The sequence below is a fragment of the Zingiber officinale genome, chromosome 3A, assembly GCF_018446385.1.
Source record: "Zingiber officinale cultivar Zhangliang chromosome 3A, Zo_v1.1, whole genome shotgun sequence".
In the NCBI taxonomy this organism is placed as follows: Eukaryota; Viridiplantae; Streptophyta; class Magnoliopsida; order Zingiberales; family Zingiberaceae; genus Zingiber; species Zingiber officinale.
In genome coordinates, this window is record NC_055990.1 from 55034646 (window position 1) to 55106734 (window position 72089).

Sequence of the window (72089 nt, forward strand, 5' to 3'; positions counted from 1 at the left end):
GTAAGTACTACTTACCTGTGGTAGGATAGCTCCGAAGTTATTCTTGTTCTCTGCCTTGTTTCCGAAGCTTTGCATGAACCCTAGAATTTGTTTGCTCATTCCTTACCGTCGGTTGCAATTTGAGGATTACTGTGGGCTTTACACGAACCCTAGGTTGCATTTTGTGCTTAGGGTGTTTAGATTTTTCAGTCACAATTATGCAAACTCTAGGCCTTCTACAAGAATATGTAGTTCGGGATTAAAGGAATAATCTACCTTGTAACAATAAGTTTTGTTCTATTTATTTTCTGCTATCCCATATGGCACAAACTGTTTGTATTAAGCATGCTATACCTAACTTGATTGATCATCTAATGAGTAGTTGATCTATTTAATTTATTGTAGTTACTTCACTTATCAGCTTTGGATATGTAGAACCATGGAACAATTAGAATTTTAGCCTATATTCTACCATGCACGAACAGTTTTTTTTTTGAAGCTTGCTGTGAGGCTTCGGTTTGTAGCAGATAAAATGGATTTTCAAAGTGTTAAAGATGGTTTCTAGTGTGCATTGTATTCCTTGGGTTGACTTTAGAATTTCTGGACAGATTAGAAGGAATAGATTTAGGTGTGGTAGTAGATGTGTTCATTGTTTCATTTTTAGTGTAGGTTTCTTTAAGCAACTAGTGCTATAGCAGTGCAGATTTATGTATAGAAAGCTCAAAGTTGCATTCTTTTGCCCTATTTTACAGCATGTATAGAAAGCTCAAAGTTGCATTCTTTTGCCCTATTTTACAGCATGTTTAGAAAGCTTAAAGTTGCTTTCTTTGCTCTATTTTATAGCATGATTAGTAAGCTTAAAGTTGCTTTCTTTGCTCTACTTTATAGCATGATTAGTAAGCTTAAAGTTGCTTTCTTTGCTTTATTTTATAGCATGATTAGTAAGCTTAAAGTTGCTTTCTTTTGCTCTATTTTATAGCATGATTAGTAAGTTCAGATTTGCTTTCCTTTGCCTTGTTTTATAACGTACTTAGAGAGTTCAGATCTGCTTTCCTTGTGTTATTTTCATGTAGCATGCTTGGTTAGTTGTAATCCTACACTTGTTAGATATATCTACAGGATTCTAATAAGCTCTAATAAAGGATTATGAGAAGTGTGAGTAAAGAAAAAGACCAAGCTCTAGTTAAAAAGAGATAACAAGTAAACTAAAGTAAGAGACTAGTACCCGACTTCTAAGGTTGTCATTAAACAAATCCAGGTGACCAATTCCAAGGTCTTGGCCCTGGTAAGACCAAGGTCTTTACCTCATAGGACTAGAGGCTCGCTACCTTAGTCACTATTAGAGAGCGCGCAAAACAAAGATGGTACTAAGCCTGGGCCTAAAGAAGAAGAAGAAAAGAAAAGAAAAGAAAAGAAGAACAAGAAGAAGAAAGTGAAAGAGAAATTAAAAGATTAATTTCTAGTATAAGAAAAGTGAGAAGAACAAGAAGAAGAAAGTGAAAGAGAAATTAAAATATTAATTTCTAGTATAAGGATATAAGAAAATGAAACAAGTTTATGCTTAGAATCAATAAAAGTTTAGTTCTTTAATTCTAGGCCTACAGTAGTAGTTTCATTACTTTCCTGTCAGTTAGTGAGCATGTTTAGTATTCAGTTTTATTTTTGTATACCATGAGTACATGCAGCTTTGCTTTAGCATTACAGTTTCAATATTATTGCATTAATTTTATGCACTTCGATGTTTTTGTGAGATAGATTAGTACTTACTAAGCGTTTTCGCTTATAGTTTTGTTTTCTTTCCTTCTACTGCAGATAAAGGAAAAGCTAAGATATGAGAGGGAGGCGACAGGATGGTGGTGGTGATGAAGGTGTGTGATGTCTGGACTGTAGAGAGATCCAGAATTAGCTGACAAAACTGTTAAGACTTTCTGTTTAATTCTTTTAGATTTCCTTAAGTGTTATTTTGAGTTGAGACTATATTTAAGTATATTCCGCACTTGTAGATCATAGAGAGGATTGGGAGATAGATTAGTACTCCATGCATCCTGGTTCAGAGAAAGTAAAGTGAAGATCCAGACATCCAGAAAATCAAGCAAGGGATACAGAAAGAAGACAAATGATGAAGGGTTTTTTGTGAGACAGACTTAATTTTATGCACTTTACTACTACTCTCGAAGAATTAAAAAGATTTAATTTTATGCACTTTACTACTACTCTCAAGGGATACAGATGCATAAAAACCTCTGTTTCTTCATCAAGGGTGCCCCATGATGAAGAACTGAGGAAGAAGATCTTAGAAGAAGCTCACAGCACACCATACTCCATGCATCCTGGTTCTTCCAAGATGTACCAAGATGTGAAACAGAGGTTCTGGTGGTCAGGACTCAAAAGAGACGTTGTTAAATATGTCAGTACCTGCTTGACATGTCAGAGAGTCAAAGCAGAGCACCAAAGACCAGGAGGAGTTCTTCAGCCCCTTCCAATACCAGAATGGAAATGGGAAGATATATCCATGGACTTCATAACAGGTCTTCCAAGAACTACCAATGGATATGACGCAATTGTTAGTTAGAGCCCTAGAGCCAATCATTTGATGATTGTATGGACTCATTGTATCATATTCTTGTATATTAATAAAGGCATTTGTTTGGTTATTATACTTATTTGTATTAGTGCCAAATAGACTAAGTATAATAGCGTCCTTGAGTAGAAGGTTCATACCTATATCAATCGATTAGTTGAATCGATAGTGAGATGATATAGGGAACACTACTCTAAATCATTCCTAGTCGAGTATTAACATTCAGGGACAATGTTAATACAATAAGACTAGCATGTAGGTCAGCTCGATGACTTGATCTCACAAGTCATGGATATAGAGATATCAAGCTGACACATGGGTATACATTAGAGAATGCATACTGAATGACCCGCCATGAGAAAGTATCATTGGATCGTTATATGAGTGTCATATACTTTCTCATGTGGCTATTAGTATAACTATTAGTCCTTAGACCTGAAGTCACCATGGATCCCTACATAAGGAGTTATGTACTTTGGTTTCGTCAAACGTCACCCGTAACAGGGTGGACTATAAAGGCGATTACTGGGTATGTAACAAATTATGCAGAGGGATGTGAGTGATGTAGATGGGATCTATCCCTCCCATATGACGGGAGCGACATCAATATTCTTGATAGAGTTAGACCACGAAGTACATGGCCATGCCCAAATGAGTCAACATTAGATGTTGAGCTCATTTGATCGAGTGAATCTACTTGGAGTTCAAGATTTAGATTGATGAGAGGATGACACGGTCTATGCCTCATATTGATCAATCTAGATGTCTAGGATAGAAGGACAATGTCACATATTTTGTGAGGAGTCACAATTGGTAGTCACAAGGTGATGTCGGATCTCGACATTCTTGTAACTTGGGTAGTAATGATGTGTTGCTAGATACCGCTCATTACTTATGCTCCTAAATGAGTTTAGGGCATTGCCAACGTTACAATAACCTATAGGGTCACACACTAAGGACAATTAGATGGAGATTTGGTTCATATGATGAACCAAGAGGATTAGATTCATTTGATGAATCATATTGGATTAAGAGTAATCCAAATTGGGCTAATTGAGTTGGACTCAAGTTGATTCATGTATTCAATGAGTCTAATTTAGATTATGACTCATTAAATCAACTTAATTTAATGAATTAGATTCATTATATTAAGTTGGCTTGAATCATATGGTTGGATTAGATCAACCATGAGAGAGATTTGATCAAGTTTGACTTGATTTGAGAGGAAGAGAAAAGGTCATGTTTGACTTGACTTTTTGCCACATCACTAGTGAGTTGGCAAGATGTGGACCAATAGGATTGCTCCACATCATCAATGTGTGCCACCTCATGGAGGTTACAAGCCTCCATAGCATTTAATGTGGCCGGCCCACATTAAATGAGGAGGTTACACTTGTTGCCATGTCATTTATTGAGGTGGCAAGATGTGGACCAATAGTGTTGATCCACATCATCCTAGAGTGCCACCTCATGGGGGTTACATGTCTTTAATGGCTCCACATTAATTGCATTTAATGCGGAAATGGGAGTTACACATGAGATGGTGGCCGGCCACTTGAATGTGAAGAATGATTTTCATTTTGAAATTATTCCATCATTCATTTCTTCTTCTTCCTCCTAGAGTTCTTCTTGCTCCCTCCCTCTCCTCCTTTCTTGGCCGAACCACATAGGTGCTAGCACACCTTGGTTTTTGGTCACCTCCATCTAGTATGTCCATGTGGATACTTCTAGAGGACCGTGCGCTTGACGGTCTTGAGATCCGGCACCATTTGGACGAGCGGGATTCGCGTGGGGCGCGCATCAAGGGTAATGATCTTAACTTTAGTGTAGATCTAAAGTTTTTACAAACTCGTACAAGAAAAGGTTTTTCGAAAAGTTTTGTTTACGAATCTTTGCACGAGATCCATGGCTTTGGGTGACTCGGGGTTTCCGCGACGCGAAAAAGCGATTTTCGCGGCCCGACGAACCCAACAGTGGTATCAGAGCCACGTGCAAAGACTTGTACGAGTTCGTTTGTATTTTTATGAAAAATATACCTTCTGTGATTTTCTGTAAAAATTGAGTTTTTAGAGTTTTTATGAGTAATTTTTCCGTAGAAGCGAAGCACAAGTGTCTCGGCACTTGTAGGCTTCGGCTACCGGAAAGTTTTCTTTTAAACGACTTCGTTTTGCCCCAAATCTGTTTGGGACAGCGGGGTCGGGTGCCATTAGATCGCAAAGGAGCAACTCACGATGGTTAGATCGTGGGTAGGGGCATTGCCCCTAACCCTGCAAGGGAATTTGCTTCGCGATTGCACCCGAAATCGCTTGAATACCGGAAGATTTTTCCGAACGGCAATGTCTTGACCCAAATCGCTTTGGGACAGCGGGTTTAGGCGCTGTTGGATCGCAAAGGAACCCTCACGATGGTTAGATTGCGGGTAGGGCGCTGCCCTGGCCCCGCAAGGGATCCGTTCCGCGATTGCACCCGAAAAACCGGGAAATTTTACTCATAAAATTGTAAAATTATTTTAAAATTACAGAAAATTATGAAAATATATAATTTTGAATTATATATTAATTTGTGATAGTCATGACCCAAAATACCCAATAAGATTGGATTTGTGTTGTAATTCATAATATGGCCTGCGTATGATTGTGTGTGTTATATTTTTATTTTTCCACGGCCTGCGCGTAGTGCCTTTCTCTTATTCTGGTTGTAAATTAGATTTAGACTCGAATGTAGCTCGAGTTTCAAATTGTAATGTACAAATTGGAGCGTGGAGGGTCCACACGAGACGTAGTTCACGAGCAACACAAGGTGGTCAAAGGGAGGAGCTTGGAGAAGCTGTTGACCCTAGGTTGACCATTCGATCTTCTCATTGGCTTGAGAAGATCATAGTAGGGCCATGACTAAATCACAAATAGATTAATTGATTAATTGTTATGTATCTGATGCATGTTTAATAATTAATTAATTAATTAATGCCTTAACGATTAGATTAGATCTAAGTCGTGCACATGATGTACCCTTGCGATTAGATTAGATCTAAGTCGTGCACAAGATGCATCTTTCTCGATTAGATTAGATCTAGATCGAACCAACTCTAAATGCCTAACCGTGCCGTGATACCTATCACTACCTCGATCACATATATTGTTGAATCTGCCAAAGCAGAGCAATACATATTATCTTGGTAGGGTACGGAGGGACAATCTTGGTCCCGCCTATCAAGGCATGGGTGAATACAAACTCAATTAGATTGAGTATTCCTAGTTACTCGGTTGGATCGAGTCAACTATAGGCATTATTCCAACGGTTGGAAAAAGATAGGTCAAAATCACATCTATATTAACTCTCGGGCGTATTAGCCAAAGGTAACTCGAGCTTTAATATAAATGCGGATATTGATTCTATAAACAAGAGTTGCATAGAGATGTAATTGGTAATCGTTACCTACCGATCATACTAAGCCTTGGGCGTATTAGCCAAAGCTAACTCAAGGGTTAGTATGATGTGGATCTTGTCCCACAAGAATTATAGTATTCAGTGGGAGCATCATTTAGTTAAAGGCTTAATTAAATGATTTTAAAAGAATATGATATTTATTTCTGCAAATTTTCTGTTGTAGATAACCATGACGTCGAACACGAATTCCATCTCCCTGTGATCTGTCCTTGAGAAGGACAAGCTCAACGGAGCAAATTTCTTGGACTGGTACAGGAACTTAAGAATAGCTCTCACCCAAGAACGTAAAACTGTACGTTCTGGAGCAGCCCATTCCGGAGGCTCCTCCTGCCAATGCCCCGCGAGCCGACAAAGATGCTTACAAGAAGCATCAAGACAACGCATTAGATGTGTCCTGTCTAATGCTCTCGACCATGAACTCAGAGCTTCAGAAGCAACATGAGTTGATGGGCGCTTACGATATGGTTGAGCATCTTCGCCAACTATATCAGGGACAAGCGAGGCATGAGAGATTTGAGATCTCTAAGGCACTGTTTCAATGCAAGATGTCAGATGGGGCTCCTGTAGGTCCTTATGTACTCAAGATGATTGGGTACATAGAGAACCTACAAAGACTGGGGTTCCCACTTGGCCAAGAGTTGGCCACTGACTTGATCTTGCAATCCTTGCCGGATAGCTATAGTCAATTTGTTCTCAACTATAACATGAACGAGATTGACAAGCCACTGCCCGAGCTACTTAGTATGTTACGAACTGCTGAGATTAACCTTAAGAAGGTTAAGCCCATTCTGATGGTCCAGAAGCACAAGGGCAAGGGCAAGCCCAAAGGTAAGGGAAAGTCCCAAACCAAGGGCAAAGGCAAGGCACTGAAGCCTAAAGGAGGGGTCGCCAAGGATGCGGTCAGACCGGGCACTGGAAGAGGAACCGCAAGGTATACTTGGAGGATCTTAAGAAGAAGCGAAGTGAGACTTCCACTGGTATATATGTTATAGAAGTCAATCTATCTATTTCTACATCATGGGTATTAGATACTGGATGTGCTTCTCACATTTGTACTGATGTTCAGGCGCTGAGAAATAGCAGAGCATTGTCAAATGGTTAGGTTGACCTACGAGTATGCAATGGAGGCTATCTCTGCCCTCTGGGCTTGTACTAGATTTAGATGATTGTTGTTATGTGTCTGCTCTTACTAAGAACATAGTTTCAGTTTCTTGTTTAGACAAGAAAGGATACTCTTTTATAATAAAAGATAAATGTTGTTCTGTTTATTTAAAAGATATGTTCTATTGTAGTGCACCACTAATAAACGGACTCTATATTCTAGACCTTGAGAGCCCTATCTATAACATTAGTACCAAGAGGTTCAAGTCAAATGACATGAACCAAACCTACCTCTGGCACTGTCGCTTAGGTCATATAAATGACAAGCGCTTATCCCAGCTCCATAAGGATGGTTTGCTGGACTCATTTGATTTCGAATCATATGAGATATGCGAGTCATGCCTACGAGGCAAGATGACCAAGACTCCCTTTAGTGGGCACAGCGAGAGAGTGACTGATTTGTTAGAACTCATACATAGTGATGTATGTGGCCCTTTCAATGTCGCTGCTAGAGGCGGTTATAGGTACTTCATCACGTTTACTGATGACTTCAGTAGATACGGTTATGTGTACTTGATGACACATAAGTCCGAATCCTTTGAAAAGTTCAAAGAATTTAAGAATGAAGTACAGAACCAGCTTGGCAAGAGTATTAAAATACTTCGATCAGATCGAGGTGGTGAATACTTAAGCCATGAGTTTCGTGACTATTTAGCTGAGTGTGGGATTCTATCCCAACTCACTCCTCCTGGAACACCACAGTGGAATGGTGTGTCTGAAAGGAGGAATCGTACCTTATTAGATATGGTACGATCTATGATGAGTCACACTGATCTTCCGACATACCTTTGGGGTTATGCTCTAGACACGGCAGCTTTTATACTCAACCGAGTTCCATCCAAGGCCGTGATAAAGACACCATATAGGATATGGACTGGGAGAGATGCCAGGTGTTTTCATGAGGATTTGGGGTTGTGAGGCTTACGTACGACGTCAAGTCTCAGAAAAATTAGGACCCAAATCGGACAAGTGTTATTTCATTGGATATCCCAAGGAAACTAAAGGATATTACTTCTACATTCCCAGTCAGCACAAGGTAGTTGTGGCAAAGACTGGGGTCTTTCTAGAAAGGGATTTTGTTTCTAGAAAGACTAGTGGGAGCACGTTCGATCTTGAAGAAGTTCAAGATGCGAACAATAGTACTGATACCTCGATGGAAATTGAACTGGAACCACAAAGTGTTGTGGATGATGTTGTTCCACAAAGAGTTGAGGAACAACAACCAGTTCAAGTAGGCATACCTCTTCTCTGATAAGGTACATCGTCAGCCTGAGAGATACTCATTTCTCTTGTCTGACCATGATGACATTGTGCTCATAGAGGATGAGCCCACCACCTGTCAGGAAGCTGTGATGAGACCAGATTCCGAGAAATGGCTAGAGGCCATTCTCGGAGCTGGAATCTTCGATTCGATGATGCAATCAAACAGTTTGGTTTCATCAAGAACGAAGATGAACCTTGTGTCTACAAGAAGGTTGTAGGGGATATAGTTGTCTTCCTCATATTGTATGTAGATGACATACTACTCATTGGGAAGGACATCCCTATGCTTCAGTCTGTCAAGACCTGGCTAGGGAGTTACTTCTCAATGAAAGACTTAGGTGAGGCATCCCGCATTCTAGGGATACAGATCTATAGAGATAGATCTAAGAGATTGCTTGGCCTAAGTCAGAATACATACATTGACAAGGTACTCCTTCGGTTTGCCATGCAGAACTCCAAGAAGGGATTTCTGCCGATGTCACATGGCGTGAGTCTTTCAAAGACTCAAAGTTCCTCTTCTAGAGAGGAGAGAGACCGCATGGATCAGATCCCTTATGCCTCAGCTATAGGATCGATCATGTACGCTATGCTATGTACTCGACCTGATGTCTCGTATACTTTGAGCATGACGAGCAGATACTAGTCAGATCCAGGTGAAAGTCACTGGATAGCGGTCAAGAATATTCTTAAGTACTTAAGAAGGACTAAAGAATATTTCTTGATATATGGAGGCAATGATAAGCTAGCTGTAAAGGGTTACAGTGATGCTAGCTTCCAGACCGACCAGGATGACTATAGATCGCAGTCTGGGTTCGTATTCTACTTGAATGGTAGTGCTATGAGCTGGCAGAGTTCACAGCAGTTTTACAACGTTTCCATCTTATTCGAGAGATTATCAATAGAGGAGATGTGAAGATTTGCAGAGTATCTATAGAAGCTAACATCGCAGATCCCTTGACCAAGGCTTTGGCACAGAGAAAGCATGATGGTCACACTAGGTCATTAGGCCTTAGAGCCTATACTGATTGGCACTAGTGCTAGTGGGAGATTGTTAGTTAGAGCCCTAGAGCCAATCATTTGATAATTGTATGGACTCATTGTATCATATTCTTGTATATTAATAAAGGTATTTGTTTGATTATTATACTTATTTGTATTAGTGCCAAATAGATTAAGTATAATAGCGTCCTTGAGTAGAAGGTTCATACCTATATCAATCGATTAGTTGAATCGATAGTGAGATGATATAGGGAACACTACTCTAAATCATTCCTAGTCGAGTATTAACATTCAGGGACAATGTTAATACAATAAGACTAGCATGTAGGTCAGCTCGATGACTTGATCTCACAAGTCATGGATATAGAGATATCAAGCTGACACATGGGTATACATTAGAGAATGCATACTGAATGACCCGCCATGAGAAAGTATCATTGGATCATTATATGAGTGTCATATACTTTATTATGTGGCTATTAGTATGACTACTAGTCCTTGGACCTGAAGTCACCATGGTTCCCTACATAAGGAGTTACATACTTTGGCTTCGTCAAACGTCACCCGTAACTGGGTGGACTATAAAGGCGATTACTGGGTATGTAACAAATTATGCAGAGGGATGTGAGTGATGTAGATGGGATCTATCCCTCCCATATGACGGGAGCGACATCAATATTCTTGATAGAGTTAGACCACGAAGTGCATGGCCATGCCCAAATGAGTCAACATTAGATGTTGAGCTCATTTGATCGAGTGAATCTACTTGGAGTTCAAGATTTAGATTGATTAGAGGATGACACGGTCTATGCCTCATATTGATCAATCTAGATGTCTAGGATAGAAGGACAATGTCACATATTTTGTGAGGAGTCACAATTGGTAGTCACAAGGTGATGTCGGATCTCGACATTCTTGTAACTTGGGTAGTAATGATGTGTTGCTAGATACCGCTCATTACTTATGCTCCTAAATGGGTTTAGGGCATTGCCAACGTTACAATAACCTATAGGGTCACACACTAAGGACAATTAGATGGAGATTTGGTTCATATGATGAACCAAGAGGATTAGATTCATTTGATGAATCATATTGGATTAAGAGTAATCCAAATTGGGCTAATTGAGTTGGACTCAAGTTGATTCATGTTTTCAATGAGTCAAATTTAGATTATGACTCATTAAATCAACTTAATTTAATGAATTAGATTCATTATATTAAGTTGGCTTGAATTATATGGTTGGATTAGATCAACCATGAGAGAGATTTGATCAAGTTTGACTTGATTTGAGAGGAAGAGAAAAGGTCATGTTTGACTTGACTTTTTGCCACATCACTAGTGAGTTGGCAAGATGTGGACCAATAGGATTGCTCCACATCATCAATGTGTGCCACCTCATGGAGGTTACAAGCCTCCATAGCATTTAATGTGGCCGGCCCACATTAAATGAGGAGGTTACACTTGTTTCCATGTCATTTAGTGAGGTGGCAAGATGTGGACCAATAGTGTTGATCCACATCATCCTAGAGTGCCACCTCATGGGGGTTACAACTCTTTAATGGCTCCACATTAATTGCATTTAATGTGGAAATGGGAGTTAGACATGAGATGGTGGCCGGCCACTTGAATGTGAAGAATGATTTTCATTTTGAAATTATTCCATCATTCATTTCTTCTTCTTCCTCCTAGAGTTCTTCTTGCTCCCTCCCTCTCCTCCTTTCTTGGCCGAACCACATAGGTGCTAGCACACCTTGGTTTTTGGTCACCTCCATCTAGTGTGTCTGTGTGGATACTTCTAGAGGACCGTGCGCTTGACGGTCTTGAGATCCGGCACCATTTGGACGAGCGGGATTCGCGTGGGGCGCGCATCAAGGGTAATGATCTTAACTTTAGTGTAGATCTAAAGTTTTTACAAACTCGTACAAGAAAAGGTTTTTCGAAAAGTTTTGTTTACGAATCTTTGCACGAGATCCATGACTTTGGGTGAGTCGGGGTTTCCGCGATGCGAAAAAGCGGTTTTCGCAGCCCGACGAACCCAACAGCAATATGGGTAATAGTAGACCGATTGACCAAATCTGCTCACTTCCTAGCCATCAAGGTGTCTCACTCTATAGAGCAGTTGGCCCAGCTATATGTTAAAGAGGTAGTCAGACTTCATGGAGTTCCTAAATCTATCATTTCTGATAGAGATGGGCGCTTCACTTCACACTTTTGGGAGTGCGTTCAGAATGCACTAGGCACCAAACTCAAGTTCAGCACAGCTTTCCATCCTCAGACTGATGGACAGACAGGGCGAGTAAATCAGATTTTAGAAGATATGCTCAGAGCTTGTGCGCTGGATTTCAAGGGAAGTTGGTGCAAGTATCTATGCTTAGCTGAGTTTGCCTACAATAATAGTTATCAGGCGACCATCAAGATGGCATCTTATGAGGCACTGTATGGAAGGAAGTGCAGATCACCCATTTGCTGGCAAGAAGTAGGTGAGAGAAAAGAAATGGAAGTAGAGCTGGGTATTCAGACAGAGCTGAAAGACGAGACCACTCAGGCGATCTAGAAAATCAGACAGAGAATTAAGACTGCCCAGAGTAGACAGAAGAGTTATGCTGACACACGCCGTAGGCCATTGGAATTCCAAGTAGGAGATTCAGTTTTTCTCAAAGTCGCTCCTTTGAAGGGAGTGATGAGATTTGGCAAGAAGGGAAAATTAAGTCCTCGCTATGTAGGACATTACCTAATCATAGAGAGGATTGGGAAAGTAGCTTACAGGCTGGACTTACCACAAGACATGTCAGCAATACACAATGTATTTCATGTCTCCATGCTAAAGAAGTGTCTCCATGACCCGAGCCAAGTGATTCAGCCTCAGTCAGTGCAGATCCAAGAGGATCTTAGTTATGAGAGCAGACCTACACAGATAGTGGACAGAGCAGTCAAGAGATTGAGAAACAAAGAAGTACCACTAGTGAAGGTCGTCTGGCAGAATCAGAAGCACGAGGAAATCACTTGGGAGCGGGAGGACAGTATGAGACAGAAGTATCCAGAGCTATTCTAAGTTCGAGGACGAACTTTTTATAAGGTATAGAGGATTGTAACGACCCAATTTTCCCTATTTTGAGTTCCAAATGTCCATAAAAATATTTGGAAATGCTTTTAAAATATTCTAGAGATTTTTAGAAATCTTTAGAGTATTTTTATGTAATTTTTAGAGGTCGTTTAGTATGTTTTAAAAAATAAAGAAATTTTGACAAAAATCGTTGAAAGCGAGGTTCGAACCAACGACCTCGGGTCGGACTGGCCCAAGCAAAACCGGCCCAACCAACTGAGCTACACGGTTTTGTTAACCTTATATGGAGAGAATTAAGTTTATAGCATAGTTTTGATTAAACCCGAATATAAGAAAGGGAATTAGGTTTTGGATTTTCGGAAAACCAAAACAATTCCTCTAAAAAATCCCTCTCCTCTCCCGACGCGAGTGGCGACTCTTCTCCTCTCTCGCGGCGGAAACGAAGAAAGAACAGGAAAGACCCAAGCAGGAAGACGTTCGGGTAGTCTGTGATAATCCAGAGGTATTTTTAGAAGAGCTACCTGGACTACCTCCCAACAGAGAAGTGGAGTTTGAGATTGAATTGGTTCCTGGTATCGGTCCAATTTCAAAAGCTCCGTATCGCATTCTCGAGCATCACACACACATCAGCATCATCCTTGTCGTCTTCAAGTAAGAAAGTATTTAAATTCTTTCTTTATTCTGCTTTCCTTATTATTAACTGCAGTATAGAGTATTTGTTTTTAAGTGCTTAAGTAAGATAGAAGATTTTGTTTCCCTTTTCTTTATTCATATATATATATGATTAGAAGGGTTAGAGAAGCTATTTAGTCTTTTTCCTCTGCATAATTAGATGTCAAGAAGAGGACGTCCCTGTACCGTCCGTACTGAGACCAAGTTCAGGAAAACGAAGAGCCCAGAACCCCTGGGCCTATTCTTTCTGAAGTTGTTGCTCAACTTCAGAGACAAGTAACGAGCAGCAGCAAGTGATTGCCAATCTAATGGCCAATCAGAAGCCAGCTCCTCCCACTCCCCCAACCATTAATGTGGAGACTCCAGTGGTGACTGAAGTCCTATCAGTTGCCCTGGATGTCGCCACAACACCTAGAAGACAAGAAGCATACCTCATCCAGTGGCTGAAACTAAAACCAGAAAGCCGAGCCCTGGGGTGCCCAGGCTTGGTTCAAGACACTTGAGAGCAAATGGAGCTTCTTGACTGACCAGAAGTCGAGAAGGGTAAGTGTGTCTCTTTCTGTCTATCTGGAGGTGCTTGTAGGTGGTGGGAGCGAGTTAAGAGTAAGAGAGCAGTCAACCAGATGAGCTGGGTTGACTTCGAAACAGAGTTTTACGAAGAAGTCTTCCGTCAACGGATCACCAATAAACAGTATGAGGAACTTATGGAATTCAGACAAGGTGACCTACCAGTAGAAGAAGCGGTTAAAAGATTTAACAGGCTAGCTCACCTTTGCCTAGAGTTAGTAAGTATAGTGAAAGAACGAGTCAGACTGATGCTCCTAATGCTGAGACCAGAAATAACACCTAATGTGAGTACTGAAACTCACCGACCATAGATTGGTGAAGAGCTGGTCAGCAGGGCATTAGTGAGCACTATCTGAATAGCAACAAGACAGTGGGGAAATAGAGAACCCAGTCAAGTAAGAAGAACAAGAAGAAGAAAGAGAAAGAGAAATTAAAAGATTAATTTCTAGTATAAGAAAAGTAAGAAGAACAAGAAGAAGAAAGTGAAAGAGAAATTAAAAGATTAATTTCTAGTATAAGGATATAAGAAAATGAAACAAGTTTATGCTATCAGGATTCATAAACTCTATTACTTAAGCCTGGAGGTTTAGAGTTTGAATCCTGGGGGAGGCAAAAATCCACTGGCCAGGGGTGGAAAGTCCTAGTGAGTAACGGCACAGCCGACGGTCGACGGTCGACGACCCGAGGGTTGTCAAATGGGCCGCCAAATGGGTCGAGCCGTTACAATAAAAAGGTACCTTTTTATTGTAACGACCCGACCCTCTTGGCCCATTTGGCGGCCCATTTGGAGACCCTCGGGTCGTCGACCGTCGGCCCTTATGTCGTCAGCTCATTTTACCCCTGGCAGTGGATTTTTGCCTCCCCCAGTATTCGAATTCTAAACCTCCAGGCTTAAGTATTAGAGTTTATGAATCCTGGTAACCAAGTATGATGATCTCACTTGGTTACCAAGATTCATAAACTCTAATACTTAAGCCTGGAGGTTTAGAGTTCGAATCCTGGGGGAGGCAAAAATCCACTGCCAGGGGTGGAAAGTCCTAGTGAGTAACGGCACGGCCAAGAGTCGTCGGTCGACGACATGAGAGGTCGCCAAATGGGCTGACGACATAAGGGCCGACGGTCGACGACCCGAGGGTCTCTAAATGGGCCAAGAGGGCTGGGTCGTTACATATCTTGACCTTCCAGTTGAGATCTTAGAAATCAACGTAGTCATTATTTTCTATCACTAGTGGTTACATCATGACAGGCTATTATTTCCTAAGAAAAACTGTGTACTAGTGTATTATGGCACAAGATTTTTGAAGAATACTCTCTATCTTGATTGGTTGAGTGTTATATATATATATATATGATGCATGTATAAGAGCATTGATTGTCATTTGGATGATTTAAGCTCATCTTATTACTTTGTATCTTGTTCTAAACTTTGTAGAAAATGGTAAATGGTGGGAGAGTGAATAGTTGGACGTGTATCAATTTTGCAAAGAATGTGCAAGATAATTTGGCTAGAGGATTTTGTCATGAGCTTGCTTAAATGTGCCAAATATCAGGAATGGTATGGCTTCAACATTTTTACTACAACATATGATTACTACATGCAATTTATTCCATGTAAAATAAATTGGGGACGCTGAAAATTTTAGTGTTTTTCAGTAGAATCATATTCAAATTTTCAAATTTACTTGTTCCAGATATAAATATTGTTTGTCTTATTATTCCACATGCTTTGAGGAGGCACGGTGATGGAACCATGTTGAGCAAAAAGTAGCTAACTAATTAATTAATGTTTCGTCAATGGCAAACCACACATTCATGATTCTAATTCTCTATCTGTAAGACATTATTTTGTTCTCAAGCATCCATGACCACATCATAAAATTATGTCTATGCATGTTTACTAAATGCATCTTTCTTTCTATTATTAGCAGGTATTATTCTCCACATTAAGCTAAAATTTAGCTACTACCCCACAGTTTTCATACACTTGCACTAACATGATCTCATCTACCAATTCTCTTTAAATGCTCTCCTATGTCGATCTCTCCATTCACTCATTTCAGCATCAACAAAGAGCTAGCTTCATATATATCAACAATCACCCTATTCTTCAGGTAAGATATATAGATAGACTTTTGTTTTTTAAATTTTCTTGCATACCTGTGCTATCGATGTTGTTTTCTTGCATGTAGAACTACAATGAACGGAAAGAAAGGTAGCAGTATTCATATCGACATTTGCTTGCTGCCAAACGCAACACCACAATCAGAAAGCATGAAGAAGTTTACCAAGGATCATAATGGCAAAGCCACAATACCAATGAGGAAATTGATAATGGAAGTGTGGGAGTTTGCCAGAGAGGACACAGACAGGGTGACCTTTTCCCTCAAGGTTGGCTTGGCTTGCCTCCTCGTCTCCCTTCTCATTCTCATCCAAGCACCTTATCAAGTATTCGGCACCAACTTCATATTGGAAAAGGTTGGTATGAAAAAAAAAAAGTGAGAAAGAGGAGTCCAATGAAATCCTACAAGTTGAAGATTGTGATGGGACTTGGGTTGATAATAATTAAGTGCAATCCTACATGGCATGAACCACCATTAAAAGTTTCTAGTCTTTTGACTATTGTTCATTAGTTATAAATAGAATTTATTTGTTTATTTGTATTAGGATAAATTTTATTTGAACATGATATATGTTTCTTCTTTTGTGATTATAATTATTGTATAACTAACATTTTGAATGATATTGATGTGGGGAATATTATTTCTTGATTATGATTCTTTATTATATATTTAAATTGAAATATGATATATTGGTATTAAAAGATAATAATTTAAAAGACAATGGTTTAAAATCGTTATTGTTGTCTATCACCCTAAAAGACAACGGTTAAAAACTGGTGTCGTAGCCTCAAAAACGGTTGTAACATGGTAGAAAAATGCTCTAAATAACAACGGTTTTAAACCATTGTCTTTTAATGTTTTTTGTTGTAGTGGCTTCTTAATGATAGAAGTTACCTGAAAGGTTCCACTCAGTACTATACCTTCCGAGTGAATCTCGTTTTAGAGTCAACCATCTTATAGTCCAAGAATCAACTAGTGAACTTCTCAAGTGAGCATTCATGTGATCGCGATCAATCTAGTGAACTTCTTTGACTTCTCCTCCTGGTTAATTGGAAGATTTCCAATCAGGGTGTAGGGAGCATTCATGTGTTGAGCAACCTGCTTCTCTGTCTACCCTTGATAATGACCTCCTCAAGCAGGTTGTGTTTACACATAAGTCACCTAGGTTTAGTGTAATTTGAATCTTAGATTTGCACTCCTTTAATTTTAAAGTCATGCATGAGAAAGAATCTCTTCTCGTACATATGTTGACACCTTCAATGATTGTGACTCATTATAAATCAACAAATAAGTCATAAAACTCTTAATATAGGACTAAAGTCCTCCATTCACAATGAAGCCTTCTTCCATTCTACCTCTTTTCCATTCATATTTTTTAAACAATAAATTCATCCCCTATGTCTTAGGATCAACAAATTGTCCATGGTTTGGGGGATGAGATTGTTTCTTTTAAAATAAGCCTCAAAATCTTAAGTAACCTCTTTAAAATTTAATATCTCCTTTAAGAGAAATTTAGAAAATTACTGATGTAAACCCTTCCTTTTGTTAGAAAACCAAAAACATAAGTGTGTTAAGCATTCCATATGCTAGGACAATGCAGGAAAAGTTGATTATGCTCTCATGTGTCTCTCATAGTTAGTTCTCAAGATTATATGAATGAAGATAAATCATAGAATTAATTTATAATCGACCGTCAAATAATTAAGAGGTGGGAAGAATTTTTTCCGAAGAACATGTCCATATACTAGGACATGATAGCTGAAGGCATGGGCATGCTCTTATTGATTAATGCACCCATTATTTGATGTGTACTCATGGCTGGACTTGAGGGGAGGTTGTCGCCTCATATCCCACCATCTAGAAGGGCCTTAAAAATATTATAGGTTAGTTATAGATCCAAAAAATAATAATTTTATTTTTTTAATCCTAATTAATCTAATTATTCTATCATAGAGAGGATTAAAAGAAAAAATTAGGTCCCTTTTAAAACACAAGTCTTAAGAACATTAGGTTAAAAAAATTATAATATATTCACGGACGTGATGATGACTATACGGTGATATAACAGGTGGTGAATCAGTGATACACTTTGCTTCCTTTGATAATTTACATCTCTTTCATTTGATTGAGTAGAGATCTGCTTTATTTCAATTATAGTAGATATATTTTCTTTCTGGTGTAACATGTTCAATCACCAATGGGTCTAGAGACTTTTTAATTTGCTTTACTTGACTAATGATGTGCCATATATGTATTTTATATTTAATATCCTTTTATTGTTTAATTAATTAATTTGATTGTGTATAATTATTTTCACATCCACGAATTCATAATTAAATTATATTTTATTGTTATAATGTATTTCAATATTTTTAGTTGCTCTTTGTTGTGCAGGTATAAACGTCAATCATTGTATCATATTCAAATTTCTGAGTTAGATTTAAAGTATTTGAGTTAATTGTTTAAAGAAAATTTTATAATTTATGTGTTTTAATATATTTTTAATATTTTACTAAACATAATAATAAACATTGACTCTTAAATATTTGTCAAGCTCTCGAAGAGAAAAAGGAAAGAAAACAAGGATTAATTGAAAGACTCTTGATATTGTTTATCTAAGGCTTAAAAATATTAGGTACGACCATAGCTCTTGTCCTTCCATAGTAAAAAGCTTATCACGGACCAAAAAAAAATCTTGTCATCTTTTAATCACTTGGCATTGGATATAAGCTGATCTTATAATTTATCTTCTTTTATATAATCTAGGAGCGGACTATAAAGAACATCTCGGATGAACATAATCATCTTTTGCTATAATAATAAAAAAAGCATACCAATCTCAAGGCGCCTCTCTTCTCATTTTATGAATTCCTCTCTTTTTATCATTGTATAACCTTTTGTTAGTTGGTATTAGGTATTTAGTTTACATTGATTAATTTTAGAGATTAATTATCAGCTCGATCCTATAGAAGTCTCCCATTGACTATCAAGGTAAATCGAAAAATGCTCACAGCGAATAGTCCATCAGCCGCCCAATATTCTTTGGTCAACTATCTATTAAGAGAAATTCATTTGTTAATTTGCTGAAACTAAAACTCGATTTTTAGATGTCTGAGAAACTAAGAAGATGTCTTACCTCTGCATCATTGCCTCGGGGGCACCTTTCCATGGTTCTTGTATAATGTGATGGTAGCCCTATAGGGCTTGGTGTGGTAGTAAGAGACAAGGTGCATTTTCCAAGTATCTAAGGTTCAATTCCCACGTAGGGTACACTTACGAAGATTGAACTTGATGATGGAGCCAACCTAGATGATCTACCTGGGTAGTGCTTCTTGAGCGCCGATACTAACGTGACCATCCTAGTCTAGCCTCCTCTTTCTATTGATACCGACACCATCATCCGGGTTAGCCTCCTCTTTCCACTGATGTAGACCCGAGCTAGCCTCCTCTTTCCCTCGATTTTTTCCTTCTTCCCACATAAATTTCTTTGTCACCTCCATTGGGCACCCAAGCTATAGCACGGGTAGGCACAAATGTGGTTCCGCCACTAATTGAGCTACTGGTGAAGCTAAGGTGCAACGTTAAGAGGCACCATGCTTTATGAATTTATTTGGTTGACAGAATATAGGGTCTGATCGTCTATATCAGGATCGTAGTCGGATTGTAAAATCTGGATATCTTATATATATATATTAATATATTACGTAATGATTTATTAATTATGTCATCTAATGCTTCTTGAAGTCATCTTACTCTAAGCTCTTATTTCCATGGCTCTTGTGAGACTATTGTAGATCCTAAGAATACATAATCTTACATAAAGAGAGATTTGGCCGTATTTAGGATCATATGAGTAAATCAATGTCTTTTTAGCATAGGCGCATTGGCACACACATTTGGCTTCAGATCTACAAAACTATTATTCTCCTACTTTGGAGCTCTTATACTTGGATAATTGATTATCTACATCTATTTTAATTGTCATTATATGCCTTTTAACTACTTGATATAGTTTCTTCGTTTCCATTTCTTAGATGTTGACATCCAATAAACTATTTTCCTTGATCACTAATCTAGTACATCTGCTCCTATCATCTTTAAGATCCACTCTGGGTACATTATTCCCAACTACGTTAAATATTTGACAAAATTTGTATTTTTTTTCCTAGAAGTATTCATGAGAAAATTTCCTCTCATTTATTTATTGAATGTTCCCATACAAGTTAGTTGGATTTTCATTGGGTAATATCTTTTTTACTTATCCTTAGTACTGTACCCAACTCATTAAAGACTTCGGCACTCTAGAATGGATTCTCTTGATGTTAGATTATGCTGAACTCTTAAAATTTTCATCTAAGGGTGATTGTTCTCCATTTGAAAAGCTTAGAATGACTATTTTTTCAATCTTATTTGATTCACAATGTTGGCATTCTCTATAAGAGTTTTGAAAACCTTTCTCAGAAGCATTTCTATTGGAGAATGCTTGGATCTCTATGTTGTTTTTTCAGAGGTTAATTCATAGCCAAAGATGACCCTTTAGAGAAGGTGGTCCTTAGGGTAGTTAGAACACTTCAACAATCCGTATTGCATATATAGTAACTCAAGGCCAGACTACATGGAAAGAAAAGTAAGACATGTACTTTTAAGGATTTTCATTTTAATGGTTGCACTGAATGCCTATTAATGAAGGGGACTAGTCAATAGCAAACACAACCACTACAAATTAGAACAATGGAATTGAATTAGGTCTCCCCTTCCTAGTCTCTCTCTTCTTTTGTTTTCTTCAAATATAGAATTACCAAAGCTGATACATTGTCACTGTCAAGCTAACTGAACTAGTGTATGAGGAGAGGAAACCTTAGCAGAATATATAATAAGGCTCCTAAAAAAATGTGATGATAGTTAACTATGCATGTTTCTCCATGTGAATTCACTCAATTGCCCAATCATTCTAATGTAATCTAAAAAGCTGGTGCCTTTCTTTCCCTTTGACAAACTTAAATCAAGAGCCCATCATTCTTCTCAAATCATACCCTCCTTTTATCCTACTTTTCCCCTCTGAGGACGAAGCTCGAACCATTAGCGTAAGCAGCCCACAATTAGAGGAATCTTCTCCACAGAACTCAAGGAGTTGTGGCGTGCAGTGATAAATTTTTTTTTTTTCTGTGAAAGGTATCCCCGGGTTAAATCAGAAAACCGAACAGGACACTACATGAGATGATATTTATGTCGGTTTCATTAGAAATTGACCTTTATTCATTTCTATAAATTTATCGTGATGATGCTATGGCTGGAGCGTGTGATAATATATTGATTTTACCACGGGTAGACAGTAAATATAGAGTATGCAATTGAAAGGATTTTTTTTATACTCAGGAGGTAAGAATTCCGGGATAAATTGCCAGGAGAAGGGGAAAAAAATTGGGAGAAAAGACGGCAAGTGCGACGTCAGAGTTGGTTCTGTACATTGTGGGTATGTATTGAATGGTGTAGGATTGCAACATTCACTTGCTTCCCTCATCCACTTCTCTCTCTCTCTCTCTCTCTCTCTCTCTCTCTCTCTCTCTGTCTTCCCCAGCAACACTGCACAGCTGCTTTTCTTGATCATTTCAACGGTTCAACCTTTAGCTGTTGTCCATCTGAATTGCTGAATTTTGGAGGTGTTTTGGTCTTTGATATCAGTTAGCTTTTGGTAGTATTCTCAAGCTTTTTATTCTTAATTTCTGGGTCTTTTCAACGGGTTCAATATATGTATGTATATATATATACATACATATAACAATTAGGCTTTGCAGCAAAAAAACTTTTGTTTGTTTGGTTTTCAGGTTTGGATCGTATTGTGGATGCATGTGATCAGTAGATCTGCATGCTTGCTGGATTCTAGTGCTAGCTATCTAGTCTTTTGATTCTTTACAAGCTGATTTAATTCAAGAAAATTGACAGTTGAGAGAAGATGATCATGAAGGGGATGATCTCAAGCCAGGCGGCGGCGGCGCCGCAGCAGCAGCAGCAGCAGTTGGTGGATGAGAACATGTCCAACCTCACATCTGCCTCCGGGGAAGCAAGCGTCTCATCCAACCAGCAATCCAACTCCGCTGCCTCCCCCAACCCAAACCCAAACCCAAACCCTACCAAGAAGAAAAGAAACCTCCCCGGAAATCCAGGTCCCATACACATCTAATTCTACTCGTACATATATATATTTTGTTCGTTTCTTCATGAGAAATTAATCTTCGTATGTATTTGTTTAGATCCAGAAGCTGAGGTGATCGCGCTGTCGCCGAAGACGCTGATGGCGACCAACCGGTTTCTGTGCGAGATCTGCGGCAAGGGATTCCAGCGCGACCAGAACCTGCAGCTCCACCGCCGGGGCCACAACCTGCCGTGGAAGCTGAAGCAGCGGAACAGCAAGGAACCGGTGCGAAAGAAGGTGTACGTGTGCCCGGAGTCCACCTGCGTCCACAACGACCCCGCCCGCGCCCTCGGCGACCTCACCGGCATCAAGAAGCACTTCAGCCGCAAGCACGGCGAGAAGAAGTGGAAGTGCGACAAGTGCTCCAAGAAGTACGCCGTCCAGTCCGACTGGAAGGCGCACTCCAAGGTCTGCGGCACCAGAGAATATAGATGCGACTGCGGCACCCTCTTCTCAAGGTACCTGTACACTACTAACTGGACCACTATAATTAAACTTAACTTGATTTGGAGGAGCTAGGAGCTAGGAGCTAGGAGGTAGCTATAGACCATGAATGATTCATCCAGCATTTATTCGACTACCATTCCAGATCTTAATTTTGGTTTCTGGTTTCTTGTTTAATTAATTTCTTGATCGATGCGTGCGTGCATGGATTATGGATTATGGATTGGCTGCAGGAGGGATAGCTTTATCACGCACAGAGCCTTTTGCGACGCTTTGGCAGAGGAAAGCGCGAGAGCAATAGCAGCAGTGAATCATTTGGCGCCGCCCACTAATCACCACTCACTTCTCTTCCCAGTCCCACAACCTGTGCCCCTTTATGAGGAGCAACACTCCTCTGATCTACTTCCTCATCACGTCGATCAATCTGATCATCATCTTTCGCTCAAAAGGGAGCAGCAGACTGCTCAAAAGGGACCATGGCTGACTGCCACCTCTCTCAGCCAGTACTTAACAAACCAGCAACAGCAATTCCCTCCTTCCCCATTGATCTTCAGCACTAGATTGGAGGAGCAGCCAGCTTCTCCGGCACTTGCTCCGCCCTTCCATGCCACTGCGCACATGTCTGCCACTGCGCTCTTGCAGAAGGCGGCAGAGATGGGTGCAACCATGAGCAGGCCTCACCACCTAGGTCTCATGGCAGCAGCTGCCACTTCTGGATTTGGTCATCATCACCTTCCTCTCGGGCAAGAATACATGGTCAACACGACGACGAACGCTGCTGTCGCCTCCTCCACTCCGTGCCATCTCGACGAGCGTAGCCTTGAGGCCGCCGGCGATCACTTTCTGTTTGGGGAAATGCCGGGATCAAAGAGAGAACAAGGAAGTCGAGGAATGAACGATCAGGAAAGGGTCTGCAATATCATTACGGGTGGAAATGGCGACGGGATGGCCACCAGAGACTTCCTAGGATTGAAGGCGGCGTTTCCCCATCGCGATATCCTTAACTTGACGGAGTTGGATCCTAATTGCTTGAGCTCCTCCTCTTCCTCCTATGATCAGTACCGACAAAGAAAGATGAAGCCATGGCATGACTGACATTAAGGTACGTATATAGCTAGGTAATTAAACTTAAAATATTCCTCATCTTCTTAAATTTCCATGATTATATTAATTATATTCTAAGTTAATTTGTTATTGGTTCGCCTGTTAATCTGTCAATGTTTGTGAGTTTTCTTTTCTTAATTCCTACTATATATTCCACACAGATGTGTCAGGACCATGCAAGCAAAAAAATGCATCAAAGACGAGAGATATAATAAAAGGTCATGCACTTAAAGGACGACACATGTAACAAATCCAAATGTGAGGTGAGTGCTGTAACTTAGTAGTATATATATATATATATATATATATTCCTAGCCTCTTTAATTTGTACATTTAAGGACGAATTAAGTCTACTGCATGGCAATCCATGCAGCTCGTACAAATCGAGTGGCCATGTTAATTTATAAGTGTATATGAACAGCCATGTACGCGCATGGATAAATTTCTTCGGACATATATTTGAATAATTAATTAATGAGCCGCTTCACAGTACGGATTGTTTAATTATTCGATATTTTAAGCCATGTATCTGTCGTTAATTGTTGCACAATTTCTCTCTCGCACTAAGAAAATAGTTCATGATTAACTAACTAATTCACTATATTATATAACTCCTATTTTTTCCAGTTTAACTTGTTAATTATTAATTTGTTGGAGTTAATTATACATAACTCCACTATATAGACCATCAGTTATTTTTATGTTATTTATCTTACAATATAGTAATTAGAGACTAGAGTGTTCTACATGTTCTTAATTAAAGTTTTAGGAATAATATACTTATTAAAATTGAACTTTAATTATGATGAAAATTAAATCATTCAATATATTAAAATTGATCACGCGTAATATATATTATTTTATAGAGATGAGAAATAACCATAAATATATAGATGAATAAAAAAGAAATCAGTACCAATCAAACTGAATTTATTTCCTTTAAAACTATTCATGGTTCATGAGTTTAGAGATGAAGGCAATAAGCAGTGGCAGCCATGACCTTGAGCTTGTGGTTCATCATGGCGAGCTCGGAGACTATAGGGTATGCAAGGAACTTTAACAGTTGCAAGACTCTAGTTCTCAACTTTCTTTCTCCCCGGTTAAACAATCCTAATTGTCTGAGCTTGTGTTGTTTTATAACTATAATTTTCTCTCAAATCCATCATTACTTATATCCTTTAATTACACACACACACACTTATACACACAAAAGGACATGGATCAAACATACAAAGAATGTCTAGTCACGGGCGCAGTTGAATTGTGGGGCATATATGCTTTCATGAGTTGCAAGAATAAGTGAGAAGGACAATGACCGATCCTAGTCTTCCTCCGAAGCTCATTAAATTCAACCCCTTAGTGTACATCCCTCTGAACTTTCATTTATGCACTGACTAAAATTTAATTAATTAAGCAGAAGAAACTGAATTCTACAGCATCTAAAGAAATGCACGCACGCATGGTTATTTCTTGATTTGTGGCTAGTTTATCAGCTAGTGATGGAGCAAGACATGACGTGCTCTTTTGTTTGTCGATGGCTGGGCCGGCAACAAACTAGACGAGGTCACTTTTTAGTCGAGACGTCGTCGATATATACTTCATGGGCATGCATAATATTGGAGAGAGATCGGAGAAGGAAAGCAAAGGATCTGTCAACGCATTACGCATGGAACGAGGCTCTTGATTTCTATCTTTTATCCTTGGTAGTGCATCACCTCGATCGACCCGTGCATGTGGTGGCCATTGCCTTGTGTTGTATTATTGCTGTAAAAGATACTGAGGCGCATGCATGCATGGAGCCAGAAATAAAACAACAGCAGCAGCAGCAGCCATCACGAGATGAACCCATCTTCTTCCCCCGGCCCACACTTTATTCTCTCACTGTCTCTCACAAACTTGCTTTCCTGTGAACTCCTCTCTTCCTTTTCAAAAAGCTAGAAGCCATTAAAACCCATATGTCAACAAAAAACAAAAAAAAAGTGAATACAATTGATTTTTTTCTCACACAAGACGTTGACCATGCATGCATCGAATATTGCCTAAACACTCATTTTCTAGTCAAAGCACAGCTTTACTCGAGTAAAAATGGGCACGAGTGTTTGCTAAGGGCCAACTAAAGAATAATTATGTATATGTTTTGTCCTCACTTGGACTGCTACAGCATGTGAAGAGTGGCAGCCATATGTGTTGCCACTGTTGCCCTCTGATACAGAGGTACATGGTTGGGCATAGCAGCGCTGATGCAAACCTGGGCAAAATACGAACATCTGGACCCCCTGTGTAAGATTCATCGACTACATGGAGGATTGGAATAATATATTGTCCCAGCAAAGTCATGGTAATGAGTCAGTAGCATTGTAGTACTGCTTGTGACCAGCTGCGTACAGAATTAAACTTTTATTTAGTGATACAAATATTAAAAATACCGAGTCACGAGCATCACTAGTCTCTAGTTTAGAATTTCACTGACAAGGTCACAAGGGGAGCTCGAGCTCTTGTTTATGTTCTTTCCGAAGGTGAATTAATGATGAAGAAGGAATGAGGTCATGCTAATGTTAGATATATAGACAGGTGATCATATCTGAAAAACTGGTCTTAGCAGCAATTAGCATAATGCAGTACTGCGTTTGTTCATGTCCCACACCTCTGAATGCAACGCGAGCATCTGCGTCGCAGCAGTGAAATGATTTCATGGCCCATGCAAAAGGTGGCTCCGTGCTCAGACACGGATTTCGATGCACCAATGCATAGATGAGTAGCCCTGCGACCAGCTGGCTTTCCTGTATACTGTAAAAACTTCCATGACAATGCACTGCTGCTGCGGGTCTATATTAAAAACCTTATTAATTCACGTTTTTTTTATATAATTTAGTCGATATTTTATGAACCACATATTCAAATTTCGGTATTACCCAAAATACTTATTATATTTTTTAAATACCTTTTCTCTTTATCTATAATTAAAATTAATGTATTTCTAGTAACTTTTTTAAGGTATTTATAATCTCGGATTTAAATTTGATAGTGTAAATTGAGAATAGTAAATTTTTAAACTTATAAAGATTTGATAAAATTTATCATAAACTTATTATAAAAACTAGGATAATGATATTTGTTAACGATCACTATCAAATTCCTAAAAACCCTCATAATTCGAAAGATATCAAATTTTTAAATTTTTGAATGGTATAGATCCATTCGTTTGAAATTTGCTAATGAACTTAAAAAATTCTGAATCACTTCAAACCAAAATCAATGTACTACTAAAAAATCTCTTTAATATATTATATACTCAGATATAAATTCGACAGCATAAATTGAGAGCAATGAATTTTTATACTTGTAAGTACTCAATAAAATTTATCACAAGGCCTAGGACAATGATACTTGTTATATTATACATATTTATTTGTTTATAGTTTTTAGAGTAATTTGCTATTTTTTTTCCTTTTCAATTTAGGGTTTCTTATATATAAGGATTTATACTCTATATTTCTAATATTTTTAATTTTGAATTTAATAATATTGCTTGCTTTTTTCCTCTTCTTAATTTCTACACGGTATTAAAGTGATTCTCCTTTTCTAACCTAATTTTTTTATCACCCTCTCTTATTGCTTCATGTTGTCGCTGTCGTCTTCTACTGTTGTTATAGATTTCGGCACCGACATCATTTTCAGCTGATTTCGACACCTATGTCTTTTTTTTTGGCCAATTTCGGTGCTAACATCATTTTCTACCCATTTCGACGCCGACACTCTTTTCTACTGATTTTGGCGTTGATGCCCTGTGCTGCTGATTTCGGCATCGACGTCCTTTTCTGTTGATTTCGGCATGATGCCCTATGCTACCAATTTCTACGTCGACATCCTTATTGTCTCAGATTTTTCGTGTGACCATGGGTCATCTTGACACTAGTTTTTGTAAATCGTACAAATGTGTATCCATACAGTTTGGTTATTCTGAGCATTATTCGTTCTATCACCATATCTGGCTATACAGATGCTTCATGAAAATCTAATCTGTATATATTGGAGTAGTTTCAACAGTTCCTTGCTTTACAACCCTCTGCCATGTCAACTTTCTTTAATATAGGTTTATTATCATCTGGTATTTCAGGTATATCTTCATCCTTATGGATTTTGGACTATGGTGCCTCCCATCATATGTCATATAATTTACCATCTTTCATTTCTTTTTCTCTCAATTCGTCTATATCTATTGTGACTAATGATGATACTCCTATGTCATTAATAGGTGTTAGTTCAATTGTTACATATTGTTTATCTCTTACTAATGTTTATTATATTTTGAGTCTTACCTTAAATCTTATTTTTGTTAGTCAATTATGTGAGTCTAGATACCTAGCCTTTTTTTCTTGAACCAATTATTATGTTTAGAACCAGCGATCTCAGAGGCTGATTATGGCATGCTATAGGCAAGGAGAACTCTATGTTTTAAATCAACTCCAAGTACCAAAAGTTGTAGCTTCGAGTGTGAATTTATCATCTTTTTGTCTGAGTCATTCATTTTCTGATTTTTATTTATGACACTCTCATTTAGGTCATGTTTTAGCATCTCGTTTACAGTTTTAACTTCTCCAGGAATATTAGAATCATTAAAAATTTTGATATTTCTGATTATAGTGGTTCTAAACTGGTCAAATTTTCTACCTTACCATTTTCTAAAAATCTTTCTTTTTCTTCTACTATATTTGATCTTATCCATTCTGATAGCATCTAGTTTACATTTTTTAGCTTCTACAGAAGTATTAGAATCTTTACAAATTCTGATATTTTTGATTATAGTGGTTCTAAACTGGTCAAATTTTCTACCTTATCATTTTCTAAAGTCTTTCTTTTTCTTCTACTCTATTTGATCTTATCCATTCTGATATGTGGGGACCCTCTCCTATTCCTACAAAAGGAGGTTAAGGTATTATGTTTCATTTATTAATGATTGTATTCGTTACTCTTGGGTTTACCTTATGAAACATGGGTTTGATTATATTATCATTTTCAACAACTTTAGACCTTTTGTGAAAACTCAATATTCTACATTACAAGAAAATTGGGATTCTACAACACTTAAAAGACAACGTTTTTTTTTAAAAAGCGTTGTCTTTTTTCCTTTTACAACACTTTTAGTGAAACGCATTATCTATTTCTTTATGTTCTTATTAATAGACAATGCTTTTTTAAAAATCGTTGTCTATTAGTGATTTTTGTGGGTCAAAGACAACACTTCTTGAAAAGCGTTGTCTATTACCATTTTTTTTAGTGTATATGACAACGCTTCTTGATTTTTAGTGGGTCAAAGACGCCGATCCTTTTAATCCCGAACCCGACTTCTGCTCTGCGCGCCCGATTCCTCTCTTCCCAGATCTCCCCTCTGCTTGACGCGCTCTCTCTCGCGGACGACTCGAACACGACGGAACGGAGCTTCGACCTTCGGTGATCGACAGTGTCACTTGAGGAGGAAGTCTTCGGATCTCGACGATACCGGCGGAGTCCAAGCCATCTTCAGTAATCGATACCTAGGGCACGACTGATCGCCTGCTTCTCGCCGGACCTTTTCTTCTTTCCTCGGCACCGCCGATGTAGATTTATTCCCGGAGCCTCAAGGATGAGCTATCTTGTTCTTCTTTGATTTCCCGCAAACCTCAGCGCCGAACCTTTCCTCGATTCCTCCTCTTCCTCTTGTGGCGCTGTGCCCTAGCCGGATCTTGGAGGTAAGGCATCGTACTCTGTGGGTTGTTGAGATGTTGTGTGACCGATTCTTCTTTTCCCTTGCTCGCCAGAGACGTTCGATTGTTGAGGTAATCTGGTGGGGGAGTCTTCTTCCGGCAGCAACCATCTATGGTTGAGGATCAGCAGAAAGTGAACTGTTGATTGCCTCTAAACCTTACGTGAGAAAGATTCCAGCAGGGAAGTTTAGTTTTGTGGTGTTCTTTGGTCCCATCAACTACTCTTTCATGGTAGTAACGATTCTGGATTGGGGATCAACAGAAGGGGCTGAGCTTGAGGTATGTGTCGGGGTTTTGATACATGATGTAGATGATTGTTAGATAGGTTTATGTGTTGAATTAGGGATAAATTGGATCACATTGGTTAATTGAATTTAGAATAGCACATGTGTAGTTGAATTTAGATCATGGTGTAATCTGATCATTTAGTAGTTAATTGTGCGGACAAGTTGTTTTGTTTACAGTTTTTTTTTCTTTTCTCTATTTTTGAGTAATTTATTTCTGCTCGAGAAATTTGTACTTTGACACTTTTATTACTTGTAAGTTGTATCCATGTTCTCTTTTATATAATGCTCAGTTAGATTAACATAGGGACATTGCAACTAATATATCTATATATTCTGGAACTCTATAAAATCAATTACTGGTGCTTCGTTGTTACATTGCACTATCCTTGCAGTTAAGATTGGGAGGCCAGGGTATAGGGTCTCAAAGCAATTTGATCCAGAGACAAAACAATGGTCTCTTCTGTTTCAGGTTTCACCTAGCACTTTTATAATATTTTGATTAATATATCTGATATTATGATTTCAATTTGCACACATTATGATTTCATTGACTCATGCCCATCAAGTGTTTGATTAAATTTCTCTTCCATTGTATAGGTTTTAGTTGATACAATTTCTTTAGTTTAATTCCAAGTAATGCTTGTTAGTTTAGTGATTTATGTTCCTATGATGTTTGTTCTTTATTTGAATGTAATTAGTTTAGGTTTTGTCACATGCTCTAGTTTATGTTCCTATGATGTTTGTTGGATTCTCTAAGGCACCGCATTCATGATGAGGATTGGAAATATATAGTGGAAATGTGAGTTCATATTTATTTTTATTAAGCATTTATGTTAATAAAAAACTCATATATAAAAAATCATTAACATATGAAGGGCCTTAAGATTGTTTAATTCAAACAAGGGAAGGAAAGGTAGAAAAAAGGCTATGTGGGAAGTAGTAAAGGTATGTGTAATTATATATAACAATCTTCCTTCATGTGTATGTTGATCATTAATAATTTGTATCTTATTACCATAGGCTCCTCAACAACAAGAAGCAACTTCTTGCTTCTTTGGAATCCATTATCAGCTAAGCTTGTTAGTTTTTTCCTGCACTCTCATATTTTCAATGGATTGGCCATGGACATTGTATCTCTTAGTTCTGTTTCGTGGAAGGTTTCTGACAAATTGAATTTCCAGATACAGTAGCTTTTATCTCTCAGATTATTGCAGCTTCGATACAGGAATACCTGTCCATTTGCTGACTATTTCTGCTGTCACAGCCAACCCTTTGTTTCAAAGTATTTTGATGTTATTGATCCTTCAAGGACGAACAACAATCTTTGACAAAGTTTCAGAACAAGGTAGCAGCAACTTAATTTCTTAACTTACCTTTGCTAATGATATCATTTTGTTCTCTTTGCTCATATCAAGATTGTGTGAGTGATATTGTCCAATTGAAGATGGACAGTCTGGAATTAGACTGTGTTCATCTTTTATGCTGAATTGAGAGCTACTAATATATAATTGGTACAACTTCCACTCTAGAACATAGAACCATTTGTTTCAACAAGGTGTAGTAAAGTGTCAAATTACAAACTTTAACACCTCTTTACCATCATTTCTAGACATTATGATTTCATTCTTTTCCATTAGTAAAGTGTCCATCTCTTGCAATTATGAAGCATGACATTCTACATTCTCTACAAATAACAGTTTGCAATTTTGATCTGCTTGTTTACCTTTCTTTCAGTAAGCGATTGATGGTTTGGATGTCAATGAGTGGAACGGTAGAAGGGTCGTCTCTGAACCCAAATGCCCTACACTCTGTTCTGCAGCAGTTGCGGGAGTCAGTGCAAGCATTGTTGGAACACTTCCATCAGTGGAGGCAACAAGAGATGGCTGGCAAAGACTTGTTTGAGACTGCCTCTGTGGAGGCTTTAGTCATGAAGCTGAGCACCAAATCTCCGAAAAAAGGCGTGAGGCCGGGTAAATATCGTGAAAAACCTGTCCAATGCGTAAGGCCAAAGTGTACTCCTCGCCGCATCATTCTTCGAGGCCGACTAGCTATTTTGTGCTTTTTTTGTTTTAAATTCGAATGTCACTATACTTTGAAACAGAACTATTTAGTCTTTGTGTATAGTTGAATTCTCCTGTAAATACTAATACTTTGTAATTGATTTCTATTGTTTTGGTACGAGTTTGAAATTATTAGTTGAGCTAATTAATGTTATTTTATATGTCAAATTCAAATCTAGATATGGTAAAAGAAAATTAATAGTTTTGTAAATATAAAAAAATAATTTTGTAAATAGATTTTTTTATTTTTATTTTAAAAAGACAACGCTTTTAAAGCGTTACACAAGTGTTGTCTTTGCCAAAAACAACAACGCTTTTAAAGCGTTGCAAAGATGATGTTTTTGCAAAAAATACACAACCCTTTTAAAGCGTTGTCTTAGCTACAAATGACAACGCTTTAAAAGCGTTGTCGTTGAGCAGACTTTTAACAACAGTGCCTTTAACAACGCTTTTTCAGGCACAAAGACAACGCTTTAAAAGCGTTGTCTATTAGCTTTTTTCTTGTAGTGCTAGTGCTATAAAGTGTTTTCGTTGTGATTTGTGGGTGAATACACTTTGAAATATTTTTTAGATTTACTTTCTTATGATGATACTATTCATCAAATCTCGTGTACAGATACTCTTGAATAGAATTATATGGTCGAATAGAAACATAGACATCTTGTTGAAATAGCTCATTCATTTTTATTATCTGCTAGTGTTCCTAGTGCCTTTTGGAGAGAAGCAATCCTTACTGCTGCTCACGTGATTAATAGAAGATCAACCTCACACAATTCAGGCTTATCACCTTTTCAAAATTATATGAGCATGCTCCTGTCTATTCCTCTTTGCGTGTTTTTTATTGTACTTCCTTCATCCTTTATCCACATGTTGAGCATAATACGTTAGTCTCTCAGTCTGCTCTTTGTGTCTTTTTAGATTATGGTGTTAGTCAAAAAGGATATCATTGGTTTGATCCCATTAGTCAAAAATTATATGTCTCTCGTCATGTTGTGTTTCTTGAGCATATTTTATTTTTTCTATTTTGGTTCATTTGCATAATATGACAAAGTCAGATATGCTTTGCATTGATTCATTCAATACTGACATTGAAGAAGCTTCACCCACAACTTCTACTGGCAGCTCAACTAAATCTAGTACTTTGGTTCCCAAAATATCTGCTCCACATACTCTTCCTTCTGTCACTACCCAATCATCTCCTTAGATTATGGATGATCCTTCTCTCCACTATCGTTAATCCAGTCATGCCCGTAAGTCTACTAAACTACCAGATTTTTCTTACTCTTGTTATTCTCATTTTTTTTTGCTTCATTTGTTGCATTTGTTTATTGTCTTTCTAAACTTGTATCCTATAGAGAAGTTGTTCATAATCCACTTTGGCAGAGTGATATAGCTGACGAACTAACTGCTTTGCATCAAACTTATACATGGGATTTGGTATTGTTACCACCAGGAAAACATACTATTGGTTCTCATTAGATATATAAGATCAACACTAAATTTGATGGGTCTATTGAATGATACAAAGCTCATCGTATTGCTAAAGGTTATTCTCAGGAGTATGACATGGATTATGAGGAAATATTTCTCTTATTGTAAAAATGATGATTGTTCATACTCTGATTATTATTGCTTCTATTTGTTAATCGAGAATATCTCAGATGGATGTCAAGAATGGTGATCTTCATGAAGAAGTTTGTATGACACCTCCTCCTGGTATTTCACACCAACTTGATGAAATTTACAGACTTCATAAAGCACTTTATGGTCTCAAACAAGCACCTTGTGCTTGGTTTGAGAAGTTCTCTATAGTGATTACTTGTCATGATTTTCATCCTAATGATCATGATTTTTTAAGTACTCCATAGTAGTTTTGGTGTGATCAACTAAGTCAAGTTAGGTCATGTTTGTTGGTGTAATTTGTACTAACGGTCTAACTTAGGTTTTGATGAATGACAAATGAGTTAAGTTAGGTATTGTCATGATCTAATGTATTTACTAAGTGTGCAAATTTCGGGATGTTCGATTCCCAATTGGTAGTCGAGATGTTTGATTTTCGATTGGAAGAAAGTCCAGTCAGGATGTTTGATACTCGATTGGAAATCGAGATGTCCAATTTCCGCTGGGTGAAATCCAGATGTGTGATTCCGGCAGGTTAGGATGTGTGATTCCCGACTGGAGAAGACCGGATGTGCGATTTTGGTAGTTCAGGATATTTGATTCCTAAAGTTCGGATGTGTGATTCCGGAAGGTAACTCTACACCCAGTAAGTAGAGGTAAATCACTGGAGGAGAGTGACTAACTGAGGATTCATCTCCATTCAAAGGGACAGTAGGCATCGATCTAATTTAGGTCCATTTCAAAAATCTAAATTGAGACCCTAATTAGATTCTGGTCTTGGTAAGACAGGATCTAACTCATAATATATATAAACTATTCATACATATATTCTAACTCTATGTTATAGAGACAAATGCAGATCTTCAAATTTTGCACGCATGGCAACTGACAAAGCTTGATTCTGAGCTTAAAGTCAAAAGATATGGCCTCCGGAAGATTAGTGTGTTGAACTATTTAATGGAGGCGCCTCGAATTAGTCACATTCAAGCAGTAAAGGATAAGGTCAAATTATCCTCATCTGATCCAAATTTTTAGGATCTGATAGGCTCTGGAGACCCATCCAAAGGGCTATAAAAGGAGGGGTTGAGCAAGCTTTAGAGATACCTTCGATACGAGCTTCTACACGTCTAAATGGCTTTCTGATTGCTCCGGCCTCCTACTACTGCCCTGCTATGACTCTGCTACACTTGATTGTCGCAGAGAAGCCTACCAAACATGAGCTTAAGTCGACCAACTTCAAACATTATTTGGTAATCAAAGTTCTTTTATTATACTTAATTTCTGCAAATGGGAAGTGTAGTGTGTTACACTTCTCCGACTTTCTTTGCACTTGATCCCCTCTGCCGACGATTCTGAAAGAAGTATTTTAGTGTATTACCCATCAATAGGTCCACAGGACCTGGGCCTTGGAGTAGGAGACATCGAAAGTTTCCAACCAAGTAAAAATGCTTGTGTTCTTGCTCGTTTTTCTACTTTGCTTTCTAACTTAGTTTTATGCTGTGCACTTTGACTTAAAAACTAAAAAGAATGAATTTTCAAAACCATGTGATTCACTCTCCCCCTCTGACATGTGACTCGATCGATCCAATAATGCTGAGTTTAATACTTGTGTCTAAGTGCGCAGGAACTTAGGAGCACAAGAAGTTGAGCAAAAGACACAGCTAGCGAGAAGGATGACACTTAAAAGAGTCGACGGGCTCGATGCGTCTGAGGGACGATGTGCTGTAAAAGAGTATTCTAGCTGATGAGAAGGAAGCACACAAGGGATGAGAAGCCAGAGAGGAAGATTGCTCTAGGAGAATGCAAGAAGATGGGCTCGGGTGAGTCCAATTCTGGATGATCGAGATCACCAAAATGATCGAAGAAGGCACCAAACAGTCATCACAATATTGACTGAGCCGGGTGCTCGGACAGTCAACATAATGCTGATTGATTCGGGCGTCTGAACCACTAAGGTGCCCAAAGGATGACTCATTATCGTGAATCAACTTCTGGGTCCACCTGAGTAATAGTTCGGGCGCTGGAGTGGATCTAGGTGCTCGGAGTGGATCTGTGCGCCCAGAGATGGATAAAATTTTATCACTTGGTCGTTGAGTAACCATTGTATGGAGATAGAGTTTTACCACGCTGAGGAAGCCCAGAGAGGGTACGGGCACTCAGATCATTCCACGTCAAGAAACAGTCAAATTCGACCAGCACACTATAAATAAAACCTTGGTCACAGTGCTTTCAAACAACACACTTTTGTACTTCGAAATTTATTCTGCTTTCCATTTTCAAACTTTATTTTTATGTACGAGGCCTCTCCACCTCCAACATTTTGTTCGAGAAAGAGATCTTTAGAATGAGCCTTCTTTCCTTAGAGTAGCAATCTTTTGATTACAAGCCAAGTAAATTTGTGTGTCTGAATTTATTATCTTTTTGTTAAGTGTGTAATTGTTTAAAGCCTAATAGTTTGAGAAAGGTATACTTGTTTATTTTTGTGTGGGGTAATTCACCGCCTCTTGCCGACCACATTGGACCTACAATTGATATCATAGTTCAACCACTTTAGAAGGACTAACCGTTGAGCAAAGCACAGAAGATGATGGTTGGAATAAGTATCCTCCCACCTAACTTCGAGGGAGACTTCATCCACTAGAAGAAGAAAATAAAGGTATACTTCAAAACTTATTTTAATATTTTTTCTAATTTTAAAAAAATGATTTTACAGTATCTACCGACAATAATGGTGAACTAAAGAAAGAGGAGAACTAAACAAAGAGTGAACAAGCCAAATTTATTGTTAACAGAAAAGCATAATTCCATCCGCTGAGTGCTTTGCCACCACAAGAGGTCAACATGATCGGAGTCTACAAGTCTACAAAAGATCTCTGGGAAAAATTCCTGGAGCTTCACGAAGGATCCTCCGAAGCCAAGCTTACAAGAAGAAATCTACTTCAGAACCAACTGACAAATCTTCGACTGAAGGAAGGTGAAACAATCCCTCAACTGCATGTCAAGCTAAAGGAGCTAGTCACCGAACTCACGAATCTCAGTAAAAAAGTAACCAACCAAGATTCTCTAAGGTATACGCTTAATGCTTTTATAAGAACACAGAATGGTCAACCTTAGTAGATGCATACTACATCTCTATGGACTTAGAGGTAAGTAATCTATAAGACTTATTTTCTACCTTTGAAATTCATGAATCTAGATGTGCAGATCTAAAGAAGGAGCCAAATCAGAACATTGTCTTAAAGGAAAAAAATGGATAAACTAGATTCTGAAACATCCCTTGATGATGAGGAAATGACATTTATGGTAAAATTTTTTTTAAAAAAATAGATCTAATAAATTCAATTAGTGCAGGCCAAGAAAAGAAGAAAAAGGAAAGTGAGATGTTATCACTGCAATGAAGAAGGGCACCTCGAAGACAATTGCCCAAAATTGAAAAACAAGGACAAGGACAAACGATCAACCAAGGGAAAAAAAATAGAAGAACCTAAAGGTGACATGGGATGAAACATCGTCATCAGAGTCAAGATTAGAGCCTACACCAGACTTGCATTGATGACAAGTCACCAAGAAGATAACAAAGCAAGCTCATCCAAAATGAGCATCAAGAGCATTTATGAAGGGGGAGCAACGTTAGAGGGAAGCAGCATTATAAGGGAAGCATCAGATAATGAGATCGATAAGGTAAGTTAGGTATAATCTCTACCTTCTGACCAATTATATAGATTTATTAAAAATATTGTCTAAGAATTTCTATCAATTAGAAAATGAAAATAAAAAATTATTAAAGGAAAACATAGAACTAAAAGGAACTTTAGCAAAATCTTGTCGATTAAAAGATTTTATCAAGATGAAAATTTAAAATGAAAAATTGAAAGAAAAAAATAGAAAATTTGAAGAATTTTGTATGTTCGAATTTTGCTACTTTAAATTTAAGAGTTTATCAAGGACTAAATTATATTTTAGATATCATAAGGGTCAAATTAAAAATTTTATATAAAAATTTATTCATAGAAAGTATATGGTTAATCTAATAAAAATGAACCTATATTGGGCTCCAAAATTATATTTTAGATATCATAAGGGTCAAATTAAACATTTTATATAAAAATTTATTCATAGAAAGTATATGATTAATCTAATAAAAAGGAACCTATATTGGGCTCCAAAATTATGCTTAGATTAAAATCCTTATGTATGTTTTAATTTTAATTTGCTTTAATATTTTTTGCATGTTTAAATTTGTCAAATTTTTTCATAAAATGTTTCATAACCGTTCTATTCAAAATTAATTAGATCATGATTTTTTTTGAGAAAAAGGATTTTATTACTTATCTATAGGAAAATTTTTAAAATATTTTAACTGATATATTATTTTTTATGATTTTTTATTAGAAAAGTGAGGGCTTTTAAGCACGATGACTTTTTCAAGAAAAAAATCATATCTTTAAATTTAAAATCATCTCATAGAGTTATTTATGAAAATTATATTTTTATATGATAAAATATCATATTCTCTATCAAAGAAAAAATTGCCAATTTTTTTTACTGTTATTGAATTTTCTGTGAATTTTTTACAAACATATTAATTTTTTAATGATTAAAAATAATTTTAAAATTATTTCTTCCAAAATTGGTTTATAGATTGCAAAAATTCAGATTTTCAAAATATAAACTTTATAATTTTTCTAAATTTTAGTCACTGTTTGTGTATCCCTTAGAATTTATTTCAAATTTATTTATAGAAAATACTCCTATTTCTATTGTAATTAAAGGGGGAGAATTATAGATTAAGTGTAGAGAGAGGTACATTTTAATTTTGCATTGCATAACATGTTATTGCAAATTATTTACCTATTATTTACCTATTATTTACATATTTTTTATGTTTTGTCTTTCCCTAACTTAACTTGGGTTGCTCACATTAAAAAAGGAGAGATTGTAAGTACCCCATAGTAGTATTGGTATGATCATCCAAGTCAAGTTAGGTCCTTTTATGTTTGATCATTGTGTCAAAGTGTGCAAGAACTTATGAGCACAAGAAGTCGAGTGAAAGACGCAGCTAACGAGAAGGATGGCACAGAAAAGAGTCGACAAACTCAGTCCGTCTAAGGAACGAGGTGCTATGGAAGAGTACACTACCGGATGAGAAGGAAGCGCGTGGCATTTCCGAGGGATGGGAATCTAGAGTGGAAGATTGCTCGTGAAGAAGGCCGGAAGATGGGTTTGAGTGCACCCAATTCCGGATGGTCGAGATCACCCAAGCGACCGGAGAAGGCGTCGAACAGTCAGCACAACGCTTACTGATCTGGGCGCTCGGACCAGCTAGTCTGGGCGCCCAAAACGTGTAGGCGCCCAAACCACCAGGGTGCCTAAAGGGCTACTAGTCGTTGTGGACAAACTTTTGGGTCCACGTCAGCAATGATCTGAGCGCCCGGAGTGGGTCTGGACGCTCGGAGATGGATAAAACTTTATCACTTGGCCGTTATGTGGAGATAGAGTTTTGCCACGCTAGGGGTACCCGGAGAGGGTCTGGGTGTCCAGATCGGGCCATATCAGCAAATGATTAGATTCGACTAGTAGACTATAAATAGAACCTTGGTCATAGTGGTTTCGAACAACATACTTCTATACTTCAAAATTTATTATGCTTTCCATTTCTGATATTTATTTTCATGTATGAGGCTTCTCCACCTATAACACCTATACCATTTTATTTGAGAAGGAGATCTTCATAGGCTTATTTTGGGTAGCAGCACAAGAAAACACAACACTCCAATATGATCTCATAATGCAGTTCATGCTTGAACAACATCCAGATGCCCATAAGTAGTTTCCAAACATTGACCCTAAAAGATGGGCTAATGCTCACTTTAGTGGGATAAGATACAAAAGGCTAACCACTAATTGTGTAGAGAGTTTAAATGCTTTATTTAAGCATACACGTGAACTTCTCATAAACAGGTTAATTGATAATACCAAAAGAAAGGTAACTCAATGGTTCTTTAATCATAGGGAGGAAGTATCGAAATAGTATGTTGCTTTGACACCTCATGCTACCAAAGAAATGGATTCAAGGAGAGAGAAAGCTATACCATATAAAGTTCACCCCACTCTCAATTTAAAATGGAAGTAGAGGGATGGGGTGCGTCATTCATTGTTGATTTGGAAAGAACGTATTGTAACTATAGGGAGTTTCAAATTTCAGGACTGCCTTGCTCATATGTTATTACCATCATTATTTACCGGAACATGGATACCCTCCCATATTGTGAGCATTATTTTCATTCACAGAATTGGAATGCGACATACATGGATCGTATTTACCCCTGTCAAAGCAAGGAATTTTGGCCTAGGGCAAAACAACATTATTGTTGTTGGTGTAATCGACCTCTAGGGTTTCGATGTTTGATAATATACCTAAGTTTGGTCAATTTGACCAAGGGTTGATCCAAACAAGACTTGATGTTTAGAAAAGAGAAGTCTAGTCAGAACTAGATGACTAGCAATGACCTGCAAAGGTAAGTCCTAATCAAAGGATAGGTAGGTGAGAAGTCTACTGAGTGACTAGTCTTAACTGGAGGTTAGGCAAAGTAGAAGTCCTGGTGAGTGAAGTGTTAGTTAGAGCCCTAGAGCCAATCATTTGATGATTGTATGGACTCATGTATATCATATTCTTGTATATTAATAAAGGCATTTGTTTGGTTATTATACTTATTTATATTAGTGCCAAATAGACTAAGTATAATAGCGTCCTTGAGTAGAAGGTTCATACCTATATCAATCGATTAGTTGAATCGATAGTGAGATGATATAGGGAACACTACTCTAAATCATTCCTAGTAGAGTATTAGCATTCAGAGACAATGTTAATACAATAAGACTAGCATGTAGGTCAGCTCGATGACTTGATCTCACAAGTCATGGATATAGAGATATCAAGCTGACACATGGGTATGCATTAGAGAATGTATACTGAATGACCCGCCATGAGAAAGTATTATGGATCGTTATATGAGTGTCATATACTTTCTCATGTGGCTATTAGTATGACTATTAGTTCTTAGACCTGAAGTCACCATGGATCCCTACATAAGGAGTTATGTACTTTAGTTTCGTCAAACGTCACCCGTAACTGGGTGGACTATAAAGGCGATTACTGGGTATGTAACAAATTATGTGGAGGGATGTGAGTGATGTAGATGGAATCTATCCCTCCCATATGACGAGAGCGACATCGGTATTCTTGATAGAGTGAGACCACTAAGTGCATGGCCATGCCCAAATGAGTCAACATTAGATGTTGAGCTCATTTGATCGAGTGAGTCTACTTGGAGTTCAAGATTTAGATTGATTAGAGGATGACACGGTCTATGCCTCACATTGATCAATCTAGATGTCTAGGAGAGAAGGACAATGTCACATATTGTGAGGAGTCACAATTAGTAGTCACATGGTGATGTCGGATCTCGACATTCTTGTAACTTGGGTAGTAATGATGTGTTGCTAGATACCGCTCATTACTTATGCTCCTAAATAGGTTTAGGGCATTGCCAACGTTACAAGAACCTATAGGGTCACACACTTAGGACAATTAGATGGAGATTAGTTTCATATGATGAACCAAGAGGATTAGATTCATTTGATGAATCAAATTGGATTAAGAGTAATCCTAATTGGGCTAACTTGAGTTCGACTCAAGTTGATTCATGTATTTAATGAGTCTAATTTAGATTATGACTTATTAAATCAATTTAATTTAATGAATTAGATTCATTATATTAAGTTGGCTCGAATCAAATGGTTGGATTAGATCAACCATGGTAGAGATTGGGTCAAGTTTGACTTGACTAGAGAAGGAAGACCAAAGGTCAATTTTGACTTGACCTTTTGCCACCTCATTGGTGAGTTGGCATTAGGTGGACCAATGATGATGTTCCACATCATCATGGTGTGCCACCTCATGGAAGTTACAAAGCCATTTTCTTATTAACTTCACATTAATTGCATTTAATGGGGAGTTACACTTGATGAGAAGTGGCCGGCCACTTTTGAATTGGGATTGATTTTCATTCAATTCATTCAAGTGTGGTGAATCTTCCTCCTTCTTCCTCTCAAGCTCTCCCTCTCCCTCTCCTCCTTGCTTGGCCGAATCTCACCAAGGTGCTAGCACACCTTTGTGTGAGGTTTTCTCCACCTACGTGTCCGTGTGGATACTTCTAGAGGACCGACGCTTGACGGTCTAGAGATCCGACAACTCCTTGGACGAGCGGGATAAGCGAAAGGCACGCTTCGAAGGTATAACCCTTATCTAGTGTAGATCTAAAGGTTTTACAAACTCGTATAAGAAAAGGTTTTTCGAAAAGTTTTGTTTACGAATCTTTGCACGGATCTACGGCTTTGGGTGACGCGAAAAAGCGGTTTTCGTGGCCCGAAGAACCCAACAGTGGTATCAGAGCCACGTGCAAAGACTTGTATGAGTTCGTTTGTATTTTTATGAAAAATAAACCTTCTGTGATTTTCTGTAAAAAATTGAGTTTTTAGAGTTTTTATGAGTAATTTTTCCGTAGAAGCGAAGCACAAGTGTCTCGGCACTTGTAGGCTTCGGCTACCGGAAAGTTTTCTTTTAAACGGCTTCGTTTTGGCCCAAATTCGTTTGGGACAGTGGGGTCGGGTGCCATTAGATCGCAAAGGAGCAACTCACGATGGTTAGATCATGGGTAGGGGTACTGCCCCTAACCCCGCAAAGGGATTTGCTCCGCAATTGCACCCGAAATCGCTAAAAACGAACCCGCCGGGAAGATTTTTCCGAAACGGCAATGTCTCGACCCAAATCGTTTTGGGACAGCGGGTTTAGGCGCTGTTGGATCGCAAAGGAACCCTTGCGATGATTAGATCGCGGGTAGGGGTGCTGCCCCTGGGCCCCGCAAGGGGATCCGTTCCGCGATTGCGCCCGAAACCGCTAAACGGGACCGTCGGGAAATTTTACTCGTAAAAATTGTAAAAATTAATTTTAAAATTATAGAAAATTATGAAAATATATAATTTTGAATTATATATTAATTTTGTGATAGTCATGGCCCAAAGCCCAATATGATTGGTTGTGTTGTAATTCATAATACGGCCTGCGTGTCGTTATGTGTTTGCGAGTGTTGTATTATATTCGCGACCTGCGCGTCGTGCCTTCTCTTATTTTCTTGTTGTAAATTAGATTTAGACTCGAATGTAACTCGAGTTTCAAATTATAATGTACAAATTGGAGCGGTGGAGGGTCCACACGAGACGGAGTTCCGAGGCGGGCACGAGCAACACAAGGTGATCAAAGGGAGGAGCTTGAAGAAGCTGCTGACCCTAGGTTGACCAATCGATTTTCTCATTGGCTTGAGAAGATCGTAGTAGGGCCATGACTAAATCACAAATAGATTAATTAATTGCTTGTGTATGTGATGCATATTTAATAAGTAGTTAATTAATTAGTGCCTTACAATTAGATTAGATCTAAGTCGTGCACATGATGCACCCTTGCGATTAGATTAGATCTAAGTCGTGTACAAGATGCATCCCTTTCGATTAGATTAGATCTCAATCGACTCAACTCTAATGCCTAACCGTGCCGTGATACCTATCACTACCTCGATCACATGTATTGTTGAATCTGCCAAAGCAGAGCAATACATATTATCTTGGTAGGGTACGGAGGGACAATCTTCGTCCCGTCTATCAACGCATGGGTGAATACAAACTCAATTAGATTGAGTATTCATAGTTACTCGGTTGGATCGAGTCAACTATAGGCATTCTTCCAATAGTTGGAAAGATAGGTCAAAATCACATCTATATTAACTCTCGGGCGTATTAGCCAAAGCTAACTCGAGTTTTAATATAAATGCGGATATTGATTCTATAAACAAGAGTTGCATAGAGATGTAATTGGTAATCGTTACCTACCGATCATACTAAGCCTTGGGCGTATTAGCCAAAGCTAACTCAAGGGTTAGTATGATGTGGATCTTGTCCCACAAGAATTATAGAATTCAGTGGGAGCATCATTTAATTAAAGGCCTAATTAAATGATTTTTAAAGAATATGACATTTATTTCTACAAATTTTTATTGTAGATAACCATGACGTCGAACACGAAATTCCTTCTCTCTGCGATCCGTCCTTGAGAAGGACAAGCTCAACGGAGCGAATTTCGGACTAGTACAGAACTTGAGAATAGTTCTCACCCGGGAGCGTAAACTGTACGTTCTGCGAGGCTCCTCCGCCAATGCCCCGTGAGCGGACAAAGATGCTTACAAGAAGCATCAAGACGCGCATTAGATGTGTCTTGTCTAATGCTCGCGACCATGAACTCGGAGCTTGGAAGCAACATGAGTTGATGGGCGCTGATATGGTTGAGCATCTTCGCCAACTATATCGTGGACAAGCGAGGCATGAGAGATTTGAGATCTCAATGCAAGATGTTAGATGGGGCTCTGTAGGTCCTTATGTACTCAAGATGATTGGGTACATAGAGAACCTACAAAGACGGGGTTCCCACTTGGCCAAGAGTCGGCCACTCTTGCAGTCCTTGCCAGATAGCTATAGTCAATTCGTTCTCAACTATAACATGAACGAGATTGATAAGCCACTGCCCGAGTTACTTAGTATGTTACGAACTGCTGAGATTAACCTTAAGAAGGTTAAACCCATTCTGATGGTCCAGAAGCACAAGGGCAAGGGCAAACCCAAAGGTAAGGGAAAGTCCCAAACCAAGGGCAAAGGCAAGGCACTGAAGCCTAAAGGAGGGGTCGCCAAGGATGCTACCTGCGGTCAAACGGCACTGGAAGAGGAACTGCAAGGTATACTTAGAGGATCTTAAGAAGAAGCGAAGTGAGACTTCCACTTCAGGTATATATGTTATAGAAGTCAATCTATCTATTTCTACATCATGGGTATTAGATACTGGATGTGCTTCTCACATTTGTACTGATGTGCAGGCGCTGAGAAATAGCAGAGCATTGGCAAAGGGCGAGGTGGACCTACGACTAGGCAATGGAGCACGGGTTGCTGCTGTAGGAACTTATCAGCTATCTCTGCCCTCTGGGCTTGTACTAGATTTAGATGATTGTTGTTATGTGCCTGCTCTTACTAAGAACATAGTTTCAGTTTCTTGTTTAGACAAGAAAGGATACTCTTTTATAATAAAAGATAAATGTTGTTTTGTATATTTAAAAGATATGTTCTATTGTAGTGCACCTCTAATAAACGGACTCTATATTCTAGACCTTGAGAGCTCTATCTATAACATTAGTACCAAGAGGTTCAAGTCAAATGACATGAACCAAACCTACCTCTGGCACTGTCGCTTAGGTCATATAAATGACAAGCGCTTATCCCAGCTCCATAAGGATGGTTTGCTGGACTCATTTGATTTTGAATCATATGAGATATGCGAGTCATGCCTACGAGGCAAGATGACCAAGATGCCCTTTAGTGGGCATAGCGAGAGAGCAACTAATTTGTTAGGACTCATACATAGTGATGTATGTGGCCCTTTCAATGTTGCTGCTAGAGGTGGTTATAGGTACTTCATCACATTTACTGATGATTTCAGTAGATACGGTTATGTGTACTTGATGACACATAAGTCTGAATCCTTTGAAAAGTTCAAAGAATTCAAGAATGAAGTACAGAACCAGCTTGGCAAGAGTATTAAGGTACTTCGATCAGATCGAGGTGGTGAATACTTAAGCCATGAGTTCGTGACTACTTAGCTGAGTGTGGGATTTTATCTCAACTCACTCCTCCTGGAACACCACAGTGGAATGGTGTATCCGAAAGGAGGAATCGTACCTTATTAGATATGGTACGATCTATGATGAGTCACACAGATCTTCCGACATATCTATGGGGATATGCTCTAGACATGGCAGCTTTCATACTCAACCGAGTTCCATCAAAGGTAGTGATAAAGACACCATATAGGATATGGACTGGGAGAGATGCCCAGGTGTCTTTCATGAGGATTTGGGGTTGTGAGGCTTACGTACGACGTCAAGTCTCAGACAAATTAGGACCCAAATCTGACAAGTGCTACTTTATTGGATATCCCAAGGAAACTAAGGGATATTACTTCTACATTCCCAGTCAGCACAAGATAGTTGTGGCAAAGACTGGGGTCTTTCTAGAAAGGGACTTTGTTTCTAAAAAGACTAGTGGGAGCGCGTTCGATCATGAAGAAATTCAAGATGCAAACAATAGCACTAATGCCTCGATGGAAATTGAACTGGAACCACAAAGTGTTGTGGATGATGTTGTTCCACAAAGAGTTGAGGAACAACAACCAGTTCAAGTAGACATACCTCTTCGCAGGTCTGATAGGGTACGTCGTCAGCCTGAGAGATACTCATTTCTCTTGTCTGACCATGATGACATTGTGCTCATAGAGGATGATCCTACCACCTATCAGGAAGCTGTGATGAGACCAGATTCCAAGAAATGGCTAGAAGCCATGAGATCCGAAATGGAATCCATGTACACCAACCAAGTATGGACTTTGGTTGATCCACCTGAAGGGGTAAAACCCATTGGTGTAAGTGGGTCTTTAAGAGAAAGACTGACATGGATGGACTTATTTATAAGGGTCGCTTGGTAGCTAAAGGTTTCAAGCAGATTCATGGTATTGACTATGATGAAACTTTTTCTCCAGTAGCGATGTTTAAGTCCATTCGGATCATGCTTGCTATTGCAGCCTACCATGACTATGAGATATGGCAGATGGATGTTAAAACCGCGTTTCTAAATGGAAACCTACTCGAGGATGTGTACATGACACAACCTGAAGAGATACTAGCAGAGTATGCAAGCTGCATAAGTCCATTTATGGATTAAAGCAAGCTTCTCGGAGCTGGAATCTTCGTTTTGATGATGCAATCAAACAGTTTGGTTTCATCAAGAACGAAGATGAGCCTTGTGTCTACAAGAAGGTTGTAGGAGATATAGTTATCTTCCTCATATTGTATGTGGATGACATACTACTCATTGGGAAGGACATCCCTATGCTTCAGTCTGTCAAGACCTGGCTAGGGAGTTGCTTCTCAATAAAGGACTTAGGTGAGGCATCCCGTATTCTTGGGATACAGATCTATAGAGATAGATCTAAGAGATTGCTTGGCCTAAGTCAGAGTACATATATTGACAAGGTACTCCTTCGGTTTGCCATGCAGAACTCCAAGAAGAGATTTCTGCCGATGTCACATGGCGTGAGTCTTTCGAAGACTCAAGGTCCCTCTTCTAGAGAGGAGAGAGACCGCATGGATCAGATCCCTTATGCCTCAGCCATAGGATCGATCATGTACGCCATGCTGTGTACTCGACCTGATGTCTCGTATGCTTTGAGCATGACGAGCAGATACCAGTCAGATCCAGGTGAAAGTCACTGGATAGCAGTCAAGAATATTCTTAAGTACTTACGAAGGACTAAAGAATATTTCTTGATATATGGAGGCAATGATGAGCTAACTGTATAGGGTTACAGTGATGCCAGCTTCCAGACCGATCGGGATGATTACCGATCACGATCGAGGTTCGTATTTTGCATTAATGGTGGTCACGGAAGAGTTCAAGGGATACGATGGTGATTCTGAGTATATTCGCATCGAGGCAAAGGAGGCGCTTTGGATCCGCAAGTTCATTCTCGAACTTGGGTGGTTCTAGCATCGGACCATTGAGCTCTATTGTGACAACAATGGAGCTATAGCGCAGGCGAAGGAACACGGACGAAGCATATACTACGGCGCTTCCATCTCATTCGAGAGATTATCGATAGAGGAGATGTGAAGATTTGCAGAGTACCTACAGAGGCTAACATCGCAGATCCCTTGACCAAGGCTTTGGCACAGAGGAAGCATGATGGTCACACTAGGTCTTTAGGCCTTAGAGCCTATACTGATTGGCACTAGTGCTAGTGGGAGATTGTTAGTTAGAGCCCTAGAGCCAATCATTTGATGATTGTATGGACTCATGTATATCATATTCTTGTATATTAATAAAGGCATTTGTTTGGTTATTATACTTATTTATATTAGTTCCAAATAGACTAAGTAGAATAGTGTCCTTGAGTAGAAGGTTCATACCTATATCAATCGATTAGTTGAATCGATAGTGAGATGATATAGGGAACACTACTCTAAATCATTCCTAGTCGAGTATTAGCATTCAGGGACAATGTTAATACAATAAGACTAGCATGTAGGTCAGCTCGATGACTTGATCTCACAAGTCATGGATATAGAGATATCAAGCTGACACATGGGTATGCATTAGAGAATTTATACTGAATGACCCGCCATGAGAAAGTATCATGGATCGTTATATGAGTGTCATATACTTTCTCATGTGGCTATTAGTATGACTATTAGTCCTTAGACCTGAAGTCACCATGGATCCCTACATAAGGAGTTATGTACTTTAGTTTCGTCAAACGTCACCCGTAACTGGGTGGACTATAAAGGCGATTACTTGGTATGTAACAAATTATGCGGAGGGATGTGAGTGATGTAGATGGAATCTATCCCTCCCATATGACGGGAGCGACATCGGTATTCTTGATAGAGTGAGACCACTAAGTGCATGGCCATGCCCAAATGAGTCAACATTAGATGTTGAGCTCATTTGATCGAGTGAGTCTACTTGGAGTTCAAGATTTAGATTGATTAGAGGATGACACGGTCTATGCCTCACATTGATCAATCTAGATGTCTAGGAGAGAAGGACAATGTCACATATTGTGAGGAGTCACAATTAGTAGTCACAAGGTGATGTCGGATCTCGACATTCTTGTAACTTGGGTAGTAATGATGTGTTGCTAGATACCGCTCATTACTTATGCTCCTAAATAGGTTTAGGGCATTGCCAACGTTACAAGAACCTATAGGGTCACACACTTAGGACAATTAGATGGAGATTAGGTTCATATGATGAACCAAGAGGATTAGATTCATTTGATGAATCAAATTGGATTAAGAGTAATCCTAATTGGGCTAACTTGAGTTAGACTCAAGTTGATTCATGTATTTAATGAGTCTAATTTAGATTATGACTTATTAAATCAATTTAATTTAATGAATTAGATTCATTATATTAAGTTGGCTCGAATCAAATGGTTGGATTAGATCAACCATGGTAGAGATTGGGTCAAGTTTGACTTGACTAGAGAAGGAAGACCAAAGGTCAATTTTGACTTGACCTTTTGCCACCTCATTGGTGAGTTGGCATTAGGTGGACCAATGATGATGTTCCACATCATCATGGTGTGCCACCTCATGGAAGTTACAAAGCCATTTTCTTATTAACTTCACATTAATTGCATTTAATGGGGAGTTACACTTGATGAGAAGTGGCCGGCCACTTTTGAATTGGGATTGATTTTCATTCAATTCATTCAAGTGTGGTGAATCTTCCTCCTTCTTCCTCTCAAGCTCTCCCTCTCCCTCTCCTCCTTGCTTGGCCAAATCTCACCAAGGTGCTAGCACACCTTTGTGTGAGGTTTTCTCCACCTACGTGTCCGTGTGGATACTTCTAGAGGACCGACGCTTGACGATCTAGAGATCCGGCAACTTCTTGGACGAGCGGGATAAGCGAAAGGCACGCTTCGAAGGAATAACCCTTATCTAGTGTAGATCTAAAGGTTTTACAAACTCGTACAAGAAAAGGTTTTTCGAAAAGTTTTGTTTACGAATCTTTGCACGGATCTACGGCTTTGGGTGACTCGGGGTTTCCGCGATGCGAAAAAGCGGTTTTCGCGGCCCGAAGAACCCAACATGAAGCTAGGTACTGGAAGTCTTGATGAATGAAGCCAGGCCCTAGTGAGTGAAGCTAGGTGATGGAAGTCCTAGTGAGTGAAGCCGAGCCCTAGTGAGTGAAGTTAGGTAGTGGAAGTCCTGGTGAGCAAAGTCGGGCTCTAATGAGTGAAGCTAGGTGGTGGAAGTCCTGGTAAGTGAAGTCGGGCCCTAGTGAGTAAAGGTAGGTGGAGGAAGTCCTGGTGAGTGAAGTCGGGCCCTAGTGAGTGAAGATAGGTGGAGGAAGTCCTAGTGAGTGAAGCCAGACAATGAAAGCCCTAGTGAGTGAAGCTAGGCAACCTTAGGGGGAGATAACCCTAAGTTATATATGATCGATTGGTTTCCAGTTGACCGCGCATGGTTGATCGGACCAGCAAATCCTGAATTCTGTTAACACTATTTTACTTTACCATTTTATCTATTGTGTTAACTCAGTATTGCAGGGATGTCCAACCAGGTAGACGGGCTGACCGGATAGATGACATGAAGTCCATACTGGTCGACAGACTGACCAGATGTTTGGCAAAAGATAAGTAAAGGTAAATCACTGGAGGAGAGTGACTCTGTGAGGACACGTCCCAATTGAGGGACAGTAGATGTCGGTCTAGTTTAGGTTAATTTGGGATCCCTAGAATGAGACCTTGACTAGTTCCTGGTCCTAGGAGGATAGGAACTAATTGCTAATATTTATATTTGTGCTAACACTTGTCTTGCAGGGCAGTTGAACTAACACATTTTGTGCAGGGCAAGAAAGCAAGTCTGCCTTCGGGTGAACAGTGCCCAAAGGTGCCTTCCATGGCTATGGAAGGCGCCTCGGTACTGTTCATAAGAGGCACCTTCTATGGCTATGGGAGGTACCTTCCACAGGATATATTTTTGGAATTCGTTGCAAATAAGAGCCAGAATGTTCGGGATAGATTTTGCCTCATTGGAGGTGCCTTCCATGCTTATGGAAGGTGCCCACCAAGCCTTTTATAAGGTAGTCTTGAGCAGGCACTAATACAACAACTACATACGAGCTACTGCACGCACATTTGAGCCTCCGACTGCTCCCGATTTCTGCTGTGACTCTACTGCGAAGCTGCTGAGTCCGTGTTATGCAACCGCAAGTGTACGGTTTCATCGTCAGTAATATATAAGATTTGTCAAATCCACAGGGACCGTTGATTAAGCACTAGAGATATCGCAAGGTACGTTATCTAGACAAACCTAAGGTTGGTGAGAAAAGAGAGTAAGAGAGAGAGAAGAGGAAAGTGAGAAGAGAGAGAAGAGAGAACTGGTCTTAGAGGAATGAGCTTTGGGAGACGGATTCTAGGATTTCGGTTTCATTATAATACTAGTAGAAACTACATAGATTGCTTAGCTTCCATCCTCTATGTCAATGCTCTTGTAGGAAGTTTGATGGGCCAGTATCCCTGAGTATCACATAGAGATGATCCCTGTGAAATCCTGTAACGGTTAACCCCCCTATCACGAGGGTGCCTCGGTAGATCGATGGGATACATATCTAGTAAAGAACAATAAGGATAAGGGTAGAGGTTCGGTACAGTTACCTACTTCCTTATAGAGGAATTGCCTCTCCTTTCAAGAGAATGTCCTAGACGTCCGTGAACGGGTTACCCTTGTCACTAGGGCCCCTCGGGTATACGATCTTGAACATTCTCTTTACGAGAGCAGCAGTTCCTAAGGGATTGTTTCTCCTTTTGAGGGAACGTCTTAGGCGTCCGGAAAGGGTTACCCCTGTCACTAGGGTACCTTGGTCAATACACTCTAAGGTATTCCCCCTTGCGGGATCAACAATCCTCCACATTAATCAATCGAAGCATAGAAATATAAACATGTGACACAAGCATGAACAAGACATTGACTGTTAGTTAGAGCCGTAGAGCCAATCATTTGATGATTGTTGTATGGACTCATTGTATCATATTCTTGTATATAAATAAAGGCATTTGTTTTTGGTTATTATACTTACTTGTATTGGTGCCAAATAACTAAGTATAATAGCGTCCTTGAGTAGAAGGTTCTTACCTATATCAATCGATTGGTTGAATCAATAGTGAGATGATATAGGGAATACTACTCTTAATCATTCCTAGTCGAGTATTAACATTCAGGGACAATGTTAATGCGACGAGTCTAGCATGTAGGTCAACTCGATGACTTGATCTCACAAGTCATGGATATGGAGATATCAAGTTGACACATGGGTATGCATTAGAGAATGCATACTGAATGACCCGCCATGAGAAAGTATCATGGATCATTATATGAGTGTCATATACTTTCTCATGTGGCTATTAGTATGATTATTAGTCCTTGGACTTGAAGTCACCATGGTTCCCTACATAAGGAGTTACGTACTTTGGTTTCGTCAAACGTCACCCGTAAATGGGTAGACTATAAAGGCGATTACTAGGTATGTAACAAATTATGCGGAGGGATGTGAGTGATGTAGATGGGATCTATCCCTCCTATATGACGGGACTGACATCGATATTTTGATAGAGTGAGACCACTAAGTGCATGGCCATGCCCAAATGAGTTAATATGAGATGTTGAACTCATTTGATTGAGTGAGTCTACTTGGGATTCAAGATTTAGATTGATTAGAGGATGACACGGTCTATGCCTCACATTAATCAATCTAGATGTCAAGGATAGAAGGACACTTATCATATATTGTGAAGAGTCACAATTAGTAGTCACAAGGTGATGTTAGATCTCAACATTCTTGTAACTTGGGTAGTAATGATGTGTTGCTAGATACCGCTCATTACTTATGCTGCTAAAAGGATTTAAGAGCATTGCCAACGTTACAAGAACCTATAGGGTCACACACAAAGGGCAATTAGATGGAGATTAGGTTCATTTGATGAACCTAAAGGATTAGGTTCATGTGATGAACCAAATTGGATTAATAGTAATCCAAAGTAGGCTAATTGAGTTGGACTCAATTTGGTTCATGTATTAGATGAGTCTAATTTGGACTTAGACTCATTGAATTAATTTAATTCAATGAATAGAGATTTATTAAATTAAAATTGACTTGAACCAATGGTTAGATTAGATCAACCAAGGGAGAGAAGTGGTCAAGTTTGACTTGACTTAAGTAGGAAGATGAAGAGTCAAGTTTTGACTTGACTTTGACTTGACCAATGGCACATCATCAAGGCTTCTTCATTTGGTCAAGTTTGACTTGACCAAATGCCACCTCATGGAGGAGATCAAGAGACTTGACTCTTGATATTCCATGGGGGTTTAGAAGCCAAAAAGTGGCCGACCACTTTCATTCAAGAGAGAAGTTTCATTTTGTGTTTTGAAACCTCCATCTTCTTCCTCCAAGCTTTCTTCTCTCCCTCTCTTCCTCCTTGCCGTGACCATCAAAGGTGCTAGCACACCTTTTGTATGGTTTTTCTCCATCTCTTGCTTGTGTGGATACACATAGAGGAGTATCTACTTTGATACTCTCGAGATCCGGCGAACCTAGGATGAGCGGGATTACGCGAACGGCTTCGCATCAAGGGTAAAGATCTTATCTTTTAGATCTAGGCTTAGAAAACTCATACATGAAGTTTTTTGAAATTTTATTTCTTCGTACGGATCCGTGGCATGGGGGTTTCGGGGTTTCCGGAACGCAAATAGCGGTTTTTGTGGTCCGAAAAAACCAACAGTGGTATCAGAGCCACTTGTAAAGCGCGTACGTGTTTTATTTTGAATTTTATGAAATTCTACAGATCTGTAAGTTTCTGTATTTTTATGTTTTTTATTGTTTTTATGGGTATTTTTCTCGTAGAAGCCAAGCACAAGTGTTTAGACACTTGTAGGCTTCGACTACCGAGAAAATATTTCCGAAACGGCAAGGTTTCACCCCAAATCCTTTTGGGACAGCGGACTAAGGCGCTGTAGGATCGCTTAGGAATACTCGCGATGGTTATATCGCGGGTAGGGGCGCTGCCCCTGACCTCGCAAGGGGCTTCGTTCCGCGATTGCGTCCGAAAATCGCTAAACGGGACCGCCGGGAATTTTTACTCATAAAAATTATAAAAATTGTAAGAAAAATTACAGAAATTTATAGAAATTACATAATTTAGAATTATGTATTATTTTGTGATGGTCATGGCCCAAAAGACCTAATTAGATTAGAAATTCTGTGTTGTAATTCATATTATGGCCTGCGTACCATTTTGTGTGATGTGCGTATTGTATGTGATACGCGACCTGCGCGTCGTGCCTTTCCTATTTTTATTTCCTATTATAAATTAGTTTAGACTCGAATGTAACTCGAGTTTCACTTTTGTAATGTACAAAATGGAGCGATGGAAGGTCCACTCGAGACGGAGTTACGAGAAGGGCGCGAGCAACACAAGGTGGTCAAGGAAAGAGCTTGAGAAGCTGTTGACCTTAGGTTGACCATCCGATCTTCTCATTGGCTTGAGAAGATCATAGTAGGGCCATGACTAATCACAAAAAAAATATTTAATTAATTGCTTGTGTGTGTATATGTGATGCATGCTAGAATAAGTAATTAATTAGTGCCTTAACGATTCAATTCGATCAATCGCGTATATGATACACCTCGACGATTAGATTAGATCTAAATCACGTACATGATGCGCCCTAACAATTAGATTAGATCTAAATCGCGTATATGATTCACCTCGTCGATTAGATTAGATCTCAATCACGTCAACTCGTAATGCCTACCATGCCGTGATACCTATCATTACCTCGATCGCATGTTGTTGTTGAATCTGCCAAAGAAGAGCAACGCATACTATCTTGGTAGGGTACGGAGGGACAATTTTGGTCCCGCCTATCAACGCATGGGTGAGTACAACTCAATTAGATTGAGTAACTAGTTAACTCAATTGGATCGAGTTTAACTATAGGCATTTTCCAATGGTTGGTAGATAGGTCAAAATCACGTTTATATTAACTCTTGGGTGTATTAGCCAAAGCTAACTCGAGTTTTAATATAAATGCGGATCTTGATCCTATAAACAAGAGTTGCATAGAAATGTAATTGGTAATTAGTTACCTACCAATCATACTAAGTCTTGGGCGATTTAGCCAAAGCTAACTCAAGGTGTAGTATGATGTGGAACTTATCCCACACGAATTATAGATAGTTGGTTAGAATCTAGTTAGTGTGGTTTGACCACATCACTCACTTGATTCTACAAAAATTCTATAATTCAGTGGTAGCATCATTTAATTAAAGGCCTAATTAGATGATTAATAGAATATGATATTTATTTTTCTGCATTTTCTATTGTAGATAACCATGACGTCAAATACGAACCCTTTCTCCCTGTGTTCCGTCCTTAAGAAGGACAAGCTCAACGGAGCTAATTTCCTGGACTGGTACAGAAATATGAGAATAGTTCTCACTCAGGAAAGAAAAATGTACGTCCTGGCCAGCCCATTCCCGAGGCACCTGTTGGTTGCTACCCGGAAAACCTAGAGGTTCCACTGTACAAAAATTTTGTACAAAGGTCTGAACCTTTTCCTAGCTACCATGTGTTCTTTTAAATTAAATTTTGGATCGCCTGCGGAACTTAACACGTTTGATCCAAAACTTAATCTATTTGTTCTTTTAGGTTTTGACTTGGATCTCCAGCGGAACTTAACACGTTTGATCCAAATCACCTAAGTTATTTAATTTCATTAAATATTAATTTCCAAAATTGGTTCCCAGTACTGACGTGGCGAGACACATGAACTTCTTGGATATGGGAGCAACCACCACCGACTAGACAAAACCTTTTAAGGAAAGCTAATATTTAATTTCCTAAAATAACTTTGGGTCAACCGAAAAGAACAATCAAATCACAAGGAAAAGAAAAACAAAAGAACACTATATCGAAAATAAATTCGAAACACTAGAATCGTATGCTTCTTGTATTTAGTATTATTTTCAAAAATAACTAGTATGATGCGGAAAGAAAAATTAGTAGTTATACCTTTTAGAAAGACCTCTTGATCTTCTACCGTATTCCTCTTCTAATCTCGGACGTTGTGTGGGCAACGATCTTCCGAGATGAGAGCCACCTAGGCACCTTCTTCCTTCTTCCTTCAAGTTTCGGCCAAGCACAAGAACTTCCAAAGGATGAAGAATTTTCCACCAACCAAGCTCCAAGGGATGCATGCTTTCTCTCCTTCTTCTCCTTCCTTGATCCAGCCACATCCTCCAAGCTCCAAGAGATGATAGATTTCGGCCACAACAAGAGGAGAGAAGAGAAAGGGAAGGGCCGGCCACCACACCAAGGAAAAGAGGGAGAAAAATAGAATAGAGTCCTTAGCCTTGAAGCCTCCTCTACCCCCTCTTTTATAATCCTTGGTCTTGGCAAATAAGGAAAATTTAATAAAAACTTCCTTAATTCTTTTGCCATTGAAAAGGAAAATTTATTTAATTAAAAACAAATTTTCTTTTCAATTTGTAATGGCCGGCCACCACATAAATTCTCCAAGCAAATAAAATTTTAAACAACAATTAAAACTTCCTTATTTGCTTCCGGAAATTTATAAAAATTTCTCCAATAATTTTAATCCCTTCATGATTGGTTTATAAAAAGGAAATTTAATAAATTAAAATCTTTCTTTTAAACACGTGGATAAAAAGAAAGTTATCTCTATAAATTAAAATCTCTTTTAATCTACAAATAAGGAAAGATATCAAATCTTTTCTTAATCTTTTGTAGAAACTTATAAAAGAGAATATTTAATTTTAAACTCTCTTTTAAAATCATGATATCCACATAAGAAATAATTTTAATAAAAATCCTTTTTAATATTCTAGTGGCCGGCCACCTAAGCTTGGGACCCAAGCTTTGGCCGGCCACCTACATGGCTCATCCACTTGGTCTTGGCCGGCCCTAGCTTGGGTTCCAAGCTAGCTTGGCCGGCCCCATTGGATGGGTAAGAAGGTGGGTATGCGGTAGGTATAAATCTCTATGTACTAGAGGCTACGATAGGGACCGAGAGGTGAAATTGGTTTTGGTCTCCCGATAAAATTAAGCATCCCGTGCTCGCCCCGAACACACAACTTAATTTTATCAATAAAATTCATTCCACTAGAGAACTATTATTGAACTACCGCACCAATCCCAAATTACATTTTGGGCTCCTTCTTATCATGAGTGTGTTAGTCTCCCTGTGTTTAAGATATCAAATGTCCACTAATTAAGTAAGTTACTGACAACTTACTTAATTAATATCTAGCTCCAAGAGTAGTACCACTCAACTTCATCGTCATGTCGGACTAAGTCCACCTGCAGGGTTTAACATGACAATCCTTATGAGCTCCTCTTTGTTAGGATCGATGATCGCGGCTAGAGAGGGGGGTGTGAATAGCCGACCCCAAATCGTTCGTTTCTTTCTACAAATCAGGTTAGCGCAGCGGAAAATAAAACAATAGAAATGAAAACGGAGAAATCAAACCTCAACACGCGTCGATGTAACGAGGTTCGGAGATATACTCCTACTCCTTGGCGTGTCCGTAAGGTGGACGAAGCCTACCAATCCGTCGGTGGATGAGACCCCGGAAACCCGGCTAATAATCACTCCTTCTGGGTGGAGAAACCTCGCCACAGAAACTTCTTGCAACAACAAGAAAGGTGTATAAAAATACAGCACAAAACAGAAGACAATATGAATGTACAAAACAAAGCTTGCCTACTATTTTTGTCGACTGGGATCCGAAGCAGCAACTTCAGGAAACTCACAACAGCAGCTGATCAGTCGAGGAAAGCTCACCCGAAGCTTCAAGAAGGGGCTCACACGAAGCTCAGTAAGCTAAGAGCTCAGTAAAGCTCGATCACAGTCAGGAGTAGGAAGAAGAAGAGCAACCCCACTGTAGAAGCCCTTGAACTCCTTTTATAACCTGCACTCAACCTGCACTGCACCTGCGAAGAACAGAAGACAGAAGACTAGCCGTTGTGAGCCAACGGCTAGTTCTGGACCGATCAGGCTTCAGCCTGATCGGTCTAAGAGAACATCTGATCGGTCCTGGGGACCGATCAGGCCCCAGTCTGATCGGTCCCCGGACCGATCTCACCTCTCTTACAGAGATGTGGCTGTGTCTCTGATCGATAGTGGAGACCGATCGAGACTCCGATCGGTCTCCGCACCGATCGGATGACTTCGAGCCCTTCATTTGTTATTTGATCGGTCACGGGCCCGATCGAGATACTCAGTGTATCCGGATCGGTCACGAGACCGATCCGTGTTTAGAGCTCCAACCCTAAACCCTAAATGGTCCCGAGAACGAGCTACCGAGCCCTCTCTTGACCTAGTCCGGAGACGAGCTACCGAGTCCTCTCCGACTTCGTCCGTCAGAGCGAGCTACCGAGCCCTCTCTGACCACAGTCCGAAGAACGAGCTACCGAGCCCTCTCCGACTTTCCGTGCCAAGTCTCCAACTTGGACTTTTCCCGTGCTAAGCTCCCTGCTTGGACTTTTCACCAGATGTCTGGTCAACCTTGACCCATCTGGATTTCCCTTGCCTGGTTTCACTCACTAGGACTTTCCAACTGCCTGGCTTCACTCACCAGGACTTTCCCACTGCCTGGCTTCACTCACCAGGACTTTCACAACTCCCTGGCTTCACTCACCAGGACTTTCTACAACTGCCTGGCTTCACTCACCAGGACTTTCACTTTCACCTAGCTTCACTCACTAGGGTTTTCACCTGGCTTCACTCACCAGGATTTCCAATCTGCCCACCTGGCTTCACTCACCAGGATTTCCCGACTGCCTGACTTTACTCACCAGGACTTTCCGAACTGCTTAACATCCTAGTTAGGACTTCTCAGTCAAGTATCCAGTCAACCTTGACCTACTTGACTCTTCTTCATTCAACCTGATCAGACCCTGATCAGTATCTTTCCGCATGGACAACTGCACCTGCATTGTCCATGTCTACATGTCTTTCTGTATTGTCAAACATCGAAACCATGACCAAGGTTTACGCTTGGTCAACTAGGTCAACCTTGACCTACTGGAAATTGCACCAACAATCTCCCCCTTTTTGATGTTTGACAATGCCTTTAAGTTAGGCTAATCCAATAGCCTCAACTTTCTTCATGCCACTAGGTAATGAAACATAAGTTACAACCTTACATTCTCTTTCTAAGAAGACAACCTCCTTCTTAGATAATGAAGGCCTAACTTAAACCCTTCATTCTCCCCCTATTGGCACACATCAACAAACTCTCCCCCTGAAGAGTAAGTTATCGTTGTTCACAATTTCACTCGTTGTGATCAACAAACTCTCCCGCTAACTCCAATGTTCTTCCTTGAACATTCTCTAGACATTCTCTCCTTTTTGACACACATCAAAAGGAGTGAACCAAGGTCAAGAGTTTCTTCCTAATGAAAGTCACATACCTTTCATTGAAACCCTTGATTTCCCCCTTGATACTAAATTCAACAATCAACTTAGTGATAATCCCATATCACTCATCCTCAAAAATTTCAACGAGTAAAAACTCCCCCTAAAAGTCAACTCCCCTTGACTAATAGGTAAAACTCCCCCTGAAAGTCAAGGCCCCCTTGACCATTGCACCAACAATGTCTTGGAGAACCTTTAAAAACCTAAAACACCAATTCCATAGCTACAATTTCAGACAAACAGTCGAAATTCAGCAGGTTGGCACGCCCTGATCGGTCACCAGACCGATCAGGTTGCCTCTGGATCGGTCACAGTGACCGATCCAGGCTCCCTTGGACCGATCAGAAACCCTTCTGATCGGTCCACAAACCTGATAAAGGTTCTGATTTCTCTCCACGAAATTCAGAAACCTCTAGAAAATTACAAAAAATTCCAAAAATTGTGAAATTTTGAGGATACATTCCTCATAACATATACTATTATGGAAAAATAGTTTTCTATGAAAATAGCTTCCATTTTTCAATCTTGATACAAAGTTCACAAGTCTTTGAAATAGCTCAAAGTTAACTCATCTTTGTATCACTTTGCTCAATGATGAGAGCTATCACTAGAAAAGCTTCATCAAGGTTTTTCAAATCAATTTTGAAATGATTTTAAACCCTTTAATTTGGGACCACAATCTTAGGGCTAAATGTACATGACTTATACACAAGCTTTCCCTATGATCCCCAATTAGAATTAAGCTCATCTAGGTACAAGAACTATGCACCTTGATCCTAACTCATGATCCTAATATCTCACACACATCTAAGGTGTATCAAACACATCCAATCAATTTTGATGTGAGATATGGGTTTAGGTCATCTTAGGCTAAGTTCTCATGCATTTTCTAAACAACAATTTGATCTCTATATCAAATTGTGTTCTTGTCCTTAAATCAAATTAATTGATCATACATGCAAGAGATGATGACATGGCTTATAATGATATCATAAGTAAAAACATGTGCCAATGTCATGATGTCATGGCATAAAGTATGAAACTTAAATAGAGCATGACATTTAAACTAACCTAAGCATTATCATGACATTTTAAATGATCATAAAATAAATATGATGTCATGACATGGCATATGGCAAGCAATATATGGCAAATAACATGTAAAGGTATAGAAAATACCTAACTCTAGCCTTAGTTGCCATTTTTGATGATTTTGATCATTTTGCCATAGGTTCTATATTCCTAAGTGTAATAGATCTAAAATCATATACCAAAGATTTTTAGATCACTATGTGCCAATTGACTCTAGAAAACTCCTCAAATGTGATTGGCACATCCTAATCACCTTAGGAATAGTTTTCCATTTCATTTTCAAGGCTTGACTACACCTTGAAAAATCCTAAAGTGCCACCTTTTGCCATGATTAGGTTAACTACCTATTCAAGTAAGGTTGGCACACTCTAACTCATCTAGCGTGATGAAATCACGCTCCTAGGAACCCAATACCTATTGGAGCTCATTGGGTTCACTAAGTATTCACTAGGGATGACTTCCCTAGCAACCCTTCTAATGACCCTCCTAGGCTTTAAAGCCTTGGTCATTTGGGACTCATCAAGATCCACTCTAGGGGTGACTCCCCTTGTGACCTTGGTGATGGTCTTCCTTGCCCTAGATTTTGTTCCATAATCGAATGGAACATTGTGATAAGTGGGCTTGACCACTTGGGACTTAGGTTTGTGACCCAAACCTTTCTTGTCCTTGGACTTGGGTTTTTGACCCCTAGACCCTAGAGTCAAATCCTCAAGAGCCTTTTCTAGAGAGTCAAGTCTTGACCTCAAGACTTGATTTTCTTTCTCTAATACCTCAAGCTTTAATTTATCATTTTTCTTTGAGATATTCCTAGGCATATGTCTAGATGATTTGGGACTTCTACCTAGATTTTCCTTAGCCTTAGATGAGTTAATTCTAGGGTTGGCTTTCCTAGTGTTATCCTTATCTAGGCTCACATGTTTGGCACCTAAGCATGTGTATCGATTTCTATAATTAACATGCTTATCATTCTTGACAATTGCAATAAGGCTACTAGCATGCATCCTACTAGAATTGCAAGAATGTGCCTTAGAGATTAACTTAGGGTTTGCCCTAGCTCCCCCTATACATGTGCTCGATCTCTTGTCCTTGTGAGATTGCCTCCCCCTCGGACATTGGCTCCGATAATGTCCCCTTCGCTTGCATTGGAAGCACACCACGTTTTCCTTGCCCTTGCGTGTTGGGACTCCGGCTTCCTTGACCTTTGGCGCCGGTGGAGTCTTTCTAACCCTCTTTGGACATTTACTCTTGTAATGTCCATACTCCCTACACTCAAAGCACATTATGTGTAATTTATTTGAAATTGACATGCTTGAGTTACCTAGGGTTGAGGATGGATGAAGACTTTCTTCTTCATCCCTTCCGGAGGTAGAAGCTTCTTCCTCTTGCTCCATTCTTGAAGAAGAACTCTCCTCCTCTTCTTCCTTAGATGTTGAGTAGCCCTCAACTTCTAATTCCTCTCCTCCATGATGTGAGCTACTTGGCTCACTTGACTCCTCTTCATGGCTTGAAGTGGAGTTCCCCTCATGAAACTTAGCCAAGTTGTTCCACAACTCCTTGGCATTGTTGTATCCACCTATCTTACACAAAACATCATTAGGTAAAGAGAATTCAAAAATTTTCAATACCTCATCATTGACTAGGGATTGGTGGACTTGTTCCTTGGTCCACTCCTTCTTCTCTAGGGTTTCTCCTTTCTTGTCCATCGGAGGCTTGAAACCTAATTGAACACAACTCCAATTTTCAAGGTTAGTCATAAGAAAGTACTTCATTCCTACCTTCCAAAACGCGAAGTCATCGCGATCGTAGAAGGGTGGAATCGTGACATCTTCTCCAAATAGATCCATTCTCTAGCCCGTGCTCCCCCGGGTGTTAATGCCACGAAGAGCAACCTCGCTCTGATACCACTTGTTAGGATCGATGATCGCGGCTTGAGAGGGGGGTGTGAATAGCCGACCCCAAATCATTCGTTTCTTTCTACAAATCAGGTTAGCGCAGCGGAAAATAAAACAATAGAAATGAAAACGGAGAAATCAAACCTCAACACGCGTCGATGTAACGAGGTTCGGAGATATACTCCTACTCCTCGGCGTGTCCGTAAGGTGGACGAAGCCTACCAATCCGTCGGTGGATGAGACCCCGGAAACCCGGCTAATAATCACTCCTTCTGGGTGGAGAAACCTCGCCACAGAAACTTCTTGCAACAGCAAGAAAGGTGTATAAAAATACAGCACAAAATAGAAGACAATATGAATGTACAAAACAAAGCTTGCCTACCGTTTTTGTCGACTGGGATCCGAAGCAGCAACTTCAGGAAACTCACAGCAGCAGCTGATCAGTCGAGGAAAGCTCACCCGAAGCTTCGGAGCTCAGCAAAGCTCAAGAGCACAGCAGTGAAGAAGAAGAAGAGAACAGAAGACAGAAGACTAGCCATTGTGAGCCAACGGCTAGTTCTGGACCGATCAGGCTTCAGCCTGATCGGTCCAGGGAACATCTGATCGGTCCTGGGGACCGATCAGGCCCCAGTCTGATCGGTCCCCGGACCGATCTCACCTCTCTTACAGAGATGTGGCTGTGTCTCTGATCGATAGTGGAGACCGATCAGACTCCCTGCTGATCGGTCTCCAGACCGATCAGATGACTTACAGAGCCCTTCTGTTTGTTATTTGATCGGTCACCAGACCGATCAGATACTCAGGTGTATCGCTGGATCGGTCACCAGACCGATCCAGGTTTAGAGCTCCAGCCCTAAACCCTAAATGGTCCTGAGAACGAGCTACCGAGCCCTCTCTTGACCTAGTCCGGAGAACGAGCTACCGAGTCCTCTCCGACTTCGTCCGGTCCAGAGAACGAGCTACCGAGCCCTCTCTGACCACAGTCCGAAGAACGAGCTACCGAGCCCTCTCCGACTTTCCGTGCCAAGTCTCCAACTTGGACTTTTCCCGTGCTAAGCTCCCTACTTGGACTTTTCACCAGATGTCTGGTCAACCTTGACCCATATAGATTTCCCTTGCCTGGTTTCACTCACCAGGACTTTCCAACTGCCTGGCTTCACTCACCAGGACTTTCCCACTGCCTGGCATCACTCACCAGGACTTTCACAACTCCCTGGCTTCACTCACCAGGAATTTCTCCAACTGCCTGGCTTCACTCACCAGGACTTTCACTTTCACCTAGCTTCACTCACTAGGGTTTTCACCTGGCTTCACTCACCAGGATTTCCAATCTGCCCACCTGGCTTCACTCACCAGGATTTCCCGACTGCCTGGCTTTACTCACCAGGACTTTCCGAACTGCCTAACATCCTAGTTAGGACTTCCCAGTCAAGTATCCAGTCAACCTTAACCTACTTGACTCTTCTTCATTCAACCTGATCAGACCCTGATCAGTATCTTTTTGCATGGACAACTGCACCTGCATTGTCCATGTCTACATGTCTTTCTGTATTGTCAAACATCGAAACCATGACCAAGGTTTACGCTTGGTCAACTAGGTCAACCTTGACCTACTGGAAATTGCACCAACACTCTTGGCGACATTCTCAACCTAGATTACTAGGACACAGTTTCCTTCTATAATCAACAACACACACTATAAGTGATATCATTTCCCAATTTATCGGGCTTATTGATTCATCTAACTAAATCTCACCCATTGATAAATTAAAGAAATAAATATCAAATATATGTGCTTGTTATTATATTAGGATTAAGAGCAAACACTTCCATAATAACTGAGGTCTTTATTCCTTTATAAAGTCAGTATAAAAGAAACGACCTCTAATGATCCTACTCAATACACTCTTAGTGTACTAGTGTAATTATATAGTTAAGATAAACTAACACCTAATTTCACTATGACCTTCTAATGGTTTGTTCCTTTCCATCAAGGTCGTGAGCTACTGTTTATAATTTATAAGGTACTGATAACATGATCTTCTGTGTGTGACACCACACACCATGTTATCTACAATATAAATTAATTGAACAATTACATTTATCACAAATATAGACATTTGACCAATGTGATTCTTATTTCTAGATAAATGTTTTATACCAAAAGCTAGACTTTTAGTATACATCCTAACAGCACCTCCTACCACTGCCACGCGAGCTGATCGTGATGCTTACACGAAGCATCAAGATGACACATTAGATGTGTCATGTCTTATGCTCGTGATATAGGTTAGGTTTTATGGATCCCCTATAAGGAAAGGAAAGGAGATAACCAAACGGTGGAGATAGATTAATATCGGCCGGGATATGCCTCCAAAGAGGCAGACCCACATCGATCAGCATATACCTCAAAGGAGGTAGGCTAATATCGGACGAGATATACCTTAAAGGAGGTAGGCCAATATCGATCGAAACTTGCCTTTGAGAAGGAAGGCCAATATCGGCCGGGATATGCCTCCAGAGAGGCAGACCCATATCGATCAGCATATACCTCAAAAGAGGTAAGCTAATATCGGTCAGGATATGCCTCCAAAGAGGCAGACCCATATCGATCAGCATATACCTCAAAGGAGGTAGGCCAATATCGATCGAAACTTGCCTTTGAGAAGGAAGGCCAATATCGGCCGGGATATGCCTCCAGAGAGGCAGACCCACATCGATCAGCATATACCTCAAAGGAGGTAGGCTAACATCGGACGGGATATACCTCAAAAGAGGTAGGCCAATATCGATCGAAACTTGCCTTTGAGAAGGAAGGCCAATATCGGTCGGGATATGCCTCCAAAGAGGCAGACCCACATCGATCGGCATATACCTCAAAGCAGGAAGACCAATATCGACCAGGATATGCCTCCAAAGAGGCAGGCCCATATTGATCAGCATATACCTCAAAGGAGGTAGACTAATATCGGATGGGATATACCTCAAGGGAGGTAGGCCAATATCGATCGAAGCATGCCTTTAAGAAGGAAGGCCAATATCGACCGGGATGACTAATACCTTGAAAAGACACTTGATAAAATACAGCCCAATGCTAGCTAGAATAATAAACATAAAAGAACCCGGACGAGCACTGCCCTAGGAGCTGCATGAAAGGTAATAATAATTGATCAGACCTAGTTAAGCCCAGCTCCGACTAAAATAAGGAACCTTGGTACCTTAAGCTATCTCTGATATAGCAAAAACAGGAGGGGCAAGTAGGAACAATAGAAGCACTTTAAAGGACCTGTGAAACAAGATAGAAGTAAATATTTTAAATAAAATAGGTAATGAAGATATTTGCAGTATACGATTATATAACAGGTGTTATATATTTTGGCGGGGAATGTGTTTTTAGACTATTTGGCAGGTACTAGACGACAAAGAAGGTACATCTGAGGTACAAAAAAGATTCCTTAAAAGTCATTTACTACAAGTACGCAGCTTACGTCATCTCATAACAAACTCTAACAAACCGGGGTCCACTTCATGACTACGTAGGTTATATGAAGTGGTATAAAAGGGGAATCCTCTCCGTTGGCTAGGTAAGTTCACATCATTACGCACATTCAGAACCCTAATTTTCATCTATTGTTCATATTCTTCTTCTTCTTCTTCTTCCTTCTTCCACACCGTGAGAGATCACTAACTTGATCGTCAGAGGGCCTAGCCAGGGATTCCCACCCCAGTCTTAGGTCACTAACGATAGTGTTGGCTGGTCTCTTGTGTGTAGGAATTCTTGGGAGTTCTGAATCTGGGTTCTCTTCGGTGGGATTTCTCTCTCGTCATCGGATCTTCGCGCAAGGAGGGCACTCGGTGACTCTATTCTTCCTGATCCGCTTTGGGTTTCTCTGATCGGTGTTCTAAATGTTGGTTGCTACTCGGAAAACCTAGAGGTTCCACTGTACAAAAATTTTGTACAAAGGTCTGAACCTTTTCCTAGCTACCATGTGTTCTTTTAAATTAAATTTTGGATCGCCTGCGGAACTTAACATGTTTGATCCAAAACTTAATCTATTCATTCTTTTAGGTTTTGACTTGGGTCTCCTGCGGAACTTAACACGTTCGACCCAAATCACCTTAAGTTATTAATTCCATTAAATATTAATTTCCATAATTGGTTCCCAGTACTGACATGACGAGGCACATGACCTTCTTGGATATGGGAGCAACCACCACCGACTAGACAAAACCTTTTATGGAAATCTAATATTTAATTTCCTAAAATAACTTTAGATTAACCGAAAAGAACAATCAAATCACAAGGAAAAAAAATAAAAGAACACAACATCGAAAAACATATTCGAAATACTAGAATCGCATGCCTCTTGTATTTGGTATTATTTCCAAAAATAACTAGTATGACACGGAAAGAAAAAAATTACTAGTTATACCTTTTAGAAAGACCTCTTGATCTTCTACCGTATTCCTCTTCTAACCTCGGACGTTGTGTGGGCAACGATCTTCCGAGATGAGAAACCACCAAAGCACCTTCTTTTCCTTTCTTCAAATTTCGGCCAAGCACAAAGCTTCCAAAAGATGAAGATCTTTTCCACCAACCAAGCTCCAAGGGATGTAAGCTTTCTCTCCTTCTTCCTCAAGCTAGATCCGGCCACCAATTAAAACTCCATGAGCATGAAGAGGTTCGACCACAAAGAGAAGAAGAAGAGAAGAAGAAAGGGCCGGTCACACCACCAAGGAAAAGAGGGATAAAAATAGAATAGAGTCCTTAGCCTTGAAGCCTCCTCTACCCCCTCTTTTATAATCCTTGGTCTTGGCAAATAAGGAAAATTTAATAAAAACTTTCTTAATTCTTTTTCCATTGAAAAGGAAAATTTATTTAATTAAAAACAATTTTTCTTTTCAATTTTGCAATGGTCGGCCACACCAAGAAATCTCCAAGCAAATAAAATTTTAAACACCAATTAAAACTTCCTTATTTGCTTCCGGAAATTTATAAAAATTTCTCAATAATTTTTATCCCTTCATGATTGGTTTATAAACAGGAAATTTAATAAATTAAAATCTTTCTTTTAAACATGTGGATAAAAAGAAAGTTATCTCTATAAATTAAAATATCTTTTAATCTACAAATAAGGAAAGACATCAAATCTTTTCTTAATCTTTTGTAGAAACTTATAAAAAAGAATATTTAATTTTAAACTCTCTTTTAAATCATGAACATGATTAAAAAGGAAAGTTTTCTTAAAATTTAAAATCTTCCTTTAATCAACAAATAAGGAAAGATTTAAAATTTTAAACTCTCTTTTAAACATGTAGATGATTTACAAATAAGGAAAGTTTTTACCAAAAATTAAAACCATCCTTTTAAACTACAAATAAGGAAAGAGATTAATCTCTTCTCTTAATCTTTTGTAGAAAGCTATAAAAGAAAATTTTTAATTTTTAAACTCTCTTTTAAAATCATGATATCCACATAAGATATAATTTTAATAAAAATTCTTTTTAATATTCTAGTGGTCGGCCACCTACATGACTAATCCACTTGATCTTGGCCGGCCCTAGCTTGGGTTCCAAGCTAGCTTGGCCGGCCCCATTGGATGGGTAAGAAGGTGGGTATGCGGTGGGTATAAATCTCTATATACTAGAGGCTACGATAGGGACCGAGAGGAGGAATTGGTTTTGGTCTCCCGATGAAATTAAGCATCCCGTGTTCGCCCCGAACACACAACTTAATTTCATCAATAATAATTCATTCCACTAAAGAACTATTATTGAACTACCGCACCAATCCCAAATTACATTTTGGGCTCCTTCTTATTATGAGTGTGTTAGTCTCCCTGTGTTTAAGATAACAAATGTCCACTAATTAAGTTACTGACAACTCACTTAATTAGTATCTAGCTCCAAGAGTAGTACCACTCAACTTCATCGTCATGTCGGACTAAGTCCACCTGCAGGGTTTAACATGACAATCCTTATGAGCTCCTCTTAGGAACATTCTCAACCTAGATTACTAGGACACAGTTTCCTTCTATAATCAACAACACACTATAAGTGATATCATCTTCCAACTTATCGGGCTTATTGATTCATCGAACTAAATCTCACCCATTGATAAATTAAAGAAATAAATATCAAATATATGTGCTTGTTATTATATTAGGATAAGAGCACACACTTCCATAATAACTAAGGTCTTTGTCCCTTTATAAAGTCAGTATAAAAGAAATGACCTCTAATGATCCTACTCAATGCACTCTTAGTGTACTAGTGTAATTATATAGTTAAGATAAACTAACACCTAATTACACTATGACCTCCAATGGTTTGTTCCTTTCCATCATGGTCGTGAGCTACTGTTTATAATTTATAAGGTACTGATAACATGATCTTCTGTATGTGACACCACACACCATGTTATCTACAATATAAATTAATTGAACAACTACATTTATCACAAATGTAGACATTTGACCAATGTGATTCTTATTTCTAGATAAATGTTTATACCAAAAGCTAGGCTGCCATATCTGCTGCCATACATCTGATTCCCATGCCTTTTAAAAAGCTCTTGCCTTAAGGACCTTAGGTTATCATCTGATGCAATCTAGGCGGCAACAACTTCTCCTCGTTATACAATTTCTCGTATTGGGTAGTACTTGCGCTCTATTGTGTTTACTTGCCTTATAGACTCATGGTTTCTTCGAGTTTGTTACTGCACCATTATTATTACAATAAATTGTAATAATCTTTGGATAAACTAGAAATCATATCTAAGTCTATCTTGAGGTAATTAAGTCATTCAGCTTTTATGGCTACCTCAGAGGCTTGCCATATACTCAGCTTCTATGGTGGAGTCCAGAAAAACACCTATGCTTATCACTCTTCCATAGTTATGACTTTTCCTCCTAAAGTAAACACAAAACCCTGAGGTCGACTTATTATTGTCGCTATCCGATTGAAAGTCAAAATCTGTGTAACCCACAGGGACCAAATTAACTGCCTTGTAAACTAGCATATAATCTCTAGCGCCTCTAAGGTACTTTAATATATGCTTTACTGCAGTCCAATGTCCTTGTCCAGGGTTACTTTGATATCTGCTAACTATGCCCTTGGCAAAACAGATTTCTGATCTCGTGCATAGCATACATTAGGTTGTCTAACTGCCGAAGCATAAAGAACTCCCTACATGTCCTCAATCTCCTTTGATGTCATCGGAGACATCTCTTTAGATAAAGACACTCCATGCTTAAAAGGTAAGAAACCTTTCGAGGAGTTTTGCATGCTTAAAACGAGCAAGGATTTTCCAATGTATCAAGCTTGGGATAAGTAAAATATATTTTTTCTTTTGATCCCTTATTATTTTGATCTAAAAAATATATACATTCTCCCAAGTCCTTTATATCGAATTATTTGGACAACCATACCCTTACTTCTAACAACATTTTGATATTGTTTCCAACTACCAAAAATGTTATCTACGTATAGTACAAGAAATACCACCACGTTTCCATCACACCTTTTGTATACACAAGACTTATCCGTTTACTCAATAAATCCATAAGTCTGGATTACTTTGATAAACCGGATGTTCCAAGACTTTGAAGCTTTGCCTCAGTCCATAGACTGATTGAGCTTGCACACAAGATGCTCTTAGCCCTTTGCAATGAACCCTTCTGGTTGCTTTATATGGATGCTTTCATCAAGACTTCCATTAAGGAATGCTTTCATCCACCTGCCAAATAGATAAAAGAATCCGGATAGACTTAAGCATGGCTACCAGTGAAAAAGTTTCCTTTTTCATCAAGCCTTGCTTTGAAAGTTACTACCTTCCTTTCTATCCCTCTTTTCCTATTATAGACCTTTTTACACCCAAAGGCTTTTACACCATTTGGTGGTTCTACAAGCTTCCAGATTTTATTAGAATACATATATTCTAATTCTATTATTCATTACTCTATGCCAAGATGTTGCATCTTTATCTTGGAGTGTTTCGTCATATGTCCGGAGATCAGGTTCATGTCCTCCAGGGATCGAGTCCAAAAACTCTCCCAAAACATGAATCTTTTTAGGTTGCCTAACAACCCTCCCACTAGGACAAGGCACTTTCTGTAATTGTGTATCATTTGTGATACGTGTTGCAGTTTCCTTGTGGTATCTCATCTTGTTCAGTTGGTACTAGATTAGACATGCCTTTTATTATTTCCTTAAGAACAATTTTTCTTATGGGCACATGGTTTATTGCATAGTCCTTTTCTAAAAATCGGTCATTGATGCTAACAATGACCTTCTGATTTTTAAGACAATAAACCTACTTTCATTTCACTCGGATAACCCACAAACAAGTGAATTCCTGTCCAACTTATCATTGTCTCTCTTCTGCATATGTGCTGGACTACCCGAATCCGAATATGCTTCGAAATAGGCTTACGCCTATTCAGCAATTCTATATGAGTAGAGAGTTCTGACTTTAGAAGGTACTATATTCACTCCCATTTCCAGAGTATATCCTTAAAATAATTTTGATAATATTCTTAATAACTCATCAATCTACTTATTTCCATAAGAGTCCTATACCTTCCTTTTCCTACACCATTCTGTTGGGGTGTACTAGGTGCAGTTAGTTGGGATTGAATCCCTACTTCTGATAAATGACTCCTAAATTCTCCCAAGAGGTACTTGCCACTACGATCTTACCGTAGTGTCTTGATACTTTTACTTTGTCGTTTCTCCACATCAGCCTCGTACTCTTTGAACTAATCAAAGCACTTAGACTTGCGGCACATCAAGTAAATATATCCGTATCTCAAATAGTTGTCTATAAAATAGATGAAATATTTGAAACAACCTCTTGCCTGGATGCTCATAGGATCACACAAATCAGAATGAACCAATTCCAATATATCTTTGACTCCATACCCTTTAGACTTAAAAGCTTCTTGGTTATTTTTCCTTCCAAGTAAGACTCGTAGGTTGGAAAGATTTCCACAACTAATGAACCCAAAAGTTCATCAGCTACCAATGAATCCTACTCAAGTTAATATAACCTAGCCTTAGAAGCCAAAGATATAATTGGTTCATTTTCGAAGGTTACTTTCTCTTAAAGTTAGAAGATGTGTTACTAATTTCCATTTGTTGCATCGTGAGAGTTATTGGATTTATAAATTGCCAACCAACGTACCAGAACAGATAACTTCCCTCTTTTCCTTAATAACAACTTTGTTATTAAAAGAGGCAGAATATCAAGTTCTTTGAATAGTTTAGAAACTGAAAACTAGTTCTTTCTAAACTTGGTGCGTAAAGACAATTACTCAAAAATCTATGTTTTATTCTTATCAAAAGATAAACATCTCCCACTGCAACAGCTACCATTTTTACAGTAGTGCCCATGTAGACGGTGTTTTAATTTTCATTTAGTTGCCGGGTTTCCTGGAACCCTGCAATGAATTGCGGACATGATTAAAGGCATCTGTATCTACACTTCAGGTTCTGGTAGATAACACCACTAAACATGTTTCAACTAATGAATTAAATACACCTATATTGTTCTTAGTTCTAAGAAGACAATCTACCTTAATGTCCAAGTCCTATTTCCAATCATTACAATTGGAATTACTAAGTCTTTCTTATAGTATGACTACTAGGGGATTGACAAACATTTTAAATCCTAAGAATCACAAAAATACTTGGTCAAGATCAACTCCTTAAAAATCTCCATGAATTTTGTATGCCACGATAGTGTGGACGTATACAAAATCGAAGAGGAGATTTTATTCATTAATTTTATTATCTCATCAACTTACTTTATGACGAATAAAATTAATAGTTGATCTGTCTTTGATCAAATATTTGGTCAAAAACTTTTGAATTTAAAAAAAATATTGATTCCTCAAACAATATTATTTAAATTCACCAACACCTCAAACACCGTGAATTTTGCATGCCACGTTAGTGTGGACGTATACAAATTCAACATTTGTAAAAGGAGGGTTTTAACCCATTAATTTTATTATCTTGTCAACCTAACTTTTTGACAAATAAAATTAATAGTTGGTATCATTTGGTCACACAAATAATAGCAGTGACTCCGATGGGGAGGATACTATTAGATGTGTCTAAGTGTATACCATTACTTGACACTAAGTCCATTAATAAGATTATGCCCCTTCCGTTGGGGAAGATTACACGCTCTTAATTAACTTCCTATAGTCATCCAAAATGGAAGTCTGTTCTAGTGATCCACAAACAAGCTCATCCGTTATGGAGGAAGGCACTCAGAGCCAACGCGCAAGCTTGTTTGCATCACTTACAAACCAGTAATGGAGACCATGGGATTTACTTAAAAATCTCTCTCCCACTTAGTTATTTATAAATGAGGAATTTTAACTATGCTAGCCTACTAAATATGTAAACTAACATGCACACAACACAATATAAAAGCAATAAATAGAAAATCTAATTTTCAACTATTATGGCTTTTATCTCTAGTTGTCCTCCGTGTGTTGTCATCCCAAGCTGCTGCCATATTTGGCCACTGCCACCGGGTCTAGCTGTCGCATCCATCTTGCTCCTAGTTCCGCTG

At 39.1% G+C, this 72089-nt stretch overlaps 1 protein-coding gene and 1 long non-coding RNA gene across 8 annotated transcripts; both read left to right on the top strand.

Moving 5' to 3' along the window:
- Positions 1 to 21181: 21181 nt before the first annotated feature.
- LOC122051908 (protein indeterminate-domain 7-like) lies at positions 21182 to 24087 on the top strand. Of its 5 annotated transcripts, none has more exons than XM_042613243.1 (5): positions 21182 to 21327; positions 21798 to 22018; positions 22106 to 22505; positions 22725 to 23593; positions 23757 to 24087. In XM_042613243.1, the coding sequence occupies exons 2-4, from the start codon at positions 21808 to 21810 to the stop codon at positions 23584 to 23586; spliced, it is 1473 nt and encodes a 490-aa protein (XP_042469177.1). In that variant the 5' UTR covers positions 21182 to 21327; positions 21798 to 21807; the 3' UTR covers positions 23587 to 23593; positions 23757 to 24087. The 5 variants fall into 5 exon arrangements, with proteins under 5 accessions (XP_042469177.1, XP_042469176.1, XP_042469175.1 ...); XM_042613242.1 differs by lacking the exon at positions 21182 to 21327 and adding an exon at positions 21346 to 21546 and having other exon boundaries at positions 21680 to 22018; XM_042613241.1 differs by lacking the exon at positions 21182 to 21327 and adding an exon at positions 21347 to 21546.
- Positions 24088 to 28919: 4832 nt separating this feature from the next.
- On the top strand, positions 28920 to 31726 carry LOC122051909. Of its 3 annotated transcripts, XR_006131591.1 has the most exons (5): positions 28920 to 29324; positions 29394 to 30425; positions 30502 to 30571; positions 30647 to 30971; positions 31361 to 31725. It is a non-coding gene; the product is annotated as an uncharacterized LOC122051909 (long non-coding RNA). The 3 variants fall into 3 exon arrangements; XR_006131590.1 differs by having other exon boundaries at positions 30502 to 30971; positions 31361 to 31726; XR_006131589.1 differs by lacking the exons at positions 30502 to 30571; positions 30647 to 30971; positions 31361 to 31725 and having other exon boundaries at positions 29394 to 29618; positions 30019 to 30481.
- The last annotated feature ends 40363 nt before the right edge of the window (positions 31727 to 72089 follow it).

What these genes read in the sequence shown, in the direction of transcription:
- LOC122051908 (XM_042613243.1), top strand. Translation starts at nt 21,808, where the DNA reads ATGATCATGAAGGGGATGATCTCAAGCCAGGCGGCGGCGGCGCCGCAG. An exon ending in AAACCTCCCCGGAAATCCAG is followed by an intron (nt 22,019 to 22,105) that starts GTCCCATACACA and finishes GTATTTGTTTAG; the next exon opens with ATCCAGAAGCTGAGGTGATC. An exon ending in TGCGGCACCCTCTTCTCAAG is followed by an intron (nt 22,506 to 22,724) that starts GTACCTGTACAC and finishes GATTGGCTGCAG; the next exon opens with GAGGGATAGCTTTATCACGC.